This window comes from Andrographis paniculata, unplaced genomic scaffold (genome assembly GCF_009805555.1).
Source record: "Andrographis paniculata isolate CXL003 unplaced genomic scaffold, ASM980555v1 Contig56END, whole genome shotgun sequence".
In the NCBI taxonomy this organism is placed as follows: domain Eukaryota; kingdom Viridiplantae; phylum Streptophyta; class Magnoliopsida; order Lamiales; family Acanthaceae; genus Andrographis; species Andrographis paniculata.
The window spans coordinates 2,462,805-2,534,893 of record NW_026137591.1 but is presented as its reverse complement, the minus strand read 5'-3'; the positions used below and the strand labels follow the sequence as shown (position 1 = coordinate 2,534,893).

The following is a 72,089-nucleotide window of genomic DNA, read 5'->3' as shown; positions in this document are numbered from 1 at the left end:
CACCAATCTTCCCGTATAAGTAGTATTTTTATTTTTAAATATGTACGTGTTGTTTCATGCTAGCAGAAGTCTTCATTTCCGGATTAAAGCTCGCGAACAATGATTCTATTTATGTGTAATCCCCAATAGTTGCTGTTTATTTGGTCAATCCTATTGCAGTTTTCACCGACGAAGGGAATAGACGGAAAATTGCTGGCTGGGCAATTGCATTTACGTGCATCGGCGTGCTTGTTCTAACTTCAGCTGCAGCAAGCTTAACCCTCTATAGGTACATGATCTATTTTTGTTGAAATGGTAAATCAATTTAGTAGAAATTATTGTACGAGGATGTTTTGAGGGAATAATTAACCTTCATTTTCCCAACCCCTTTCTAAACCGAATTTCTTAACAGCTATATTCGGCTTTCACTTTGCGGAATTGGAGGAGTTCTCCTTTTGTCCGGTCTCGCAATCCTGACCTGGATCGACCAAGATGATGCAAGGCACAAATTTGGACACACGGGAGGTATGTTCTTCGATTGTTAACGTAGCTTCTCTTACTTATTACAAAAATGGCACGTTTCATTTAAGGAGATGTTGTCTCGATTTGCAGGTTTCACCTGCCCTTTTGTCCCATTGCTGCCCATTGCCTGCATTCTGATCAATGCCTACTTGCTAATTAATCTCGGGTGAGTATTATTATGATCGAGGATTTCGTTCAATTCCAATATCTCATCCACTCCCTTAACCATTTGTTTTAACATACAGCGCTGCAACTTGGACCCGTGTATCTGTGTGGCTTGGCATAGGAGTACTTGTGTACATGTTCTATGGCCGCAGTCACAGTTCCTTGAGGAATGCAGTTTACGTACCGGCAGCCGACATCGATGAAATCTATGACGAAAGCTACTCCAAGGCTCTGTTGTCTTGAGACAGACACAAACATGTCTGGTTGGTTGGTTGGTTGTATGGAAAATGTGGAGGCTTTTGTTTGGGCTTTCGGACACAGAGAAGAAGCAGATTCTTGTTTCTGACATTTTCTTTTTATAGAGCCAAATTGAAGGGTAGTTATGGAGGTAGCCAATTAAGCTGAGGTGATGCATTATCCATGGCTGGCTATCTTATTGTTAATATTAATTACTTTTTGTTAATCTCTAATGTAAATAGTGTGTGTGTCGATTATTCGAGACAAGTGGAATTTGTCTTGGGCATTGCATTATATTACATTCTAGAGGACTCTTTTGTTATAATCGTATATAATAAAAATCTGTATATATATTTATATATAAATGCTGCATTATTTACTTTTTGTAAATTTGCATATGATCCTTTTATGTTCTTCATTTGGTAATTTTTTTTTTTTTATTATTATTCAATATTTATGTTTTATTTATAAATATATTACATTAAATAATATCAAAAGATAACAAAAAAATATGGATTAATTGCATCTTTCTTTGTACTATTTAAATTTATATGTATATGTGAAGTGAAAGAATGAAGTAAAAAGAGCAGCACATAGAGAAGAATTTATACAAAGAAGCTAATTGAGAGTAGTATGGAAGATGGAATTTATGTTCACAACAAACTCGTTATTAATTATTGAGCAACAACCTTATAGTCCGTTATTTTGTGGTCCATACTCTGTGACTTCTATCCTCATGCGTAAGGATGAAATAAGATGGGTCTCGCAAAGCATGGGTCGACCCTTCAGGTCCATCTGCTATATATGGTTCGCCTAGTGTTACTTGCCTTATCAGATTTAATTTGCAAGGTATTAGGTTCGACAAGAAATTTACCCAGAGCGTACTCCACGAGCAGCGGCTACGAATTCTCACGTTATATAAAGAAAAAAGAATGAATCACGAACTCAGCCCTTCAGGGTTTGGGGTCAATTCGAAAAATTCTTCTGATTTTTTAAAATATATTTATATATTAATTTATTTATTTATTTATAAGTTATAAAATAAAATATGATTAAAAATTAAGATATTAAATATTAATAGTAAAAAACAGTAATATATTTTTAATCACAGCAACATTGATATAGCGATAAGTAATATTGAATTGAAAAATTAGTAAATTGACACATACAAACAACATAATTAAACGTTGCAAAAATTATTAATTTGAATGAGTTCGGGACGAGGCTGAGTTCAGAACGAGTTTTTAATCCTCCGAGTTTACACTCTCAAAATTCATCCTGCTATAAAATTTTGAACTCGAACCCACCTTATTAACATCAAAACCAGAACGGGCATGGGTGGGACCCGCCCCAATTGTCATACCAAAGTTCAACCGGTTAAAAAATAAAATTAAATATTCAAAGAAAGAACTAATGACGGTGATAAATACTAGTAATATAAAGATATTTGCAAGCTGTTGAGAGTAAGTCACATAAAGACGATCAATGGCCCATGTGGCATGGTGATGATGGATAAAATGATAGTTGATATTGATGTGTTTTATGTGCTTGTGATTGTCCGAATTCTTCACCATCTCATAGTTAGTTGATTGTCACCATGGAGAGATATAGATTGGAGAATAGAAATTTGAAAGTTTCTCAATCGATAACTGATCCACAAAATCTTTGAGACAGTTGAAGCTAAGGTACAATACTCAGTTTCGCGGAAGAACGAGATATAATAGGTTTTTTGTTTGTTTTCCAGATATTAAGGAGGAACCAAGGATAATCTCAAAATTAACGAAATATTTACAAGAATTTTAACAACAACCCTAGTCCGCATTTGCAAAAGTTGTGTACAAAATATCGAACTTTGAAGAGAAAAGAAGTTTAAGATGGTTGATGCTATGATGATAGCACAACATATATTGAACAACCTTTCAATAGTGGACACTTGAATATGATATAAACTGAAAGAATTGTTGGACAACAAATGAGAGATAGGGTTGAGTCAAAGTAAAGTATAATAGCCTTCCAACAACACAAAAATATAAAGTAGGTCTATCAAAGACAATATATTTTTGTTGCTCATTACATCTAAAGGCAAAAAGTATAGTAAAAATGATTGCCTCACACATCCCTGGCTTATAATAGCCTTCCAACAATATAATAATATAAAGTATGCTTATCAAAGACAATATTTTCTTGTTACTCATTTTATTCATTAGCAAAAGGTGTAGTGTAAAGAATTGTCTCATACAACCATGCATCAATCAATATGTCATAATTGATATGTTGTGAGACATAGAAAACAAAAAGAGTATAATCAATCTGAATGTCAAGAAAGAAATTTGCACAACCAATATCTTAATTGTGAATTCCTTGTCAAGATAGGCCTTGACGTGAAGAATAGTGTAGTGATTATTCTCTATTATCAAGACATTATCCACATAAAACTGTTTTTTAGTTTCGTAACTTAACCCATTTATTATTTTAGTCTCATGACTGGAGGTTGTCTTAAACTAGTCCTGTAAGTGAAATTTTTTCTCAATTTAGTCCTCAATGCTTAGGTGGCATCTGCGTGGCAGACTGATGGACACATGTCGACCAGATCAGCGCCACGTGGCTGACACGAGTATGCCACGTGGATATTTTTTTAAATTTATTTTTTAATAAAAATTAATTAAATATATAAAATATTAAAAAAATTAAAAATATAAGAAAATAAAATGAAAAAATAAAAATTATCCACATGTTCGTTAGATCAGCGCCACGTGGCCGCTATGTGGATAATTTATATTTTTAATATTAAAAATAAAAATATAATTAAAAAATAAAAGTCACATAGTGCTCACTTGACGTACATATGGATAATTTATTTTTTATTTATTTATTATTTATTTTATTTTTATTTTTATATTTTATATTTTATTTTTATTTTTTTTTATAATTGTAATTTTTTTATATTTAAAAAATAAAAATAATCTATGTGGCAGACACGTGACAGCCACGTGGCGCTGAGCTGGCCGACACGTGTTCGCCAGGCTGCCACGCAGATGCCACATAGGCATTGATGAGGACTACATTGTGAAAATTTTTCACTTACGGGACTAAAATGATAAAGGGGTCTAGTTACGAGACTAAAAAAATAGTTTACCCAGAAAAAAAAAAAAAAAAAACAATTGTCATTCGTGCATTTTTTAAAGCCAAGGTGAACAATCTTGTCCGAAAATTCCTTATATCATTGGTGTGATACCAATCTAAGACCATTAATAAATTTTTTAAGCTTACAAACGTGTCAAGGAGAGCAGGGGTACCTTCCGGAAAAACCATGTAGAGATCCTCCTCTAGACGTACGTCTATGAAGAAAGGTGTTGACGTCAAGTATGGCAAGTAATAAACGCATAACAAAAAAAATATAGCAACGAGGGCATATGATTTGGTAAAACCATGGCTTTGATTTTGAATAGATCCCTTAGCGACAAAACGTACTTTATACTGTAGATTGAACTATCTAGATTGTGCTTACTAAATAATAATAATAATAAAAAGACTTGCTAGCAATTTTTTTGATTTTGGAAGGTAATAAGGTCAATTCTCATGAACCATTTGAAGACCACTTAGTTCATCGTTAATAGCAGCCTGCTAGGTAGAATCTTTCATAGCTGACAAAAAAAAACTTATTATTGTTTAAAAGTATTGCATGCATGATGCTATATATGTATCGACGAAGGATAAAAGATATAATTTTTATGTTAAGAAAGTTTGTGATAAAATTGTGGAGGTCTAGAAAGATCCTCATTGGAAGGCAAGCATTAGGAGCATCATTAGAGATATAGTATCAATAAAGGGGCATAGCAGTTGAAGGAGAGAAGTAACAAGTGAAGGTAAACTTGACTCACATGCGGAAGATGAGTAGAACATATGATTGGATAATGTGGCTATAGAAATAGTGTTAAAATTGAAGCAATAGAAATATAAATATGACAAAAAACTAGTTGGAAAAATTTAAAGGGAGAGTAACTTGAATATGGAAATATGTCTTTATAAAAATAAATATACCTAGAATGAAGCACTCATATTTACCAAGATTAAGCAACTTGATGGTATATTTGTTTGAGAGTTTGGATTTTGAAGTTGAATTTTTGAGAATTTTGAAGTATGAAATTTTAAGTTATGTTTGGTTGGAGATTTAAATTTTGTAATAATTATGTTTGAAGAAATTATTATTTTATTAAAAGAAATGATATATTGATGTGATAGTTTAATTAAATGGTATTTAAATATATTTGAAAAATAGTTTTAAATTGGTAGAAATAAATATTTGATTTGATTATTAAATTGTACTCCCTCCGTCCAGCTAGAAAGTATACATGTTTCTATTTTGGGACGCCCAATTACAAAGTAACCATTTCATTAAATACCTCATTTTTTCCACAAATACCCCTACTTTACATCACATCATTACTTTTAGACCAAAAAAGTAAGGGCAAAAATGTCATTTCACTATTTTTATCTACCCACTATAATTAAAATACTATTATTCCTTAATCTCCGCGCCAAAAGTAAATGTATACTTATTTAGTGGACGGAGGGAGTATTTGTTTATGATGTATCTGTAAATGTTGATATGATAGATAATTTTTATTTGAAAAAATTTATTTTATTAAAAAATAATTGAAAACTTATTGATAAATGAAATATTTACACATGGAAGGAAGAAGGTTTGTAGATGAAGGCCTCCAAAATCCACTTGTTCTAATGATGTGAAGATGTCATTAGCATGACAATATGAACAATTCTTAGCTCGACAAATTCTACGGCATGATGATTAGACTGATGAAAATAGGAGAGTAGGGATCGGGTAGGGACTTTTGAAAGGAAAAATTGTACAATAACAACACAGTAGAAAAATTCAAAAATACGTTAGCCTAACACAACCTAAATTCTTTTTGACCAAATTAATACCCCAAGAAGATACATTTTGTAGACATAAGATCAAGTTTGGATCTACACACACTGATATTAATACAATAACATAAGCATCCAAATATGTGAATGTGGGAGAGAGTAGAAATACAACTATGAAGTTTCTCAAATAGTGCGAACCGTTTCAAAATAGCAGAGGAAAATATATTAAAATTATGTGTGGCCATAAGTGAGGGTTCCCCCAAAATAGGTTCGACAAATTAGCTTGGAATTGAAGGACTTGTAATTTGAAGCAGGTGTCTATATTTGATTTCAACTTGATCATTTTGTTAGGGCTATAATGATATGAGCGTTGATGATTTATGCCAAAATACTGAAAGTATTGGTACATTGTTTGTTAATAAACTCATTTCCATTATCAAAACGAATGACTTTTATAGTGATATTATATTGAGTTTGAATGTTGAGAACAAAATGTTCTATGATAAGGTACACTTGTTGTTTGATATGGAGAAGAATGGTCCATGTAACACGGGAATAATCATAAACTTTGGTGATAAGACAATATGTTAGAGAAGCAAGTTTACATGGTCCTTAATAATCAACATTTAGTGAAAGTTCAAAACAAGCATTGGACTTGGAGAAACTTCTATAAAATAACAGCATGCGATGCTTAGCCTTTGTGACAAGCATTATACGGATAACATGCATCAATTATAGGTAAAGAAAGATATTTCAAAACTTTAAAATAGGGTATTTCTCATCTTTTGATGCCATAACCAAACTTTTGAATAAGTAGCGATGGTCACTGCAATATAAATAGACAATGTTGTTTAATTCGAGATAGGTATAGTAGGTTTATAAATCACCAATATGGTAACCAATGCAAAATTTTTGGCTAGATATATAAATTTGAGAAAACTTATAATTTTATATATTAATGACATTCAATTCCAGTGTGACTAGATAATTAGAAGGAAATAAAAAAGAGTTTTAAAAATTTTTATGTTTAATAGTTAGAACTTCTCACGCCGTCTTCATAAATTGAGGAATTCTCTATGTAAAGAAGAAATTTTCCTCCAGCTGGCTCCATGTCTTGCTAAATAAATGGAGGAAGCCACCATTTGAGGAACATTGTAGCTTCCTTCAGTTTTGGAGGAAGAGTTTAAAATTTTGTATTTTGGTCTTTCATTTTAGTTATATATATAATATTATTTATTTTATTCTTAATTAATATGTAGTAACTGAAGGCTTACTCGGTTGGTTCGAATCTGTTTGGGTTTTATTGTTACTTTTTAATTATTACATAATGTATAATACTTTCTCCGTCACATTTGAAATAGACCCTTTGGGGTTTTGTAGTAGATTAAGAAATTATATTATTTTATTGGTTAATGCAAATGTATAAGAGGCTTTGACATTTTTGTCATGTGACTTTATATATAAAATAATCGTATGTGTAATGGTATATTTGTAATGAGTATTTGAAGGTTCAAAACTATTGTATTTATAAATATAAGAGTTTTCAAAAAGTTGAAGGTGTGTTTGTTTGTGAGTTTTAATTTTTGGGTTTGGATATTTGAATAGTAAAAAGTTACATTTGAATAGTTGTTTAATGTGATATAAATAAAGATTGATGTGATGTTTTAAATGTAAAATAAATTTGTAGTATAATATTAAGAAAAATAATTGTTTGATATGATATTTTTTAGGAAAAAAAAAATCTAAATAGTAAAAACCTATGGTAAAACTTACAAAAGAATACAATCTTAAAAATTTTAAGGTTGTTTTCTTTGGCACAAAGTTTTCGAAACTCACTGTTCCGTTATTGTTTGGCAAAAATGAGGCGTCAAATTCCCTCTACGTCGACAGCCTTTGATCCTACTCATTTGCCTACACTGCTTGCCTCATTTATTTTTTACTCAAATTTCCTAGATCAAAATAAACATTCACCTAAAATAAACATCTACCTACCCTTTCTCGTTACAACCGAAAATGCAGCTCGATGTACCGGTGGAATGGGTTGGTGATTTTAGAGAAAGACCCATATCGCCGGTATGAGTTGGACTGTTCTGGTGAGACTGAAACTAACTTTGATAAGAGTCCCACCATGATGGAACTTCTGAAGAGAAAGAAAAGGAAATAAAAAATTCACGAAGAATAAATTAGAGAAGAAGGGGATGGAAGAAGGAAGATGAAGAAAACCGTGAAGAAAAAGAAAAAAAAAATGGTGGGGATTGAAGATGGCAATGGTTGTACAAAAAATTATTGTAATAAATATAATATAATATATTTCTAATTAAAATTAATATATTATCAATAAGTAAAATAATAATATTATAATATTCAAAATTATTTAATCTAACACTATTATTATCTATCAATCTAATACACATCAAAACTTTTCAAATTCAAATAAAACCTACCAATCCAAAGTAATATATCTTCTCAAAACTCTTTAAAAATTCAAATCTAAACAAAACTAAAACCAAATATTTTCAAACATTTCCCAAAGAAACGCATCTTAAAAATTCTGAAAAGTCCAAAACTATTAAGTATAGAATTTTTTAACAAGACAGATATAAATTGTTTTGTGATAGCCAAAGTACTATTCATTTTGGGAAGAATGTTCTCTCAAGATCCAAACATATCGATATGCGATATCATTAGATCAGAAATACGGGAGACTTAATCTTTAAAACTTGATAAAATTCATACAAAATAAAATGGATCAGACATGTTGACAAAGATTCTTTCAAAGAATTCCTTTGATTTCTGTTGAAAAACTACTAGAATGATGGAGCCCCCATGTTCTTTGGAGGAGGAGATTTGATATGAATCGCTCCACATGGCAATAATAATAATAATAATAATAATAATAATAATAATAATAATAATAATAATAACAATAACAACAACAACAACAACATAAGATTGGTCAAGATATAATAAAAATTAAAGTTATAATTAAGGCCTTAATCAAGTTGTGAGTTAGGGGCTTAATCAAGTTGCGGGATTGAGGCTCTAATTGAGTTGTGGTCAGTAAGGAATTTATAGAGCCATTTAATGACCACATAGGTATGTGCCTATAAATAGGCTTGCTTTACAACACAACCAAGATTTAAAGTTTGTCCCGTGGATGTAGCCCAAAGCAAAGAAAGGTAAACTATGTAAATTTTTTATGTCGTTTTTACCTTGTTGAGTTTGTTTTTCTTCCAAAACTATGTTCAACACACATTTTATAATATAAGAAAGACTAATGCTGATGGTGCATAGGGATTTAAAGACGGATGGGCGAATCATCAATGGTGGGAAAAATCCACATTTCTTGTTGTACGTTTGTATAATTCAACGGTGATGGCAAGCTCAATAACTCTTTGATGACAGAGTTTGTGTTGTATAATGTTATTTATTTGCGAGAAAGTGATCATCCAAGCTGCTCCATTGATGGTAGTAGAGTTCAACTTTCCCCGGATTCTAATGAGATTTTACCTTAGGCTAATGATGTTGTAGTTGTAGAAGTATGTCCAGAGATCAAAACCAAAGTAGTTGTCACACAAGTTTCGCTAGGAAAGCAAGGGAGTTTGAGGATGATGAATCAAAAAAGCAAGGCAATGAATGGAATTTATGTAACTTCACACACTCGTCTGGCTAATGGAAGCCATTGAGGAAGTGGCGGAGTTGGCCCTTTTTCATAGCTAAAGAGGTGGAGATTAGGTGGCGGATATTACTGCGGTGATTAGGATATGGCTTGACCTCTTTTTGTCTTGAGCAGTCATAAAATCTCCATGACTGATGATGATCGTCATCATCGACTTTTAACAGAATGTCCCGGAATCAGGTTGAACTCTTTTTCCTAGTAAATTTTACCTTTGCAAGATCAAATCTTACAATACATTACCTATGTTCTAAGATATTTCAAAAAAAATATCATAAATTTTCATTTCAATCCACCATCGTTGCCCATTTTTTGAGCTTAGAGACAATGAACATGAATTATTCTAGCACGCTTTCGAGCTACCTTTTCATTATTACGTGCGGTGGTAATTATGGATTGTCTTGAAATGTAATTATTCAAATTAAATGATAGAGATTTGGAAGGATGTTTTGAATCCAAATTGAAGTTGTTAGAGGATCATTTTGGTTTGGATCAATCATTTATTATTGTATATTATGTTGTTATTTTCTCATGAGTATAAATATATTTATATATTCGTCAAAAGCTTAACCTTTGTTGGCATTTCTATAAAAGACAATATCATTTAGATAGGTAGTAGTGAAACAATGTCGTTTAGGCAAGTAATAGGGAACAATGTCGTTTATGGGTTTGCAACTCTCGATGATGCTATAGTTGATATAATAAGCTTAAAACCTTTCATCTTTCTTAATGCAAGCCGTCGACAAGTTTGAGCAATTCCAGCGCCACGCAGTGCGTGTGCTTACGCTAGGAAGAGAAATGCAAAAAGGACCAATCCACTTTCCTAAGCACTTGAGAAAACCAAGGATGCTCCTTCTTTGCTAAGCAACGCCAACTTCGGCGACGACCTTTTTGGGGAAATTGGCAAAGCAATCGCCTTAAAAAGACAAGAGTTCTTCAAACATAGGTTAATTAAGCCTAACTCGAACAAAAAAGCGTGAATATGATGCGGAAACCATCAATGAATTGGAGTCCGAGGAAGTATGTTGGTGATCTGCATCATGGGGATAAATAGGAAGACGACTACATTGTATCTAATTAACGGGGTATACGAAGTGGTAGAACTGAGGATGGGAATGTCAAGTGTTGTGGCATCTTATGTTCATGGGGATAACGAGTTGAAATCGAGTAAGAGGGCTTCGGATGTGGTTTTCATTCAAAAGATGATGATGACTAAGATGATGCATAATGGGATTAAAGTAATGGTGATGGAATCTTCGACTTAAGGGATTGTCTGTGATGAGATTGACTTTGATATAGGCGTGTTCACTAACTTGCTGAGGGGGGTGATTTGGATTTTCACGGTACCGAGGAGGAGTATCCGGATGCAAAGGCTAAACTTTTTCGAGAATGGTGGACCCTGCACGCCACTGCAAGATTGTGAACATTGATTATTCGAATGTTGCATTTTTTATAGCATAGGGTATCCCCGGTGAGCTTGTTGTAATGTATGCAATGGAGAATAACAATGCCGATGTTTATCTTTTGAAATTTGGATTATCTCTGTTTGAAATTCCAATGTTGGTTAATACGCTTCAAGGAATATTGAAAATTTCTTCGAGGATACTTGGGAGGCATAATACATACAAAATTCTTGTAGCCGTGGCTGTTGGGATCACAGTTGGCTCGCGGCTTTGGAGGTGGATGACATTGTTAGAGAAATTGAAGAAATTAATTCGGTGTCAGATAGATGTGAGTTGGTTGATGATAAGCATGCATTTGGAGTTGTCAATTACACATATACACCAAATGCTTTGTCTAGACTTCTTGATTACATGAAGGAGCTTGCATCGAAGAGGCAGTAGTAGGTATATGTTATTATTAATTAAGAGGTTGAAACAATTAAATAGGAATTATATCAAATGATTCATGTCTATATGTCCTTGGCTATTATGTTAGAAATAATATCTTATTAGAGCAACTGCAACTGTCTTTTTTTATAAGGCCTCAACTAAAAAAAAAGGTTTTTTATTAAAAAAAATTTAAAATACTAATATATGACTCTTATGTGGAAGAAAAAAGGGGATGGGCTTGGGATCAACTTGGTGCAGGTGAATTAGAGGGCAACTTTTGTTCAATCAATTCGTCTGCCTCAAGGTTATAAAGCACAACTATTTGCGCAACATCAAGAAGCGGTTCGAAAAGATGTGGAGCATGCCTTTGGTGTATTACAAGCTCAGTTTGCCTTAATTAAAACTCCATCACTTATTTAGGATATCAATTTACTAGGTAAAATAATGAAGGCATGCATCATATTGATTGTAGAAGATGAAAGAGGCATTTACATGCATTATTACGATACATCTCAATATGATCAAGTGGAGACAAGTGCTAACTCGAATTGATCATACAACAATACGAGACATGCAACTATGGAGCAATACCTACAGAATAGAATGCGACTCCGAGCTAGGGAAACACATCATCAACTCAAAGCGGATTTAGTTGAACACATTTGGGATAAGTTTGGTCAATCGGGTATTTAATTTATTTGAAAAATATATGGTAATATTATGTATTTTTTTTATTAAATTTGAATTTAAACTTTAATTATTATGCAAGTGTGAAATTATTATTTTTATTTGTTTTATTTATTTATGCTAAATAATTTTTTTATTTTTATTAAATATTATAAGAATAAAATATGATTGAAAAATATAATTTTATTTTATAAATACATAAAATATTAAATAATGTGAAAAAAATAGAGATTTTAAAAAAGATTCTTTTGAAAGTATGATTGGAGTTCTTAGTGACTAGAGGAGAGACAAGTTAATGTGGTACAAAAAAAAAAAAAAAAAAAAAAAAAAAACCTTGTATAAAGATGAAGGGGGACGCGAGCGGGAATCCCAAAATCTAATATTTTCTATCAGAGCGAATTTTGGGGCTTACGAAGCAGTCTCCAACACGCTCTGTTGATATCCTAATTTTTTTAAGGAGTGAAATGGGAGTATTATATAACATTAGGTTAAAGAAAAAAGAAAAAGAAAACCGTAACACTAACACCGCACGTGATAACCGCCGCCCCCACCTCTTTTTGGTTTTTTACCTTCTTCTCTGCCGTAGCAAAGCAATTTCTAGGTTTTGTTTTAATTTTTTTCCCCTTTTCTTTCGTCGCCGGCGAGGTGGTCGCCTTCCTTTTCTTCGGCCGACGAGACGTCTTTACGGAGCCTCTTTCCCCGCCCGTCGACGGGTTCTCGCTGTTGGGGTAAAAAAGAAAAAGGTGAAAAAGGTACAACCAAACACACTCTAACTTTCCGGCGGTGCATCGCCGCCTCCGCTCACTGCTCCATCTGCGCCGTCTTCGGACGTTTGTAAATTTGAGTGATAATAGGTGCTAGAGGAAGAGATGTTCTTCTTGAGTGAAATAGAACACACACTGCGACTGCCTCCTTATCTCCTGAATCGGCCTCTCAACGAAGCTATTAAAGGAGAGCTCGACGCTCTTTTTCTAGACAAGGTTTGTGAATTCTGGTTGCTTCTCCACCTTTGGTTATTATTGATTACTTGCTTGCTTGATTACATTTGGGGTATTGATGACAGGTTGTTGAAAAGCTAGGGTTATGCGTAAGTGTGTATGACATTCGATCCATAGATGGAGGATTTATATTCCCTAGCCATGGCGCTTCAACTTATACGGTAGGCAATTGCGAGAACCAGGGCTGTATATTTTTGCCTTCAATATGATGTTTCCTAGTATGTGGATGACAAGCTTGTTGGTAATGTTTGTGAACTTACTTCAGATTTTTGTGCGAAATTGTTGTCTTCAAATGTACATTGTACCTTAGATCGTCTAGTGAACTGTCTAATGCCTGCAATGGATGTTTTGTAGATTTAGCCTTGATTTTACTGACTATCTTTCATTGTCTGTTGAAACATGGCAATGAAAATTCTATCCCTTCAGGTAAAGTTCAGATTGGTGATGTTTCGTCCGTTTGTGGGAGAAATTATATCAGCCCGCCTGAAAGAATCTACAAAAGATGGTTTACACTGTATGTTCCCCAATTGCTTTGTACAACATTACATAGGTTTTGTGCCAATTTGATTACTTGTCAGAACCCTTCTGCAACTACTTTCCTCCGTAGAAGTTACTATTTCTTGAATCATAGTTAGATTAAATTCTCCTAGGATCATAGTTTGAGATTAATTACAATGCCTTGTTGTGAAATTATCACTTAAATCACATCCATCAAAGGTATTGTGTTTTATTCTCTTGTGTTGATAGCTTTGTGTGAGTTATTATGAGCATCTTCTTCCCTAGAGAAAATCAATGTAGGGCTAAATTCATATGGAGAAATTTTTGGGTAGATATCTGTGCTTCATTGAGTAATACTTTTGTTAAGATGTTATTGCTGATTCTTGAACAAACCTGGCAGTGACACTTGGATTTTTTGACGACATCTATGTACCTGTCCCTTTGTTGCCTGTTCCAAATCACTCAGAACCTGATCCAGAACATAGGTGAGCATCTGAATGCGGTTTTAAGTTTATCTGGACATTACATCGTCTAGTCTTAGGTTTCCCATGCTGGAAATTTTTCGCCTGTGTGAGGTTCATCTTAAAATGTTCAATTATCATCTTTCAGTGATGTAGTTTTGTGGACGTGGGAGTATAGTGGGCAAAGTTTCCCAGTTGATGGATCATCTGAGGTTGCTTGCATTCTATTTCTAATACTTGCTTTAGCAATAGCGTGGACTTGTAATGTAATACAGTTCAATGACTTTTTATACTCGGTTGCAGATAAGATTTAAGGTTCACAGCGTAGCTTATCCACCTGTACCATTAGAACAAGGAAAAGCCTCAGATGAAAATGATTCGGAGCAAAAGATAGTAAAGCCATTTGCACCTATGATGATCATTGTAAGTGTAGATGGTAACTTGTCATCATTTAAGTATTTCCAGAAATTGGTTTCATGAGATATTAGCTCTTTACTGCTTCGCAATTTAATATGTACAAGTGTGACAGTACTGAAAGAATCTTCTCGTATTACTTTAGGGTGTGTTTGTTTGGGGGTTTGGATTTTAATTTGGGATTTGAATAGTAAAAATTTTGAATTGAATAGTTGTATGATGTGATATAAATAGGTGTTGATGTGGTGCTTTGAATATAAGATTGATTTTGAGTGTAATATAAAAAATGTAAAAATGGGTATTTGATTTGATGTTGGGGGAGGAGAGGGGCGAAAATTTGATGAATAGTAGATTTTTGGGAAAATTCCATAAACGAACACACATTCATTCATCAACTTTTTTATATTTTTATGTATGCATATTAATTTATTTTCTTCTTCAAACAACTCAATCCTTTTATCATATTTGGATTAGTTAAAATGAGCATATTCCTTTTACATATGTTTAAGAACAATTTATATTGAAAACTTTCTTTTCATTGCAATATAGTTGCCAGCTATGCATGCGCCTTTCTTTCCGATATGAATATGGCATTGCTAAGTGCCTTTCGCATAGCTATAAGCCTTCTTTCTTTTTACACATTCATATTGAAAATGCCATCAATCCATACCTGCACACGGAACAATTGCCAGTTGTCCCCATGTTCACTTCACATTTTCGATTCAATATTATCCAGACTGAATATTAACAGCTTGGAGGATGTGATTCTTGTTTGTAATCAATTATCCTTGATCACTAAGAAAGTTTGATGTTTTTGATGAATTTGTTGGCAGGGATCTATTGATTCAGATGGTTTAGGCCCCTTGGCTTGGTGGGAATGAGAGAGAGAGAGAAGAGAGAGAGATCCAGAGGTATTATAGTGTGTTTGGACAAGTTTTTGGTTAAATTTAGGGCATTACATATTGATAAGAATTAAATGCTTAATGAAATTATAATATTAGTGGATATTATGCTTACTAATGCAATGATCCATGCTAATTGTTTAACTTCCCTGTGCTTGCTCCTTAGATGTTTTTGGAATTTGGAGAAATTGTTAATAAAGTAAAATATTAAGTATTTGATAACAGGGTTGCTAATTTGTGTTTTTGGGCCGTGTATCGGGTTTAGCTGTTGTTATAATAAAAAATTTACAAATGTTAATATAATCTGAATACTGCATTGTTGGATAATTTTTTAGTCTTGGATCTACAAAATTTATTTGATTTGAATATCAGCTTTCCTCACTTCAAAAATATTGTGTATTTTGTAAGACATTCGTGAAATGGAGGAGTGTCTTTAATTAAGGTTTTGATTTCGTGCATTAGACGTGAGATATGATAGTATTCGCATAGGACACAAGAAATTCTTGTACATCTTTAATTTCTGTTAATTACTTTGGCATAAATATTTTCTCTGCTGCTTGTTGGATACCAGAGTAGAGCTGTTAACAATTCGAGCCCAGCCGAGCCGAGCTTCGTTAACGTTCGCGAACAAGGCTCGGGCTCGGGCTCATTCGTTAAGCTTTCGAGCTCGTTCGTAGTGTTTGAGCTCAGCTCGTTAAGAATTTTTGTTGTTTGAGCTCGTGATCGTGTTCGGCTCGATTAAGCTTGTTCGAGTTCGTTTGTCTCATTTTTTTTTAATTTATATATAAATTATAAAGAAAATTTAAATTTATTTTATTTATATATTTTAAATTAATATTTTATTTATTTATAAATTATAATTTTATATGTATATATAATATTTATAATAAATATATTATTTAAACGAACCTTCGCGAACAAAGCGCGAGCTCGTTCGTTAACCAAACGAGCCTGTTTATGTTGTTCAGCTTAACTCGTTAACGTTTGCGAACAAGCTTTAACCAGCTGAATCGAGCCGAGTTCACGAACGGCTCGGTTAAGCTCGGTTCGTTTAACAGCTCTATACCAGAGTGAAATGTCAGCGGTTCAACAAGATGATTGAAGTACGTAGGGTATATATATATATATATTTTGTGTTTGTTATTGTATTTATCAATAATTGTAGTTAGTCGCGTAATCAGAGCTGTCTAAGCATTTACCGTAATGACAATTTAGCTATACAACAATGTAATTATTATTGATTAATAATGTTATTATATAAAGAAAAATTAAAATTTTAAATTACTAAATTTGTTTGTGTTTCGTTTGCATGTACACACACAATTTTTTATTATGTAAATTCAAATTTTATTTATTTTTTCTTTATATATATAATATCAAATACTCCCCCTATATCATGTTGGTCTTCACTTTCGAAGCATTCGTGGCGAAAAAAAAATATGGACCTCTAAATATATATATATATATAATATAAATAATATTTTTTTTATTTATAATAAAATATAAATAATTAAATATAATATTTTTAGATGAAAAATAGTAAAAACAAAATATTTCTAAATTTTTTAGACAGAAAATTTGAATTTAAGATCTCGATATTAAAAATTTGTTTTACACCACCAAATTACCAACTTTTTATATTTACCGGTATCAAATAAATTATATATATATAAATTATACATATATAACATAAATATATAAGGTCTCCATATATAAGAATACTTACATCTTTTTTATATAGATATATAGTATAATAGAATAATGTAATATAAGGAAAAAAATATAAAGTAAAAGTATTTTAAGTATATAATTAATAATTATTTTTATTAAAAAAGAAAATGTTGATTTAAACATACACAAAATAAAAAAATTTATTCTTATAGGAGAGAGTATTATTTAAACAAAAAATTAAAAATCTCAAATTGATGTATTATTATTTGTTTAGATCTGGTCTGTTTTGGTATTTTGGTATGTTTTGAAGATAGAAAAATGTTGAATTAAAATACCTCATAGTATATTGATATTTGGGTATTATTGTATCGATATTTTAATCTTTGTTATGTTGATATATACTTGTACCAAAATAATAATAATTTTTTTATTTTTTTCTAAATTATAAAATTATTTTTAAATTGATATTTGGTATAAAACAATATACATCGACATTATATTAGTATAATGAATTATGAGTACAATATGATATATTTCTTTTATTTCAATTCAATGTATTTTTTAAGTAGTAAATTTAAAAATATATTCTATTAATTAATGAAAATCTGTAAGATAATTTTAGTGTTTTTATCTTTTTAAAGTACAAAGAAATGAATATTTTTATATAAGTTAGTGATATTTTGGTATTTACATATGATTATTTTTATTATAATTGAAAATGAATTTCATCATGTTTTTAGGTACGATATCAATATTTATTTAACTTAAAGAAAGTTTTAAAATGACATACTGTATGATTCAGTATTTTCGATATATCATCAAATCATTTTTAATCTTAATTAGTATTTAATTAGAACAAACAAAATTAAATATAATCTGAAAATATATTTAGACATAATACAAAAAATGGGACTAAAGGGTCGGGTTGAGCTAAAAAAGTTTTAAAAATAAAAATAAGTTTAATATATTAAACAATATATTTTTATCATTGATAAATATTACTGAAGTGTTTGGTTAAGGTTAAAAGTTTGAATTTTGAATAGTAAAATTATTTAATTTAATGTAAATAAAAATTAATGTATTGTTTTTAATGTATAATTAAATTTATATTATAAAAATTAAGAATTTGATTAAGAAAAAATTGGTGAATAATATTTTTTTTAGAAAAAACTAAAGTAAACACATAAATCGTTATTTTGTATTTTAAATAATTAATACTAATATTCATTTCGTTCCAAGATAATTGACTATTTTCATTACTAACACAATATGAAATAATATTTAATTAGTTAATAATAGTGAATTATGATATTATTTTATTATTTTTATATAATTAATAATATGGATAGTGTTAAAATAAATTTAATATATATAATTAAAAAATTAAAATATGAATTTAAATATTTTAAAAATTATATCGTAATAAAAAATATATGCAAAATGAATATCATTACGTAAAGAATAAATTTTCTTTATAATACAAATAAATAAAGAAATACTTTTATATATTTATAGTTAACATAAACTAATTTTATAAAAAATATGAAGTTTTAAATGTAGATAAATGTTGTTTTATTTATATTTATTAATTATGTTTTGATTTAGTAAATTTAACCCCAAAAAAATGTCACTATATTGTTTGTTACAAGACAAATGAAGTAATATTTTACGAACAATTTTTATTTATATTTAATTTTTTTATTTGTAGTATTGTTATAAAATATACCTATAATTTGTCTAATTACAAAAATTAGGGATGTCAACGGGCAGTTTGGGGACGAATTTTACAGGCTCCAAGATCCGCCTCACTAGAACATATTAAAATCCAAAATCCGCCCCACTCCGCTTCGACCCGATTCCAGGACCAGTTCCGCCCTGAACTCGGAGGGTTGCGGGCTAACTCTACGAACCCGCTTGTTTTTTAGAGAAGAATAAAATATAATTTTTTAAAATAATTTAATACTTAAAAAAAAGTATGCCTTAAAGTACTTTAAAAAATTATTTTAAGTATTAAAATTAAGTATTAATTTTTAAAAAATCAAATATTTACAATAATATGTAGTGATGACGGTCTGTAGTACTTCCGATTATAAAAAGAATTATAGGAGAAACAAATGTGAAAGGCAAATTTGATTTAAAATTAAAATTCTATTTTATGTTTACAATTTTTTAAATAAATAAATAATATAATTTATATTGTATAAAAATATAAATAAATTATAATAATTGTTAAAATATCTGAGTTTGGGTCCGGGTCCGAGAAGAGACGAGTTTTTAGTAAAACTCGTAATCTGCTCCGAACCCGACCGGGTCTAAAATACAAAATTCACAATCCGCTCCAAACCAATTTTTTTAAACCCGATCCAACCCCATTAAAATTGGGTCCGGGGCGTGTCCGGAGCTAACGGGCCTAACAAAAATTATCTACATTAAAATTATTTAATATTTATTTTATTCATAAAATATTAAATATATAAAAATATATTATTCTCGTATCAATTATATTTGAAATAATTAATTTTTAATATATATTTTATTAAAAATATGTCCAAAAGAGATAAAGAATATAGCATAATTGTCAATTGAACGTGGGTTGAGGAAGTACATTAATAGCAAAAACCGAAATCAAGAAAGTGTTTGGCAAATAACTTTTTTGAAGACCTTTTAGCTTATTGAACAGCTTTTAATTGTTTGATCGGTCAAAAAGCTAATTTAGATGTTTGTAAATTAGCTTTTTAGAGTAGTTTTTTGGATCCAAAAAACTAATTTATGAAAACCTAATTTACCCGGCGTTTTGAAATAGTTTTTTCTGTAATTTTTTTTATTTCCTTATATGCCCTTAAAAATTTATTATGCATTTTACACAAATAAATATATTTTGATTATTTATTAATTATATTAGAATATTTTATTATATTATTGTTTTACTTTTATAAATTTAAAATAATTAATTTTTATATAAAAATTATTTTAATTATAAAATATATAAATTTATTAAAATCAATATAAAATAGAAAATATAAATATTAATAATTTATTTTCATATTAAAATTACATTATATAAATTTTATACTAAAAATAAATTAAATTTATTAAAAATTATAAATATAGTGAACTAATTGATAACTAATATAATAAATATATACATGAAACATTTATTATTTTATATTTTACATCATTTTTAATAGAAAAAACTATTTATATATTTCAATAAAAATATATTATTTTTTAAATTTAACTATAATAAATATAAATACTTTTTATAACATTTTACAATTTTCAATAACTAATAAAAAAAACTTCAAATATTCTAAACTCAAAACAACATAATTAAATATATTAAAAACAAAAATAAAATAGAAATATCTTCGATTGTCATTTTACGTATAAACAGCTAATATCAAACAGTTACTTTACCAAATATTTTAATACAAATAGTTAATCGAATCAGCTAGTTAAATGAGCTATTCAATCAGCTAATTGAATGACCTCACACCTATCAGCTAATTTCCAACACGCACTCAAAAAACAAAGAAACAAATTAATCATACACAACAATTGTACCTTTAATATTTTATTATAATAATAAAATAAGCTCTTCCTTTGAGGAAAATTATCACCAGGTCCCGAGATCAATAAATCCACACCCTTGATGCCCGCGGTATTGACTGGCGGGCGCTGTGCTCCATGGACCTTCCAACCTTGAACCTTTATTTTCATTTATTTATCAATTGAAAGATGAGTTCGATACGTAAACGTAATGCTAGTAATCACCCAATCAAGATATTCAAGAAAACGAAACGAGGGAATGCCCGCTTCTTCAGTGCCTTCCTACACCCGCGCTTCTGGAAATCCATTCATGGCGGAAATTGAAGAAATCAATGACCTACACTTGAAGAAAATCGCACAACTCAGGAAACCAAAGGAAAAAGGAAAAAGAGAAAGGTGAAACTTGCAGAGCAGGTAGAAGAATCAATCCATACAGCCAATTCTCTCTTCGAATTTTTTCGATCACAATTCGCACTCGCCATTGCGGATTTCAATCTGGATTGTGTTGAATCCCTAGGGTTTTTTTTTTTAATTTCCCCAATTTGAATCTCCAATTTGTCGATTTTGCGTTCATATTGTGATATTTTGGTTAGCCTCGTGCATGCGCTCGGTTATTATTAGGGCACAGAAATGGCGGAAAATTGGGGGAAAATATACATCTGATTTTGATTTCGGATTTTGATTTAGGGCATAGAAATGAGCAGTGTTCGTTTCGTATTACAAGTTTCTTGAATGAAATTCGATTATTACAATGTCGAAAATCGGACCTCTTTCTCAGAAATCACTGTTCTATTTGTTCTTGATGACTTCAACGCTGCTGATGATGTCGATGCTGTTAGTAGTGCTAAGGCCAAATGGTCGGATTTCTTCGCTTGATCTTAGGTTATTCCCAAGAGCTAATGAGAATCTTGTTGTAAGATCATCTTCTGTAGAAATTAGCAATGAAGAAGAAGAAGATCAATTAGGTTTGAGAGATTGTGAAATTCTCAAGGTGTTCATGTATGATTTGCCACCCCAATTCCATTTTGCTCTCTTGGGATGGAAAGGCGGCGGCAACGGCGCGTCGGTATGGCCCGATGTCCGAGCCTCTGAGGTCCCCGAATACCCCGGCGGATTGAATTTACAGCACAGCGTCGAATACTGGCTGACATTGGATCTCTTGAGTTCGGAGTTTGAAAGAAACTTGAGCGGTCGTAGCGCTGTAAGAGTGCATGATCCGCGTCTAGCTGATGTTGTGTTTGTCCCATTTTTCGCATCGATTAGCTACAATAAGTTCTCGAAGGTTAAGGTAGGACAGAGGAGCGTGGACGATTTATTACAGGAGAAATTGGTTCGATTCTTGACGAGCCGGGAGGAATGGAAGAGGTCGGGTGGCAAGGATCATATAATCGTCGCTCATCATCCGAATAGCCTTTTGTCTTCGAGGATGAAGCTGTGGCCGGCAACGTATGTTCTTGCTGACTTCGGGAGGTACCCTCTGTCCGTCGCTAATGTTGAGAAGGATGTGATCGCGCCGTACGTGCATCTTGCGCAGAACTATTTGGATGATCGATCAGACTTCGATAGCCGGCCGACTCTGCTCTACTTTCAGGGTGCTATATACCGAAAAGCTGTAAGTCATGCTTGTCCATTGTAATTTGTTCGTATTTATAGGGTGTGCCGTATGAATATATATTTTGTGCTGTGATCAATAGTAACGTATGTTGTTGGTTTATCTGCTGTACGAAATTTACGAAATTGCGCAAAATCCTCTATTATTTTAAAATTGTGTTAGACTCCATTATAGTTTTAGAAATCTTGCGTCTAACTCCTCTTCTGTCATTAGTTAATGGTGATTTAGTAGTTATGTAATTTCTAAATTACTTAATAACGGAAGAGGGGTTAAATGCAATGTTTTTTAAACTACGAGGAAGTTGACACAATTTTAAAACAACGAGAAGTTTCGCATACTTTTTATAAACCACATATGGGTTTTATACTATCTTGTCTTATATTCCCTCCGTCCCTTTGGAGTGACCTTAGGGATTAATAGTTATTAGTATTTTATTAGTCAGTTGAAGTGTGTAAAAACTTTTACGTAGAAAGTAATTGTATGTTTGTAATTTAGTTAAAAGTTAAAAAAGTATTTTAACATTAGTGTGTGATTACTTTTTCTAAAATAAAAAATGATACTTTGGGGAGGAACGGACAAAAATGGTAGAAATAGTACTTTTAGTCCGTGGAGAGACTATTAAAATACATTAGCACTATCGACATGTGATGTGCTGTTGCACCGAGGCAAATTACAAAATTTAGCACAGTAACTGCGGCCATTGTAATAACCTTAACCGAACCTTATTAGTTCCTCTGTTTCTTGCATTCAGGGCGGAACTATTCGACAAGAGCTTTATTACATGCTGCAAGATGAAAAGGACGTGCATTTCGCGTTCGGAAGCATAAAAGGGGACGGCATCAGCAACGCATCCCTCGGGATGCAGCAGTCGAAGTTTTGCCTCAACATCGCCGGCGACACTCCCTCGTCCAATCGTCTGTTCGACGCCATCGCCAGCCACTGTGTTCCCGTAATAATCAGCGACGAAATTGAGCTTCCCTATGAAGACATCCTTGACTACTCCGAGTTCTCCGTATTTGTCTCCCGAGAAGATGCCCTAAAAGAAAACTTCCTCATAACCATGATCCGGAACATCGGCAGAGAGGAGTGGACGAAAATGTGGCGAAGGCTGAAAGAAGTCGAGCAGTTCTTCGAGTTCCGGTACCCGTCGCGGCCGAATGACGCTGTGCAGATGATATGGCAAGCGATCGCGCGGAGGGTCCCTGCGGTTACAAGGAAAGTGAACCGGGCCAGTCGATTTTCAGAGACAGCTGAGTCGTCGGGAGAGACGTGGCTTTGGTCGGCCCCTCTGCCAAGGAACTTTACGTGAGATTCGACGACGACGACGTTTTTTCGAGGGGTATTGATGCAGGTTTCTGCAGAAAAAATACGCCATGGATGAGCTGTGGATGAGCTGTGGAAAGGTATAAGAGTGTACATTGTAAGGTTTTTGGATGATCAGCGACAGTTGAGGGCATTTTGTAATAACATGTGATGTGTTCGATCTGCATTTTCTTTAGTTTTGTTTTGAACAGATCGATCTTTAATGGAACTAGAGACATTAGAACGAGAAAAAGTTACATGGAAAAAGTGTGCTTGTTTGGCTTAGAGACGAATGCCGTTTTATCTTTGGATATGAACGTCATCGGAGTCGGCGGCAAAGGTGGTGGCAGCGTCGCTGAAGAGAGCAGCAGCAACGCGGGCAAGTTTCAGTTTTGTAAAAAGGTGGCTGGGTACGGAGAGAAGAGAATGATATTATTAAGAGGAAGAGATGAACTTAGAATTTAAATTATTGTTATTTTTTTTTTTATTAAAAGAGTAATAATAATAATAATAATACACGTGTTGCTTTTTTGTGGATTTGACTGTGTAGACCGTGAAAAAATTCTACCGATGATTCGATGCGCTTTTGATAAATATATTTATTACGGATCCATGGGATCATCTGTCCCAAAAATAAACTCTATTTTCCTATCCTCACATACATAGTGTGTATGTATATACACAATGTGTGTATGGGACAGCGGGACAGAATTTTGTCTGAGACAGACGTTCCCGTCCGATTACGGATGGTCTTATAAATAGAGTTATTTTAAAATTTAACATAAAGTCAATTAACTCTATTTGTGTTTTATTTTAAAAGCGAATAACCCTCTATATTTTAAAAGTAGCACCATTGTTATCTATATTTTGTAGAATTGCACAGAAAATAACCAACTAATAACAAATTGTATCACTTGCACGGTGTATGAGAATATGAATTTACTAAAATAGCCCCACCATCATTATAAAACTCATTGATGAATTTTCTTCATTAATATTGGCGAACATATTTACATTGTTGTTGGTGATTATCATTTTAAGAAAACAAATACGGATGGTAACCTCTCATATAAAATGACTAAAAACAAATTGAAGGACTCGATCTTTTCCAAAGCAACTAAAATAAATTCTTTCTTGCAGGATCCCCAAATCCAAGCTTTCTTCTGATACCTCGAACAGTCATTTGTGAAAACGTAGCAAACTCCAGAATTTGTGGAGGAACAATGCAACATATCAGCGCTCGATCAGGCCACCGAAGAAAAGATTTCGCTTGACCTTTATAGTGCCCATTTCCATGCTCAGCCAATGGTCGGGTTCCTTCACCAATAGACTTTTTGTTAGATCCCTCACCTGGAAACCAATCATCAGCAAGAACTTCAAATTCTGCATTATAGCATTTGCGAGCGTCTCCTCAGTTTTTGGCAACTGGCGCATCTAAACAACATCTTTCTGTAAAGCAGCTTGTAGAGGAAGACTCCGAGTGTTTACCAATCGACCGAAGATGTATTCTTTCCGGGACTGGAAACCCGAGCCAGTAGCCTTGTCTAGGTACAACGTTAGGAGCTGCCCCTTCTCGGCAATCTTGGCCTTCCCGTTGTCCACATAATTTGAATGTCTTTAGAAAAATTAGAACTTCTTGTTGTTGAAGAAAAATTTGCTACAAAAGGGTTGCTGCTACTGCTTGAAATGCAATTGATGATGTAACATCCCGGTTGGCTCAAATAAAAATATTACTGCCACATCAATTTAAAATGTCGATTTTACTGAGCCGGCCCGCCTTATGCGATGCTAAGGATTATATATTATAAATATCCAACCTGTATAAATAAATATTTTTTTTAAAATTTTTTTATAAGTACATTAAAATCAAACATATGTTAGTGTCTCGACTCGCAATTAAAATGATTGGACTATTATAAATAAAATAATAATTAATTGATTAATTATGTGCTCTCAACCTTGTATAAATTCCATCATGTTTCATAGGGAGAGTCCTTACCTAGATTACCTTCAAAATGTAGATTTAATATTAGCAAACTGTTGAGTAAATAGAACAAAATTACACAAGTAAATATAATTTAAATCATACATATTTATAAATTTGATGTTACATGGGTTATGGTTACCTTATTATTTTTCCGTTATATTTATTATGTTTAAAGATATGAGGAGTATTTGATTTAATATATACCATTTTGCTTTCTAGGCTTCCTCTGGGGTGCATTGCATAAAACATTTTTTGTTCTTTCGATATATATATTTTATTATTTAATACTGGCAGCAAGTAAAGTTATCCATAAATAATTGACATTATCCAAAATGCCTATGAATATCATCAATAGCACGGGATAAGGCAAATCAATCAGCAAAAATGTCTCTCGATAAATAATATAAAAAGTTTGATACCACCATAGATGCATCCAACCCTAACATCAAAGATATAACCAACAAGGTACAAATAATAGATGTCAATTAATCATATGGATAGTCGACATGTATCGCCGTTCACCACAAAGCTATCCAGCTCTCATGGTAGCGAAAATAGACCTATTCAGAAGATCTATTCCGTGTATAATAGTGAATTTGTTCACCCCAGAAATCACCCAAAAGAAACCCGAAAACTCTATTCCTCTTTGCGCTCTCATCCGGGATTGCGTTTAGAGGTGGCCAATGATCCTGAAATACTGGTATATCCTACTAGTGATCAGTCTAATTAGTGGATCAAAACCTGCACAAAAATGATTAAATAGGGTTATAAATAATCATAATCAAATCCAATCAGCAAAGCATACTGCAACACAAGTCAATTCGTTGTCTGACTAACTATTGTTACTACATAGTGTAACAATACATTAATATATGTATGCATGTTGGTGCCCTCGCTTAGCACTACCGTACACAAAAAATAACAGTAGAATCCAATAATTCCACAAACAGCAATTATGTTACATGTATAAGATATATGATTCACGAATACAATAAAGAACCAAGTGAATCACATTACTTCCGAGCCCAAAACAAAGAGGTACGGTACGTTTCGTATTTGATATTGAATCACGACAATACAATTATTAGACTATCAAAATTATGTTTCAAACACAAAAATTAAGTCGTGATTGAGTGTATGTAATTCCCATATAATTACTTAGCAGTTTTGGTAATTATATCAAGCTAACGAGCTTGATCAATATGATACTACCAGTATATTATTGTGATTGACAACTAGCTACATTTGGAAGCAAAATACATGTTTTATTCTATTCCTAGTTAGATTAATAATTCCATTATCATGCAATATCAACTATAAATTTCTTAATACATTCACCTTTATGCAATTTAAATAAAAACATATAAGCTATAAGCTTGCATATATAGTTTGTTAACATACAAGATGAGATACGTGGTTATTCAAAGGATCTAATAGCTTGCTCGAATGATGAAGTTTTAAATTAATCTATTGGTTTTTAAACTTTTTCTTATGATAGAATACTCTATCGTAATTATAAAAGCTTTGTACCTAATATCACTTTGACTGACAGATTTTAAAATAAAATATTTTAAGTTACGAATAAGCAGACAAGTCTAAAATACTGTCGAAATAACTTGAATTCGGATTAAACACTACAAGAAAATATCATTTTTGTAACGAGATTTTTTCGTCTTTAAATTCATTTTTTCCGTTACTAATGATATTAGAGACGAAATTAATGATGGAATTACGTTAGCTACGTGATCTTTAGGGATGAAATTCCGTTACAAATATACTATTTTTTTGTAGTGAAAGTGAAATTCTATAAATATAAACTTGGAGTTATATCTAACGTAATAACTTAAGAATTACCATAATTTGATGCTTACATAATCAATTATAAATTTTAATTTTTCTTTTTTTTTTTGTCAAATGTCTTATTTATAAAATAAATAATCTAAATTCTATTTAAAACTATAATTAAATTCTACTTACACAAAGAACACAATACCAAAATCAAAATTGAACTCGGATGAAGGAATATTTTCTTCTTCCTTCTTTTCTTTTCTTTTGTTCTCCAACGTTTTTCTTCTGTGCCATTTTCTTTGTTTGGTTTGTTGATTTCGAATGTATATATATATATTATTAGTTTTATATATGATAATTCATATTTATCCTAAACTTATAATATAATAATAATATTACTATTTTTAGTAATATTAATAAAATATTTAATTACTTCCTCTTACCAGTATTTATTCATACAAAATCTTTTTAATTATAATCGATATACAAAATATGAATCAAATTTATTTTATAATATTAATTTGTTGTCCCCATTAATATCATCAAAATATTCATTTGTATAATAATATTATTTTATACACTTCGAAATTAGAGTATTACAATTAAGCTACATCTGAGAGAAGTAGAGTAGAAAGAGATAAATGTTGGTAATAGGAGGATGGATGAATTTGTTTATATAGTGATGGATTGAGGAAAGTTCAATGGGGGTGGGTAATCAAAGCAAGTAGGATCGATGGCCTCTCAAATGATGGATATGCAAGCATAATAACTTATACGTTGTTCAATATCTTCATGAATCTAGGAACTTTTTCTTGCATTGTATTATTTGGTCTATAACATTCGAGATTATGCAGGATTATATACAAAAGATTCTTTTTTGGCATTTTCTTTAGCCCTATGCCTCTTATCCCTAGAGGGTCTTCCTACACTAGCAGATTTTTTTCGAAAAACTTTATTTATTCTTGTGTGGATGGCAAGCAAGCGAATCTTGTACCCCAACTTTTGCTCGAGTCATCAGCCAAAACTCTCCCAAAAATGGTGTGCAACTTCACGCACAAGTATTTTTCTATAAGGATCTTTGAGTTGTCCTACAAATTCATTCAAATTGATCATATCATATCATACATGTAAGAAAATTACTACTAATAAGTCATTGTATAAATAGCATGGATACAAACCATAGTCATTTTGCTAAAGTTTTTGATATTGTCTACAAATTAGAGGACACAAAACAAATAGAAATTACAATCACCAATAACACCTAATTTCAAATACCCCAAAATGGAAATTCAGAAATTAACTCTTACACCATAATCGAGCAACACATTGATGCTTTCTTCTTGGTCGATTGTAATGAAGTATGGTTACACCGTTCCTTTCAGTGGTGATAATTATTTGTTTGTAGTATTTGTGTGCGTTCTGTGAAATCTATGGTTGCTTCTTGTTGATTTTTTAACCCTTCGTGATCTTTGGTGCTTGTATGTGTTTATAACTCAATTAGATTAAATTTGCATGTATTCAAATTTATTTTTTTAACACATTATTTATTTAATTTTTGTTTTTCCTTTCAAAACATAATATCACATTTTTTATTTAATATATTACATATAAAAAAATTCTATTTAAATATCATATGATCACAATCCAGATTTTTCATTAATTCATAAACATAAAAAGAACACCAAAACACAATCAAATCTTAAAATTTTCTAATTTAAATTAATTTAAAGTACAAATACTTTAGAAACGACTGTACAGTGTGATAATATTTTAAAATTTGATAAATATATATTAATTGAAATAATATGGTTGTATAAAAACAAGATATTGTGTAATGTATTTGATAAATTTTTAATTAAATTTAAAAAATGAAAAAAAAAACGTTTAATTGGTGATTTTTTTTTTATTAATTTAGATTTTTTAAGTAAAATTTTATATAAAAAAAATAATATATGTATATATATAATTTTTTTATATGAAATGTGATAAATGAGAGCTGTCTTAGAAAATCTTAGAAGAAATTTGTTTGAAAGAAAATAATTCAGGAGCTGGACCGTGGAAAAATTTAAAAACAATAACTAATTAAACACACTCTTTAATTTTCTATTTCATATTCCACAATTTAACCACATTATCACTACAATTTTCTCTTTCTTAAACTAATCCAATATATTTACAGTCTCACTTGTCCATAGATTGAATGTGATGGATTGACCCGACTATATTAAAAAATTTAAATAAGAAAAATATAATTTAACAATGGGTTAGACATTTATTTATTTATATATATATATATATATATATATAACATAAGAATTTGAAGCCGTCAATTCATAATTTTATGATCAAAAGCCCACTCTTACACTGTCTTTAATTAATGAGCTCAAACGATGCTTTGTATTAAGAGGGTGTTTGATAAATAGCTTTTTGAAGAGCTTTTAATTTATTGAATAGTTTTAGCTGTTTGAACAGTCAAAAAGATAATTTAGGTGTTTGGTAAATTGGTTTTTTGAAATAGTTTTTTGGACCCAAAAAGCTAATTTCTGAAAAGCTAACTTACCCAGCGTTTTGAAATAGTTTTTTTTTTTTAAAAAAAATTTTATTCCTTATATGCCCTTAAAAATTTATTATAAATTTTACACAAATAAATATATTTTGATGATTTATTAATTATATTAGAATATTTTATTATATTATAGTTTTACTTTTATAAATTTAAAATAATTAATTTTTATATAAAAATTATTTTAATTGTAAAATATATAAATTTATTAAAATCAACATAAAATAAAAAATATAAATATTAATAATTTATTTTTTATTAAAATTACATTATATAAATTTTATACTAAAAATAAATTAAATTTATTGAAAATTATAAATATAATGAATTAATCGATAACTAACATAATAAATATATATACACGAAAAATTTATTATTTTATATTTTACATCATTTTCAATAAAAAAAACTATTTATATATTTTAATAAAAATGTATTATTTTTTAAATATAATTGTAATAAAAATAAATACTTTTATAACACTTTTACAATTTTCAATAACTAATAACAAAAATTTTTAAACATTTTAAACTCAAAAGAACATAATTGAATATATTAGAAACAAGAATAAAATAGAAATGTCCTCAATTGTCATTTTACATATAAACAGCTAATATCAAACGGTTGTTTTACCAAACATTTTAATACAAACAGCTAATCGAATCAGCTAGTCAAACCAGCTAATTGAATCAGCTAACAACTATCAGCTAATTGAATAAGCAAACAGCTGATAATTTATAAAAATAATATTTTGCATTAACTTATTATTTTTTTATTAAAAAATAAATATATTATATATATATATATATGAATGTGTGTATATATTATATTTTTTATTAATATTCATGGGTCGTATTAGTAAAATATCGTTGAATGAATATATACCACTATGGTCACACAATTTCAGTGGCACCATATCACTCACAATCTCAAAATACGTTCCAAAAACATCTCAACATTTTTAATTCTATTATTATTATTATTTGGTATTTTCAACCCAAAATTCAACTATATACCCCAACATATGTCCAAACACTACTAATTTAGATTATTAGGTTTGATATAAAAACAATATTTTCTAACAAAATTAATTTATTTTCTAATTTTTTCTAATTATATCTAAATTTTAAAACTATTCAACTTCTCAAATTACATATTCTTGCGATCTTGATAACAAACTTTAATATTTTGTTGATTTTCGATCTAAATATTGTCAATAAACCTAATATATTTATCTAAACTTTAGATTGAGCCATTTGTTATGCATCCAAATTAAGTACCCATCTTTCTCTCTTTAGATTTGGAATTGTAATTCTTTCCCTCGTTCCTCACTCTTACTCTCTTTTTATTTATTTATTTATTTTTATTTTTATTTTTACAATTAAGCTGTGATTTTTTATTCAAGAAGCAGTAAGGGTGTCCTTTATATCTATACACCTCAACTATATTTGATACGTCCGGACTCCTTCTACTAAAGGTTGCAGTTTCTGTGTTGATCCGGCAAAGTCAGTATGATGCTGATTTGACCGGATTAACATATATTATAGGGGTGATCAACATAAGTTTATATATATTAACATATGTTGTGTTACAAGATAACATATGATGAATTATAATATAATATATGTTTGTATTATAAATATGCTGAGATATGTATAAATATATGCGGTCACTCTTATAGCATATGTTGCAATATATATGTATACATATCTCAGCATATGTTGTGTTATAAGATAACATATATTGAGTTATTATAATATAACATATGTATAAATATATGTAGTCACCCCTATAGCATATGTTGATTCGGTTAAATCAGCATCATGCTGACTTGATCGGATCAGCAGCTAATTCATGTCCCCTTTTAAAATATATATATAACACTCTTGCACCATTATGAAACATATTTGGCATATCCAGACGATCTTTGGAATACATCTAATGTTAATATTTGTGGAGTATTTTTTATTTTACATGGACTTTTGGCCTCGTGATTTGTCTCCCCTATACGTAAACAGATGTACAAATTAGAATCCACTAGTGGCTTGTTCACAATGATAGACCATGCATGTTCGATTTAGATATAAACATTTTGCCATATATTGAAATTATTGCTAGTACATTTTTCGAACATATGAAAAACATTTTGTGCATAGAATTGGGCAACAAATTTCATAATTGGATAGTAAGAGTAGCTAGCAAAGAATTGTTCATCGATATCTATTTTAGCTAGCAACATTCTTTCAAAATGGCTAATGACTTCAAAAATATTGTTGTTGGATCATAGAAACTTATACAACTCAATTAATTCAATTTTCAACATATTAATACTATATCAAAATTTATTTCAATTATATGATGTGAGATGCACCTAGCTTGGGGCCTATAGTTGCTCTTGGTTTCCTATGTAGTGTTAAAGGTGATTAAATCAACATAGACAACATAATTTGTTCTCATATGTGGATCTGACCGAAAAAATATATATAATTCTATCACCCGAATCGACTTCAAGCTCATGAAAAAGAAAAAAAAAATAAATTTTTTTTAACGATTTCTACTAAAATATTACAGCAATTCACTTGCTTCTCCATATTTTAGTCCCATGTGCTTTTCTTGCCCCTATTTGCTTTCTTCATTACATCATACGAAGATTTAGTTTAAAGTCCCGTTTCACTATAAATCAGCGATTGTGGTACATGATTAATCTATACATCTAGGGCCGGCTCTTAGTAGAAGCAATCGGAGCAATTGCTCAGGGCCTACTTTAAGAGGGGTTATATTTTTTAATTTTAGCTATTATTAAATATTTTAAAATTTAATCCCAAAATTTTTTCAACAATTACCTAGTTTAATTTTAATTCTAAAATTAAATTCTAACTATAATTTTTCTAAAATTCCATCTTTTTCGCCTTTAAAATTCGTAAATATTTATAAAGCTCATAATTATTATTAGATATATTAAAATTTAATTTAAATTTTATCTCATATTTGTGTTTGTACAATTATCCAATCCAATTCTAATTCTAATAAACTCTAACAATTTTTTTTCTTCTAATTTTACATTCATCGCATTTAAATTTTGTAGTTATTATTGAGTTATTGACTTTATAATAGTCAAAATATTGTAAAGTTTTATAATAGTCGTATCACAAACTAGGTCTGGCAGTTCACTTTCACACCAGTCCGTCGTCCCTTACGGAACACATATATTTCATTTATTGTATATATGATCAATATAATTTTTATTTTATTGAAATCTATTATTATATTGTTCGTTGATAGTATTTTGAAAAAAATATTATTCATAGGGCCTATCATTTTTTTTTGCTAAGGGTCCTGAAAAAGTCCGAGACAATCCTGTATACATCTATTAGATAGGAGCATGTTGTAATTGGAAAGATCTAACACGTGCATGGTTGTGAATATCATCAAAGTATGTGACCTTATATATATGCAGAACTTTAAATTATATTGGAACCTTATCTTGAAATTATACTAAATTATTTTCTTTTATATATTTTTCTTAATGTAGCAACTCGAATATGACAATTATTTTTTTTTCATGTATTTTTCTTAATGTAGCAACTCGAATATGACAATTATTTTTTTCATGTATTTTTCTTAATGTAGCAACTCGAATATAGGATGCGCTAATATCTTCTGAGTTACTTATTGATTTATTTGGATCAAACATGCTCTTTAAATTATATTCTTTCTTGTTACAATAAATACTCAATGTATTGCATGCATTGTGAATTATCTTTTTTGCATTTCTATTCTTACGGCAAACGCCCTTTTATAAGCATATTCAACATAAAAATTGTATGTATCGGTAGATGTACTAAATTCAATACCTCCCTAATAAAAAAATATATATATATACATAAAATGAAGATGGTTTAAATTACTACACAATATGCTTTATTGGATATTCACTATCCTAGCACAATTTCAAAGATTTGAAATTCGATCACAAAAATATACTCCATCCGTCCAAATTGTATTGTCCTAAATCATATTTGCACAATTTTTTAGGTAAATACTTTTTGGTTATGAATTGACAATTTTATTATTTATAGTAAGGTAGAGAAAACATGTTCAAATAAAAATGATAATTGAATAAATGGTAAAAAAATAAAATAGAACAATAATTATTGGACGTTTCAAATTGAAAAATGTAATATTAGTTTGTGAACGGATAATGTAATAAAAAGTAGGCAAATAGTCGTCTACATAAGTCTACCCTGGAACAAAATAACCCATGCTATCCAATAAACAATTAACTATGTATTATACTTTACTTACAACACATTAATGTTGTCAATAGCAATAGAAATATTGTTTATAATTATAGAAAATATTTTCACAATAAAATATGCATACAAAAATCCGAAATATGTGTATTTTCAAAATAGATAAACTTACCAGCATTTGGAGACGATGTTGGAACATGCATGTTGTTCGGTTGTACTAGAAATGATGGCTTGGATAGTTTCTATTATATTACTGAACTTTATTTTTAGAGAGAACTCATAAATGGATCGTTTACTTTAGAGCTTCAACAATGAAAATGGTGTGATTTTTGTTATCAAAATTAGTAAAAATTTCCATATAGAAGTCGATACGAGATTATTATTAAATCCACATAACTAAAAAATTATCTAAATTTATAATTGGCATTATTAATTATTATTAAAAAAATTTATAATTACATTTTAACCTCTATAAGAAATCTCAACCATCCAAATTAATAATAGATCAATAGCATATATATTGCATCGGCACTATGCTGATCCTATAAATTAGCATAAGAATATTGTTTCAGTCTTCCCTTTTTCAGATCTGTGTTATTTTTGGATAGTGAAAAACAATCTATAATGAAAGTCTTTGATGAAAAATTGGGTAAATAAATCGAATCTCAGTAATTCTTTCTTACTATTTCCCCGCACATTTGATTTAACTACTATTCAAACAACAGTAAAAACCCCAGTTCTAATCTTTTTTTAATTTGTTAGAACACTAGCTTCTTATTGGATCCATAAATTGGTAAGTAAGTATTTTAATTTTTCCATCCTCAGTGAAAAATGTGATTAGCAAAAGCAAGAGGATCATGGCTTTCTTCTTCTTCTTCTTCTTCGTCTTCGAGGTGGCGGCCGCCGCCGCCTCCGGCAGCGGCTGTCGACAAATGAGGAATGGGATCAAAACTGTTGGAGGGGGCAGTGTCACCATAGCTGGGGCCAAAACTGTGCATACTGACGAGGTTATTCGACGCGGAAGAAGTGTTAGAATAAGCTGGCTGCACCATGGACGTTGCGCCGATCGGCGCCGTTTGCTGCTGTTGTTGATGTTGATGTTGCTGATGAGGGGAGCTTTGAAGAGCATTCGCCATTAGAAATCTGCTGTTTATTAGCTGTGTTTGAACAACTGATAGCTCTGCTTGAAGTGATGCCACCTGAATACATATATATATGTATATGTAATAGAAAATGAAGGAATACATTTACATTTACTTTGTTTTTTCTCGGCGGAGTTTAATATTATATTTAAGGGTACGGTGCTGATTGAATTTAATCAACATATATAATAAAAGATAATAAATATATTTTTACATATCATATACTGAATTATAATAAAATATACTATATTGTTTTATAAATATATTATACTATGTATAATATATGTTGTATATTTTTATTTAGGGATGATAATAAGTCGGGTGTGGATCCGAATACATATTGTTGGATCTGAGTCTCGAATTGGACTCGGTTATACTCGGACCCGATAATACCCATATATGGACTAGATAAAATTTTACAATTCTTAAAATTGGACTAAATCCAGACTCAACATATATTATAATTTATAAATTTTATTCAAAGATATTATAATAAATTAATTAATATTTTTATTAAAATTTATATGGTTAAAAATTATTTATATATATAATTTATATATTATTAATTAATTAATAACGTCCTGATCAAATTCACACTATAAAAAAATATCAATTTTGTAACAAGATTTTTTCGTTCTTAAATCCATTTTTTTCGTTACTAATGATAATGGAGACGAAATTAGGGAAGAAATTACGTTAGCTACGTGAACTTTAGTATATTTGTAATGGAATTCTGTTTCTAAAGTTCACGTAACTAACGTAATTTCATCCCTAATTTTGTCTCTAATATCATTAGTAACGGAAAAAATAGATTTAAGAACAAAAAAATATTGTTACAAAATTGATATTTTTTTTGTACTGGTTCCCTTACGAGATTCGACCAAGATCTAATAAGGATACACAACACCTGGTCTCATACCCCCCAAATAGTTGGACCACCTTCAAATAAATAGGTTAGATCTGGTCGGGTCTCAAATCTACCCGGACCTATTGTCATCTCTATATTTATTATATATGCCGATTGAGTCATATTGATTTGACCCACTCATCATAGGATCTGCGTATATAATCATGAAAATTGAAAAATGTATATATCATTTAGATATAAAAATTTTCCATTTAATTATAATCATTCTTTACTTTCAAAATTTTTGATATATTTCCTACTTTTCTAGTATTTAATTTTTTCTTTTTTTTTGGTTCTAAACAAATTACATTCAACACATTTTTTATACAAAACATAATATCTAACAACCCTTAAAAATATTAAAACTCGAAATAGTTAACAAAAAAAAAAAAAAAAAAAAACTATGCTAATACTCTTAATTCTATACCATTTATTTAGTTATAAGCCCATTGTAAAATTGTTTATATTTGATGAATGATAATTTTGTTTTTGCCATAGTAAAATATTTCATCTATATAAACTATAATATCCAAAATCATATATAGTATATATATATTTCCTCTAAAACATCAATCCAAATTAAAATTTAAAATAAGTTTTCAAATCTTCAATTTTTTGCATTTAAATTTGGCAACTAAACTCCACACGTACTTTTATTTAATTTGTTTAATTGTGATTTCATACTGTTATTTAAAAATATTATTTAAATAAAAATTTAAATGAATGTTATATTTCAAATTCATTTTAAGCCACAGCCAAATAATTTTTTTTTTTTTTCAAACTTATATTAGTCTTTTAAATTTTATTTATTTATTTATTTTGTGTGTCACAACCATGCGTCCAAGAAAGTTGCCATTTTTTCAGTTCATGCAAACGTAAAAGAAAGTTACGAAAATAGTATTTATTTCCATAAAAAATAAAAAAATTAAAAAATCCCTACATATATATATATAAGAATATACTATATAGATATAGATATAAACCTGTTGTTGCAAAGCAATAATTGTAGAGACACAGCCATAGACAGGATCGGAGAGCCTAGCCTGGGCCTCATACGAAATCGTGACGACGGCGTCGTGCCGTCGGTTAGCCGGAATGTGCAACAACAGCTTCGACACGTTGCTGGCGCCGAACACCTTGTGGACCGCGGCGAACCGCGCAGCCCCCTGATCGGATCCGAAATGGGGGGCGAATATGCATCCACTGATACACTTCCTTCTCAAGAACTTGCACGCGCCGCAGGGGGCGTGCGCCGCTCCGTCCAGGGGCGGAGCCGGGGCAACGCCGCCCCGTTTCCCCGGCCCCCTCCGGCGGTTCTCCGACGTGCCGTCGTCTCCACCGCCGCCGCGCGGCACGTCCATGCAAATTGAAAAATTGGGAAAAATTATTATGGAATAAAAATAAAAAGTGAGAAGTAAGGGGAAGAAGAAGAAGGTGTGTTTAGGGGTGTTTATAGTGAAGGAAAGGCATGTAAGTCTCGTGGGAGGGGGGTGGGGGTGGGGGTAGGGGGGTGGGGAAGATGAGTAAAGGTTTCGGGGAGGGTGAGGGGAAAAGGGGATGAAAGAGTAGTGTGGATTGTATGCATGTACAAAGGGAGTGGAAGAGATTTATGTCTACTACAATTTGGCCACTATTTTTATTTATTTAAGGGTCATATATATATAAAGCGAAACCTTCAATCGGGTATATATCTAGAGTTGTTAAATGAATCAAGCCATTCGTGAACTCAACTCGGTTCGGCTCGGTTAAAATTTGTTTGCGAATATTAACGAGTCGAGCCGAACAACATAAATAAGCTCGTTTGGTTAACGAATGAGCTCGAGCTTTGTTCGCGAATGTTCGTTAAAATAATATATTTATTATAAATATTATATATACATATAAAATTATTATTTATAAATAAATAAAGTATCGATTTAAAATAAATAAATAAAATAATTTTAAATTTTCTTTTGAATTTATATATAAATTTAAAAAAATGAGACAAACGAACTTGAACGAGCTTAATCGAGTCAAACACGAACACGAACACGAGCCGAACATTAACTTGAAATGAGCCGAAAACGAACACGAACACGAGCTCAAACAATAAAAATTCTTAACGAGCCGAGCTCGAAAGCTTAACGAACAAATACAAACCTTATTCGTGAATATTAACGAATGAACACGAACACTTAAAATCTGACTAGACTAGGCTCGTTAACAGCTCTTTATATATGACAAAGTAACTTGAAGTAATATATATAAAAATAAATAAATAAATAAATCACATATGGTGAAGCAAAACCTAAACTAAGGAAAAAATGTGTTGAAAAGATATCAGCTAATTATCTTTATATATAAAGTCTAGGAATATTTTTTAGGGTATATTACATAGTTTTTGTTGAGATATTTTAGATATTCAATTTTAAATTTAGTAGATTTATATTTAGATTTATTCTTATCCATTAATTAGATTACTTATATTTGAGTTTATCGAGTCTGTTTTGTATTGCATATAACCCGTTATTTTGATAATTATTTTCCCCCAAAACTTTTAACATGATATCATAGCTTATGTTTCTCATGTCGTAGATATAGTCTATTAACCTGTGTTTCTCGGGTAAATTCAATCTAGATTGTACCCGGATGTCTAGTGATTTTGAGATCATGTTACCTGTCATCTGTCTGTTGTCTGCGTGCAATCTAAAATCTATCTACTATCTGTCATTTGTCCGTTATCTGTATGTTGTTTGCGTGCGATCTGAAATCTATAGGTTATCTGTCTGTTGTCTGCGTGCGATCTAAAACCTCTAAAAGTTGTCTGCGATCTTCTATTTGTCTGTTGTCTGCATGCTATTTGAAACTTGTCTACGATCTGTCATCTGTCTGCTGCTTGTCTGTTGTTTGCATGCGATTTGAAACATTTTTGCGATCTTCCATTTGTACGCTGTTTGTCTGTTGTCTGCATGCGATCTCACATATGTCCTTTGTTTATCCGTTGTCTGTGTGCGATCTGTATGATGTTTGCGATCTATTTGTTTTCGTCTCCAGTGGAGTCATGTTGTGTTCAGCTTTGGTGGAGAGTCAACTTTTTTCGTCTCCGGTGGAGAGTCATCTCATTTTCAACTCCGGTGGAGATTCATGTCGTTTTCGGCTTCGGTGGAATCATGTCGTTTTCGGCTCCGGTGGAGAATCATGTGTTTTCGGCTCCAGTAGAGAGTCAACTATTTTCAGCTCCGGTGGAGAGTAATCTCGTTTTCGGCTCCGATGAAGTCATCTCGTTTTCGGGTGGAGATTTGTCTTGTTTTCGAAGCCGAAAACAATATGACTTCACCGAACCGAAAACTAGATTACTCTCCACCGGATCATATGCTTACTTGCATTGCAGATTTTAAAATCAAAGATTAATATTAAAATTAAAGGTCATGATTAAAATTCATCGTGCTGAATTAATATTTTCAACATGTGATCTACCTCGAAAAAAAAAAGGTTTTTATTTTTTAGTTAATTTTTAATGAATGGGTATTTGTGTTAGAAATGCGTTAAGATATATTAGATATTTGATTAGTTATTTACTTTAAATTACTATAATTTCAAATTAAGTTGTTATTATTTTTACATATTCGATTTATATAAGCATGTAACGGTGTGTTTGTTTGGGGATTGGATTTTAAATATACTATTTATCTCATTTTTTCTTTCTAAAAAATATCCAATCAAATACCTATTTTTTATTTTTTATATTATACTAAAAATCAATTTTACATTCAAAATATCACATCAACACTTATTTATATCGCATCGTACAACTATTTAAATTCAAAATTTTTACTATTTAAATTCCAACTCAAAATCCAAACCCCAAACAAACACACCCTAAATAAACTTTCAATTTCATTATTTAAAATACAAACAATTCAAAATTTTACTTAATATAACTATATATATTTGTTGTGGTTTGGTGGTTGGATGGTTTGTATAAGAGCATATACAATAAATTACTTATGGATGGCTCCCAATAATTCAATTATTATTATTACTATTATTATTTTATTTTTTTTCAATCCAAAGAAACATGCAATTGCTTAATTGTAGAAGTAAAAAAAAAAAAAAATGATGACAATCTCGATGGAACTTGGGCGTGTTTGGCAATCAGCTGCTGATAACTTTTTAACTATTAGTTAATTCAATTAGCTGTTAGCATTTAATATATTCAATTAGCTAGTTTAACTAGATGATTCAATTAGGCGTGTTTGGTAAAAATAATTATTTGATATCAGATGTTTATCTGTTGAATGACAATTGAGAACATTTATATTTTAATTTTTAAAATTTTTTAATTTTGTTTTTTTAGTTTTAAAAATTTTTAAATTTTTGTTATTAGTTATTTGAAATTACGAATGTGTTATAAAATATTTTTTTATTAATTTTAGATGTGAGAAGTATATATTTTTATTAAGAAATATGAATATTTTTTATTAAAAATGATGTAAAATATAAAATAATAAAAGTTTTGTAAATATATTTATTATATTTATAATTTTTAATAAATTTATTCTATTTTATTTACTTTTAATATAAAAATAAATTAATAATATATATGTTTTTGTTTTTATTTTATTATAATAAATATATAGAGTTTACAAATAAAATTAATTATATATAAAAGTAATTATTTTAATTTTATAAAAATAAAATTATAATTTAATAAATAATATATTAAAATAATTTATAATTACCGCAGTAGAAAAATATATTTATATGTATGTAAAATAAATAATAACATTTTAAGGACAAATAAGGAATAAAGAAAATTAAATTGAAAAGTTCTTTCAAAACGATGAGTTATATAAGCTTTTTAAAAATTAGTTTTTTGGGGCCAATAAACTATTTCAAAAAGCTAATTTACCAAATACCTAAATTAGCTTTTTGATCGGTCAAACAGCTAAAATGTGTTAAATAAGTTGAAAGCTCTTCAAAAAGTTGTTTGTTAAACACCCTTTGGTCTTTTCTAGCGTAAAAATACAAAAAATAATACAAGTGTGTTTGTTTTATAAAATAGTTGAAAAAACAAATTATGTAAAATATGAAAAATTATGTATAAAATATAAAAATAATGAAATAAACACATCGTTGTGTAGAATTTGTCTTCACTAAATTTTAAATTATTATTTTTGTTTTTGTTTTTTTTTTTTTTTTTTACATGAGTCAAAGAGAATCTAAAAATAAATGACTAACCAATGGGAGGAAACTGACATTATGTATTTCTATTTTTCAGTGAACTATTTGTTAAATTTTTCTTTTTAACGTTTAAGAATTTCTTGGATTCTTCTTGTTAATTACTTCAAATTTTTATTACAATATTTGGTATTATTATCTTTTAAATATTTTATAAGAAATAAATCTGAAATGTTTTTATAAGGAGCTGCGACATTGAACAGTTTAAATAAAAACAGGACTTGTGTTATATATTACTCCCTCCGTCTCAGATACCGAGTCTGCTACACTATAGACACGGTATTTTAGGAGGGGTATAATTAATAGATAATTAAGAATATATTAGTGAAAATAATTATCGTATAATATAAATAATTATAAATTAAGATTAAGATAACTAATTAGTTTAATTAAAATTTAAAAATAAAATTTAAAAATTTAAAATGAGATTAAAGTGTGTAATTATTTTCCAAAAAAAAAAAGAAAAATAGCATGGTATGTGGGATGGGCCGAAACGGCAACGTTAACATGATATCTGAGACGGAGGGAGTAATTAAATGATAGCTTGATGTAATATTTTATTAAAATAGAAATAAGATATTTTTATATAAAATGTGATGGTCGTATAACGAAGATTTAGAGAAAAAAAAAAATTAAAATATTTTATCTTTTTTATACATGTTGATTCTTTCAATGTGATATTTTGGGTTGCGGTTGGGGTGTTGGTGTATTTATTTAATATTAACCTTTTGATTCTCTACGTGGCGAATTGAATGGTGTAGATTTTATAGACATAATTTAGTAATTTTACATATATTTTGGCGGGCGTATTCAATCCGGATTACGTAGAATTTTGTTAAATTTTTAAAATATAAGTGTATTCAATCAAGATTTTTAAAATTTTTTTAAAATTTGGAGGTATTCAATCCAAACTTTTAAAGATTTTTTTAAAAATCTTTTAAAATTTTGAGGTATTTAATAATTCATAAACTTTGAAAGTCTATTGATTTTAATGAAAAATTATGAAAATTTTGTACTGTATAAAATTTCTCCTCATAAGTGAGATTTTGATTGATTTTTAAAAGTATTATTATTATTATTATTATTATTATTATTGTTGTTGTTGTTGTTGTTGTATAAGCGATTAATAATAGTATGATAATATTTATTAATATTATTATAATTTTTAATAAAAATGATAATTTAAAACTAAAATATATTAACGAATTATTATCAAATTTTTTTAAATATATAGTTTTATATTATAAATATAATTTTAAAAAATATTATTATCATAATAAATATGTATTACCGTCGTCTTTTCTTTTCAATTATCGAATAAAATATATTATCATTACGGTGTTATCTTATTTTTCAATTATCAAATATAATATATTGTTATTCCGATGTCATTCTCATTTTTTAATTATCGAATATAATATTGTTGAGTACAAAATAATTGTTGAGCACAAAAAAATGATGGGTAGGGTTTTCGAGAATGAGCCTATCAAATTAAGTTAAAGAGTGGTGCAGAGTTTAATGAGCTTGTTAATGGTAGTAGAATTTAAAAAAGAGAGCCCGAATATAAGTCCGGACGCTGTTAAAGGAAAAGGCTTCCTCGGGAGAAGGCAGAGATCGGGTGTAATAAGGTCGGGTGCGGAGCTCAGGTATGATAAGGTCGGGTGCGGAGCTTAGGTATGATAAGGTCGGGTACGGAGCCCAGGTATGATAAGGTCGGGTGCAGAGATCAAACGTGATAAGGTCGGGCGTTAAGATCGGACATGGTAAGGTCGGGCACAAAGGTCGAACGTGATAAGGTCGGGCACAAAGGTTGAACGTGATAAGATCGGGCACTGAGGTCAGACGTGAGCAGGTCGGGCTCGGAGATCGGGCGTGATAAGGTCGGGCACTGAGGTCGGACGTGATCAGGTCGGGCTCGGAGGTTGAGCGTGATAAGGTCCGGCGTTAAGATCGGACGTGGTAAGGTCGGGCACAAAGATCGGACGTGATAAGGTCGGGCACTGAGGTCGGACGTGAGTAGGTCGGGCTCGGAGGTCAGGCGTGATAAGGTCGGGCACTGAGGTCGGACGTGATCAGGTCGGGCTCGGAGGTCGGGCATGATAAGGTCGGGCAAGGAGATCGGGCATGATAAGGACGGGAACTGAGGTCGGATGTGATCAGGTCAGGTACGGAGGTCGGATGTGATAAGGTCGGGCGAAGCGAAGTCAGGCAAGTCGGGAGGTCAAACAAGTCAGTTGAGTGCTGTAACTGGCGAGAGCGGTTGGTGAATCGGTTAACACACGTGTCAACAGAGGAGAACCTGGTGGGCGGTTGACAGCGGTTGCTGTAATCGACCAGACGACGGTTCAAACCGTTTCTTTAAGGGGTTATTTAAGGATTCAGGTCTGTTCTGACAGATCATCTTCAATCGACATCAAATTCAAGAGAATTGCTTTTGGGGATCACCACTTCATTTTTCAGTCTGTAGTTTTATTTTCCTATTTTATTTATGTATCCTACAGTGTTTAGAGATTCCTAATCTCATGCACTAATTATATCAAATTCGAAGATAATTTCCTATTTTCGGATTTTACTTTTTATTGTTGAAAAACTGCATCAATAAATTGGCGACCACAGTGGGAGAAAGGCAAGATAGCTGATCATACGTCAACAGAGAATTTCATACGACTAAGGTCTGGCCAAATAATCGGAAGGATCCATATGGCGGGTTCACAGCCTCAAGCATCTTCAGCACCGGTGGGAAAAACCATTTCACCACCTTTCATGCCAAATGCAGGGGAAATTCCCCAAGTACCCGCCGATTGGGTGTCTTATGTTCAACAATTGAACAATCAGCATAGTCTGGCTATGCAAAACATGTTGCGTGAGCAAAAAATGTTGCGTGAGCAACAGAACCTCATGCAAAGTATGTTAAATCAAGCTTTATCAAGGGTTACTCTGCAACCCACCCAGTCACCGCCAGAATCGTCACTATCCAGATTACAGGCAAATTTTGCGGGGCCTTCGTACATGGATAGCACTTTTCCAAGTGCTACCGCTACTAGGGTTGACAGGGGAAAGACTCCTCTCACATACCCAAATAATATTCCAGTGGGTGTTAGGGCCGAACCAACCGACCCCAGAGAAGAAAGATTGGGAGGACAGGCTCATAATCCCATTCCTCTATTTGACTATGTTCCGCCCAGGGTTGATCCGGAAGACATTGCTCAAGTTTTGAGAGTGCATTTTGGAATGAATCCTCAAACGGTCAACAGACCGGCATATCAGAGGTCATTCCCAGAAAGAATCATCAATGAGCACCTCCTTCCGAGGAATTACAGACCACCCGACTTTCACTCGTTTTCAAGAGAAGATGAAGCATCAACCATTGAGCATGTGAGACGCTTTACGGCTCAATTGAGGGAAGTGGGCAATAATTCGTTTACAAATTATAGTTGTTTGGATTATCGCTTACAAGAACCGTTTTTCCATGGTTCGCTAATTTACCACCAGGACAGTTGCAAACTTGGGAAGGTCTGGAGGCCGTATTCCATGCAAGATTATTTAATCCGCTCCCAACAGTCTCGCTCACAGATCTCTTGGAGATCCGGCAGATGCCAGAAGAAACTGCTTATCAATTTATAGAGCGGATACGTCTAATGAAGGGACGGTGCCCGACAATCATTGAAGAAAGCGAGATGACCAATTTATTGGTCAGGAATATGCATACCAAACTACGGGAGGCGTTGACAGCCCACGATGTTCAGGATCTGGCCAGTTTGGCTTCAAAAGCAGGAAGGCTAGAATCTCTTTTTAGACAAAAAGATCATAATTTCCGACGAAACAGGGTCCAACAGATGGCCAGTGTCAATACAGAAATGTATGCGCCAGATGATGAACAGGAAAACAACATTGAAGAAATGGCGGCTGAAATTGTAAGCGGCAAACCTTACGTGTGTTCCAAACTAAAGCCTCTTCCGGGGACGGAAGAGAAGGAACAACCGACTTTTGATGCGACTAAAGCAGACGAAATTTTCGATATTCTGCTAGCAAATGGGCAAATTCGTATTCCCAAGGGCAGCGGTTAGCAACGAAAGAAGAGATAAAATGGAGGCCATACTGTAAATGGCATAATTCTTTTACACATTACACTAATCAATGTACGCATTTCAAGGAAATACAGAAGGCTATCAAAGCAGGGAGATTCAAGTATGTAACAATGGGAGTGGAGCACCAGCCGTTCCCAAAAGTGACTACTGCTATGATCTCCCTGCGCTCTTCACAAGATATGCCAAGTGATGATGATGAGAATACCAAGCGAAAGGAGCGTAAGCCCAAAGAGCGGGAACACGATCAGGAAAACAAGTTCAAAGTTTGCGAAACCAGAGTAACAGAGAAATGTGATAAAGAAGATGGATCCTTCGAAGTGGAATTGAAGGATAAAGCTGTAGTACGAGATCGACCAACGCGCAAACCATAGCCAGTCCAAGACAAATGGAGCCGGAACAGAAAGCCTCTGCCAATAGACATAGATTCCCGATTTCCAGGTATGAATTGTACACAAATCCGTAATGCTAAGCACAGGTATGCGGCTCGGCCTGGAAAGCGAGTAGATAAAAGGAAGGAGAAGAATGAGTTGTCACCCAAAAGGAAAAGTTCGAGCGACCGACTACAGGGGCACTGGCAGATCGAAGAGCCTATCAAGAAGGCCAAGTGCTTTCGGTGTCAGTTCTGCAGACGGATCAACATTGATCCTGAAATAGGATATGTCGAGGAAGATACTCCTGAGATAATCTTTGGGTCATTTGTTCCAGAAGAAACAAAAGTCTTGCGCAGCAAGATAGTGAAGATTGATAAAGCCGGGTTCGAAGTCAGGATGACGGATATGTGATAGTTCGAGGAAAAAGAAGAGCCCATCTGGGCAAGGTTCGAGGAAGAAGAAGAGCCCATCTGGGCAAATTTATAATTATATAAATTTATATCAAACACAAATTTTATAAATATAATATATTTATAATTAAAAAAGTTACTTATATATTATTAAAACATATGGTCGTCACCTCGAATTTTGGCGGGACACCTGGCGGACACGTCACCTCCGGCAAGCCACTCGGGCGTCTCCGGCGCCGGAGGACTAAAACAACGAAATTTTTTCACTTATAGGACTATTTGCTACAGGCTCCACTTACGGAACTAAAATGATAAGAGGTCCAGTTACGGGACTAAAAAAACAATTTACCAATATATATATATATATATACTAATAACCTTTAGATCAGAGGTAATCAATTACTTAATTTAAATTTTACATTAAAAAATAATATTCTTTTCATCCACGACAAGTATATATTTTGTCATTTTTTATTGTTCAAACAAAAAATATTTATTTATTTTTTTAAAAAGCATTGATTCCACGACATATTACAAATATCCTCAAATTTACACTTATTTACATCAATACTCTATTCATCATAACTTTATACATCATAGTGGTCTTTACATTAAAAAAACTATAACTCACTCTCATAAAAATACAATATTTGTTACTCCATGCAAAAGATAAATATATATTGTACGAGCTTATAGAAGGAATATATTTTTATAAAAATTCATGATGTAACACAAAAAGTCGGAATATATTTTTATAAAAATTCATGATGTAACACAAAAAGTCAATACATAAATATTCATCTTAGGCTGTATATGTTTATAAGGTTTTAGATTTTGAGTTGACATTTGAATGGTAAAATTTTTTAATTGGAATAGTTTTATGACTCAACATAAATTGGTGTTGATATGATATTTTGAATACAAAATTGATTTTTAGTATAATATAAAAAATAAAAAATAGGTATTTAATTTGATATTTTTGGAAGGAGAAAAATTTAGTCAATAATGAAAATTTTTAAAAACTTGCCAAACAAACACACCCTTAATGGATTTTCAAACAAGCCTACTCATCTAAAAAATATTTAATTAGTTAATAACAGTGAATTGTGATATTATTTTACTATTTTTTATGTAATTAATAATATTGCTTAGTTTAAAAATAAATTTAATATATATAATTAAAAAATTGAATATGTATTTAAATATTTTAAAAATTATATGCAATATATGACTATTATTGTGGAGAAAATAAATTTTTTTAATACAAATAATAAAAAAATACTTTTATTTATTTATAATCAACGTAAACTAATTTTATAAAAAGAGATGTAATTTGAATTGTGGATAAAAATATTTTTTACCATGATACAAATAAAAATAAAAGAATTTTTTTAGTATAGATCCTTACACCATGTTATATATTTCGTAATCAATAAAATTAATTTATAGTATTTATTAAGTATATTTTAATTTAATAAGTTTTAGAACCTTATAATAATAATAACAATAAGATAAACTGATTTTTTTATTCTCGTAACAATTGAACTCTTTTATCATTTTATTTAATAATGGAAGCCTATTGCAAATTAATCTTGTAAGTAAAAAATTTCCGTACTTCTAATTCTTGGCAACCAAAACTACCTACATAGCACCCGCATGACTCACCGAAGGACACATGAAATTTTTTTTAATTTTTTTAAAATTATAATTAATTTATTTTTTCCTTTTTATAAAAATTAAAAAAAAAATAAAAATTAAACTCTAAAAAAGTTAAAAAATAAAAATAAAAATCCTTGTATCCGCCAAGTCATGTGTCGCATGGATGACGCCAAATAGGCATAGGCATTTTCAGAGTCAGAAGACAAAAGAGTCAGTTTATCCATAGTAGTAATAATAATAAGAAGAAGAATAGGAGAAAGTAATTGGTGTATGGACAAGAAAGGCAAAACAAGATTTGTGCTGTGGGGGGAAAGAAGCTTCAGACCAAACGTCTTCAGTTCTTAATATCATCATGCACATATCTCACATTTGCCATTTCACTTTCACTTTCAATTTCAATTTCAGCTTCAACTTCTCTCTCGCAAACATCATCAACAGCATTCGACACAAATATATTACCATTACTACTTAGATACCATACCAGATCACGTAATTGATAAATAACAACCTCAATCAATTTCTGAAAGATAAAAAAACAATCGTCAAGAAATTAAGCCATAAGTTAATTCATCCTATCCATGTGTATCCATCCATGGACTTCTATTCATACTAACCTGAATATGCTGCATTTTGGATCGAAGTGCATCCGGGCTTCCAATCGGCGTAGTTAACATCTTCGAATTCTCCTAAATTCAGGACTTTTCTACCTTCAGAAAAATGGGTTTTTTTTTTTCGTTCGAACAGGTTTGAGTGAACATGTCAAGACAATAGCTGCTGCTGGCATTCAGAAAACAAAAAGTTAAAAATTGCTGAGAATTTAAAATAAGTTGGAAATCGAAGGGATGACGATATGCATAGCTTTGTACCTTGGTTCGGAAATGAAAAGAAAGCTTCATCTCTCGATAGTTACGAGGATCCTCCTTTCAGACATTATATATACTTTGTTATCCGATTTTGGCCTCTCCATTTACAACTGCACTTTCAGCATTTCTATTGCCGGCAGCTTTGCTAGTCCTTTCCTTAGGCTCCTTTGTGCCAGCTTCATCAGGAGCGTCGGTCTCTGAAGTAACGATTCTCTCGACAAAATTGTCAGCAACAATTGTACTGCTTTCTAGGGAATTATTTGTTGTAGGGACAGAGATTTTTCCATCGAGGCTCTTCTCATCGGGCATGTTGAAATCGCTAGCTTCACCATTCTGCGAACCTGATGTTGTTCTTTTTGGTTTACCTTTCTGTGAATCTTTATTAGGGCTTCCACTACGCGGCTTTGGGCTCTGTTTCTCTGTTGTAGGCTCGGGAAGTAATGCACGCCGGCTTAGACGAAGTTGCCCTTTCTCGTTGATCTGTGACACATCACATTACAGTATTATTTAACTTAGTATAAAAATAGTGAATATAAAATGTTGTCGTTAAATGAATTTTTACTAGTATGCTAGAGATTAAAATTTCAAGAATATTGTGAAGTAATCGACAATTGCAAATGTAATAGAAAATATTAAGGGAGAAGACTATCCAAACCTCGGTGAGTTTGACATCAATGCGATCTCCAAGTTTGAAAGCCTGTGTTTGCACTGAAAATGTTATGACATCGTATTCATTCGAACATAAGAAAAAGTATTTTAGAGCAATAATACATACGTCTTCCGGCTTTGCCAACCAATTTGCTGTTAGCTCACTAATATGGCATAGTCCCTAAAGCACAAAACAAATCGATTAGATCTGCCACTACACACACTACACTCGACGCTAGTGATTCAACACAATTCCATATTGTAATATGGAACTTTGGGTATCTATTGATATATTTGTATATAGAGAGAAATAGATACGACAGATACGCATCTGGAATTTATGTAACTACCTCTCGTCCAGGTGAAATTTCAACAAAAACACCATATGGAGTTACTGATTTAATCTCACAGTTCCTGTGAGAAAGCAGAGGAAATGTAATTACAAGAATTTGAAGACCATATATATCTAACAAGCCATCGAATTAAGAGCCTAGTGAGCACCAGTTTTCCTTTAATTAGCAATAAAATTTTCATAATGGGGAATAACATCGAATTAGGCAATATAGTTACTTTAATAATCAGTTGGTCAATTTATGGGACAAAATAAAAACCGTAAGTCAAAAGAAACCTGTAAATGTCACCAACAGTTGGGACCATCGTCAAGTTGCTGATAATGGCTTTCGATTTCTCCAAGCTTGACAAATCTTTGGCTGTTATTTTAACCTGATACAACCACATGCTACAGTAAATGCCCAAAGGATTCTCAGATTAGAAATAAACACTGGAGAAATTATTGCTCTCCCAACATACAACGCCGTTATCTTGTGTCTCAATGGACTCAACCCCAGTTTCTTCAATGATACTCTTCACTTTTTTCCCACCCGAACCAATAATCAAGTTAACTTTATCTGGTTTGACCTAAAATACCAGAGGAGCTATGTGTTAGAAACTTTCTTCAAAATCATCTTATCAACAAAACAGGGATTCTGAGGCAACAAACCTTCATAACATGAATAATGGGAGCATATTTTGAGAGACTCTTTGAAGGAGGAGGAAGGCACTTCGACATCTCCTCTAAAAAATAAAAAATAACAAACAAAAAAATCGGATTAGCTTTAAAGAAGTGAAGAACAGCTGATAAAAACGGGCAATCAGTTAAAAATAGACAGCAACTTAACACAATATATGGGTTTGTTTGGTTTTGGCCCCAAACCAAAAAATACTATTCAACTAGCACGATTCCCAATAAAAATACAATATTTTCTTTTATAAAATATCACATCAAAATATTATTTAAATCAAAATTCAAATAAAAAAATCCAAACTCAAGCCAAAACAAAACAAACCCTATGATTTAGAGATGCAGATATTCCACGCGCTGTATGTGCTTGTTTTTGCATGCAAAGACACAGTGAATAATTAAATTAAGTAAAAGAAACTTTTTTATGCGGAGCTGAAAGTAATACAATCATACAATTACAACACAGAAGATTAAATGAGTTATGGTGCACATGATACAAAGGCAGCAATTGAATATCGTGTCATTTCCAGATAACATTATTTTCAATTGACTTGCAAACTTTAGTATAAAGCACAATATCCTCCAACACAGTTAAGCAAGAATATAGATTATAAACATCAATCTGCCGCATTGGCTAAATTAGTCAGGATTAGTGATCATAAATACAGCACACAGATGAGTTCTTCAAGCAATTTCCAAGTATTAAATGCAGACAAATGAATAAAATGTCCAATCAAATGAAGGCTTCGCATACAGAACATATCCTGTAAAGCAGCAGCTATCAAAGAAATTTGAATGTGGAACATGGAATGTTTCCATTATTTTTTTGTTTTTTCTGATACCACCGCTTCTCTGAGCAGACGAACAAGTTTGTTCCAATTTATTTTGTTTCTCATTTACTTTGAGGCATATATAAAATGAAACTTCAATTCATTATCGCTTGAAATGAGGTTGTCAAAAATTTACCAAGAATGTTCTTTCGACCTTCTCTTGCTTGCAGGAGAGCTTGTCTCATGACTGGTAAAGTAATTCCTCCCACCTGCCATCACATAGTCATGGTGAACAATGACAGGTCCTATAATTATATAATAATAGGTAATAAAACAAATATATCATTCTCTAACTTCATTGACACCATTGTTAATAAATTGCAAAATCAGTACATTCCTGTCATTTTAATTAACTGTAACAAGAGAAACAACACTTCCACTGAGAAAGAGTTGAGTAACAACCTTTATATCCATCTGGAATGCAGTTATACCATCATCATTCCCTGCAACCTGCAGTATAAATAGATAAAACTCATCACACTAAGCTTCCTAATTGATGCAAAAGCAACACGACCTAGATATATAAACAAACGGACAACACAAATAAATACAAGTGCACCTCCCTACATTTAACCAAGAAAGCTAATCCAAAGGAATATCGGATGCAAGAGATTCCCTGAACATAAAGTTTCAAAACCTTAAAATCCATATCTCCAGATGCATCTTCACCTCCTGTTATATCAGAGAGTATAAGAGGAGTGCCATCTCCCCCAAACTCCTTAGTGTCCAAGACCATACCCATAGCAATTCCAGCAATTGAGCACTTCACTGGAACACCGGCATCTTGTAATGCTAGGCAACCCCCACATACTGAAGCCATACTGTCACAAGTAGCCAGTAAATAAGACACTCCACCCACAAAACTAGCATGCATCGGGAACATGAAAAAGGATTTAACAGAACTTTATGATCCTATTATATGTATTTTTTATATGATGCATAATGATGGGAGTCGGTTCTAGAAATGGGAATTAACAGAAAAAGGTAAAAAAGTGTGTATTCAGAACTAATATTAGTGGGCCTCTCATGCTTGTATGTGCATAATTACATCAAAATGGACTGGATTGTTAACTTCTGATTCTAAATGTACATGGCAAAAGCAATGAAAACAAGATGGATAGTAGTCCATAGAAATATAATTAGAGATTTGTTCCTGCACTCAAAAGGTTGCAAGTGTAAAAAGTGGTGTGTGAAATTTGTACGTGCAGGTAGTCCATCAGGCACATGAGGAGACCATAGTGGGTGCCAGGAAATGCTCGGGTTGTTAGAGGAGGGAGGGTGATGTATTTTGATATACTGAGAGAGACAAGACAATATGAAAGATGAAGGGCCACTAGTATTAAGAATCAAGATTATGGCTGTGGTGGCAACAAATGTCTACACACACAACTAATGTAATCAATTTTTATTGCAATAAATAAATAAATAAAAACAAATGTCTTCACAAAATGATATCTATAGCACATGACTTAAGTACTCACACTCAGCGGTTTTATGCACCCAGGTTGATGGTGGTGGCAGTAGGAATATGTGTAGAAACATATGGATTGACTGGTACTATAGTTAGGGAATGTGAAAGGCTCACTTTTGTAAGGAGGCGGTGAAGATATATCAACATGGTTTGTGGAAATAGAATGAGAATTGATCGCTATTCTTACTCTCTTGGTACATCTTGTTATTAATAGTGGTGGTTATCCCTTTTCAGAGTTACCATACGGACACATAAAGGAATGATCAATTCCTCATTGAACCCTAAGTTACTGGTTCCCATGATAAGTAATAGTTAATTTATTTTTTTGTTTTTTTTAATGAAATTGATGTAATATAATTCAACACTAATACTACTAGCTTAAAAATAACATAATATGAATAAAATAATGGTACTTGCTTTTTATTGCCTTAAATACCTGCCACGACAAAAGAAATTCAAAATCATTCTATTTCTAAGTTCATGTTACTCCTACTCTACATTTTTTCTTGCATACAAACTGCTACTTAAGGATAACAGTAAACAATAATAAGCCTTGGATCCTTAAATTATTTGAGGCTCATCTTGCAAATACATAAGGGACACCCAAAATGGGAAGGAAAAAGCTTTTAGGGTGGAGACTGGGTTGGGCTGAAGAGTGCAGACAGTGCCAAATTTATTCCCTTTTCCAAAGGGCAATCAAAATCAATGAATGGCGCCATGAATATGCATGTATATATATGATCAGCCACTGAAGTAATGTAATGCTTTACCTTGATGAGCCATTACTCTCTGTGATGGTACTCTCTACGCGTACTGTATAAGGGAAGTCATCTTCAGGAGGCAGTATGGGCTCCAAAGCTCTCTCTGCAAGCATACCATGGCCAATTTCTCTTCTAGATGGGGCTCCTGCACGGCCAACTTCTCCAACACATGAAGGAGGAAATGAGTACTGCACAAATAACCAACAAAAAGACATGACTTGTGAGTCCCATTTAGAATCACTCCATATAGTCTTACAACTACAGAATGAGAATGTAACCCACAAAACAGGTGATTGAATGGATATCAGGAAAAGTTGTTGTACTGCAGGACAAATTTTAGCTGAACAACATTGCTCAAAGTTTCATGAAGTAAATACAATAATACAATATTCTGTTAATTGTCTTATACTCTGCTATTTCAAAATACTTTCTTAAATATACAGAACTTTCAACAAAATTTTGAAAGTTAACATACCATTAAGGTGATTGTTACAATTTACAAACATAAGATGAGTGGTCAAAACTTTTGGTGAACTAAAGCTGACCTATCAGGTTCATTGTAGATCCAATGATAAACCTAAGCCCAAAACCCCCAAACTAATTAATATTTTGTTAGGTTCATACTACGTTCTCAGGTTGGGATGGAAAACACCACACGAGTAACCTATAACAATCAATTGGTTCTGAGTTTGTTTAACCTCTGTAGGAAAAAGGTGTACGGAAGAGAATTGATTCTGTTATTAAGGGGCATTATGATGGGATTTCGTTAATTCAAGGTTGTACCAAGCAAACTTCAGAATGAATGGCCGCATTCATTCATAAAAAGAGTTATATGTTTACATAAATGACATGTGCTAACTAGGAAATATTTCTTAATGACTTCTTCCTAAATCCTAACTTCAAGTCCACTCCTATAAATAATATAACTAATAATGATGAAAATATTTACATCCCCATGTTCCTATTTCATAACTCAAACTCACAGGCAACTAAGATCAGTTTTATAAGAAAAATAAATAATAGGTTATTTTAGAAGTATAAATGATTAAGAAAGTGTCACCTGCAAATAGAATCTCTTGAACTCATCTTCTTCCATAAGGTTGTCTAACCGCTGAGCCATTTGTTTATCGCCAAGTGTAACCACAGCTAATGACTGCATAACAAGATACAGACAAGAGAATTTATAAATACAAAATAAAATAAAAGCCACTATATTAAAAAGATGAAAAGCTGGGGGGGGGGGGGGGGGGGGGGAATGACTGCAGTTCCACAAATTACACAAGGTGATATCATTTCTCACAAGCACTAGAAGCGAAATTCTATTAAAATTAAAAAAAAACAACTAATTTACTTCCACTGTTAATAAAAGAGATATACCCACCACGCATATGATGTGAGGTCCTTCAACAAGTATAATAACTATCGATACTCAATCAGAAAATTTAATAACACAAGAAGTGAAAAGAAAATTTCTAATATTTTCAAGGACCAATAGATGATAAGAAGGGAATCCAGTCTAGCAGGTTGATGAGAAACATCTAGGCTGACTCACTTGTGAATCAGCCAACTAAAGTCTAATTTTTATTTTTTTTTTGTATTGTTTCAGTTTAAAATAACAAATTCCAATTCACATGACACCAATTTATTTTAATAGAAACTTACAGTAAATCACAAGTTTTAGTAAATATAGACGACACAGCAGCAGAAGAAAATGATATATTTCAAATTACTGATCATCAGGCTAGATTCATTAGATATAATACAGGAATCTTTTCTGTTATCAAATGTGATCATCCTTGATATTATAGCGATGCAATCTATCACAACAGCATGGTTAAAAAATTTTCAAAATAGATCAGCAGCAAAGACTTAAACAGGCATTAAGGAGATCATAGTGACAAGAGCATGAAAGATCCCAAATAAGAACCAGCCTAGACCTCACCATTCAGAATTCATACATTTTTGGATGTCAAACAAGTCAAGCTCCTCAAGCTCAAGCTTGAAAATTGCTAGACTTGAGCTCACACCACGTATCATGTAGCTTGACAGTTGAGTATCAGACATTGTAAAGTTCTTTCAACTACCAAGTACCCATTGAGTAACAAGTATAAATTATTTTTATATTATTCTTTTATTTGAATGTTAAAGCTTAAATTCTTCTGGGCGCCAGCTTGGTAATAAAATCAAGTCAAGCTTGAGAGTAAAGTTATTTGAGCTCAAAGTGTAAAATAAATTCAGAAAGTAGACCAGTGGTTAAAAAGATAGATTCACTAAAATTTTCTCCAACAAAATAGATAACTAGACCTGGGTTTCACCACGTGTGAAAAGAGCACTTCCATGTGCTCGAGGAAGTAATCCACACCGTGAAGTAATTGACCGTAAATCCTCAGGGCTCCTGCCATCACTTCTTTTTCCTCCCTGAGTAAAACAGTATAGGAAACATCTGATATTGGAACCATGTGTATTTTAACCTAATACCAAATCGATTCTATCAGAATAGTACCTCCACGATACGTCTTCTCAAAAACTTGGAGGAAACTTCCTTGAAAACAAGCTTCACATCCACCTCAGAGAATAGCTACAACAAAGAATCAAGAATCACAAAATATTTCAAAATTATGCTCATGAAAATTCAAAGAGCTTATCATTAGAATTACAACTTCAATACAAAAACCAATTCTATGTATTAGAATTGATTTATTGTTTAAGCATGCAGAAGCTTAATAAATTACATGCACGCAAACCATTTGTAATACAAACAAAACGTCAATAACTTTAAAAAGTAGTCTCCCAACACAAGAACTTATGAGTAATTTTTGGATGGGAAACCAGTCAAACCACACAATAGACCGTGAGTTTTTTCCAGTGAACATTCACAAAGTTCAATATCCTCATAAACTGATAAAACTAGTGCGTATGAATTATCCTATGATAGCTATCTAATGCATCATCAAGGTGAGTAATGAGTATCTTGGTTTATATATCAAACAGATAGCATGGATCACAAGTGGCAGCCCCTTATCAACAGAACATCAATTTGTCCGAGAGGCATATGTCAAGTAGAAAGATCACATCCCTAAAGCATCTATAGGCATTAAAAATCCAGAAAGTATATGAACCATTCATCCAAGGATAGTGTATATTCTTCTTAAAGGGCAAGTATTACCAAAGGAGTAGGCTTCTTTGGGACTGGCTTGATATGAACATCACCTTCATCAACTTCACCATCAACTACAACCTCCTCATCCTCATCTTCATCTTCAAGCACATCCAATAATGTTTCAGTTGTAACTGAAAATTCATTCTTGCTAACAAAGCCCTCCTCTGTCAGTATGGTCAACACTTTTGCTTCTAAACTGGATAATGCCTTGCGTCTTGGAATTTTACTCTTAATTTGTAATGCTTCAACTAACTCATCACCTGCAATTTCCTGAACACTATCAAAAATCAATGTCACAACTGAAGAGAATCTTGTATCAAAATAAATGAGAAAATTACCAACGATACAGTCAAGAGATTCAAGATCATATACACAATTTTCTGTAACTCCATTTTTAAATGAAACCTGTTAGAGATTTCAATGATGCCTCGTACAGTGTTGGCATCCTATAGCATGATTTTGATATCTTAGTTATAGCAGAAATATCTCCATAAGGTTTTATATTAACAATGAATACTATTTATTATCAGAGCTATTCTCAATGTTGACATCCGTCTTTCCACCTTTAAGAGATATGATCCAGCAGATAAAAATATTTGTATGCTTGCAGATTCCCAAACAATCACATTGAATTATTATTGCATCTCCAAGCTTTGATTTGATATCTATGCAGGGTGGATGAAGAAAGAAGTAAATAGCATGAAGTGATTATTTTGCAGCAGAAAAGGCTTCATCTCTGGAAAAATAAAAATAAAATAATAATAACTAAATTTGCACGTAACACACATTAGTTCCTAGGCGCTTAAGCTGAAAATACAAGAATTAGACCCGACAGCTCATTAATCAAGCAAGAAAAGAAAGGACGAAAGAAATAAAATCACTGCTTCTAGTAACTAAACATGAGAACATTACAGCATACCTCAACATGCTTATACAGCTCTGCAGGGGGCAATTTAATTGCTTCAAGCATTTTTGGCTTCCCGCACTTTTTCACTAAGGATTCCACCTCTGTACATATAACTCTTACTGCTTCCTGATATTGGCAAAAAAAGAAAAAAAGAAGCCTTGGGTAAGTATACCCACAGCCCAACTTAATAATAAAATTAATTGTAATGAGACGAAGTTGCAGTGAGAAAGCAGTTCAAGGATTAATAAGAAAACTGGGTACACACCTGTCCAACTTCTACTGCTTGCAGTAACATCTCCTCAGGAAGAAAGTCACAGTATCCCTATAATGATCCATTTTGGAGGGGTGGGGAGGCAACATAAAGAAACAAGACTATAATCATAGTTCATAACATTGCTAACGAAAACACATCCCTCAATCAGGAAAAAACAGAAATGAAAGGAAAACTGTGGCCAAGAAGCAACATAAAACAAATGTTGAATTTTTTTTAAGAAACAATTTGAAAGGGCAAAACATAGACCTTAGGTTTGTTCTTTTGGTGATTTTTTCGAAATTTATACTATTCAATTTTCACAATTTCCTATAAAAATAAACTATGCACTCTCACAAAACATCACATCCAAATTACCGTCAAACCAAAAACGAAAATCCAAAAAAAAAGAATCATCAATCATAGACACTCCACATTTCTGCAATAGCAAATTTTGGATATTCAGTTGCACAGGTACCCAATTACCAAAGAGATTGAAGGTATGAACTTCAAAATCTACCTCAATCATCAATATTGCACTATCTGTCCCGGAAAGTAACAAGTCTAGCTTAGAGTCTTCCATCTCCTTTGTAGTTGGATTCACAACAAATTTATCATCAATAAGCCCAATTCGAACACCGGCTATAACTTCAGAATTTGGCACTTCTGAAAGAGCTCTGCAGAAAATGATGATTTAAAACAACAAATAAATTCCTTACGAATGTGGCAACCAGCAGAAACAGAAAATGAATTATGAAAGTAACAAACATACACTGCAATCCCGGCAGCTGTGACTGCTAAAGCATCTGGGGTGTGTAAGCCATCATAACTTAATACCTGCCTCAAGACAAATGCATAAGTTCAAAAGCATGTGCTGCCTAGTGTCATAAAGTAAAGTCAGCTGGGTTTGGGAAAGCCAACTGAGATGGATCAAAAGAGGTGGAAATTGATTAAATCTTGGTTATATAGAGCTAAATACAGCCCTCTGTAAATTCCTTTGTGAGGTAAGCAAACTAAAATGGACAGAAAATGATAAAAAATAAAAAACTGACTTACAGTTGGATCATCATTAAATACATCATGCTTCGTCAATAAATTATATGACTAACACTGTTGGATTATAGATGAACTAAAACCCATCGAAGATAAATTTCATCTTAAGCAATCAATCCATATGGACTCAATCAATATAAAGCCAGACGACCAATCTTCGAGAACATCCAAAAGTTCCTCAACTCCTATTCAATCCAATGATCATTTACCAAAAATTTTAAGCTCTTACAGAGGTGCATAAGTTCAGTTTATTTTTAATTCCTCCAAGCGTCTTCATGTTCAAACAATATCTTCAATTTTTTATTTTTTTTTGTGGTGCAATACGAGACCTTCCCAGGAAGTTATCCATCCTAATCCTACTCTCACACAAACACACATAACTTCGGAGTTCTGACGGGATCCGTTGCGTTAGGCTGCCATGGGCTGTGCAATGTCTTTCATTACCTAAACTGATGTGACAGAGAGTCTGACACTCAACAAAGAAAATATTAAATTTTCCGTTTCCATCTGATATCACCAACCATTTTACAGTTTAAAGAACATTAACAAAGTTCCAAGCTTCTTCTTTTCACCATCCTATTTTTTAATATTTTAGTATGCAGAACTTGGTTTAGTGTAGGACAGTAAAAGTTCAATAGACAAATTCATACAGAGATATATCTGGAGGATAGAAGTTGAATGTCGATAACTATTGATAAAACTTGACACATCACAGTGTTTTCGTTAAAAACATACCCAAGATAATATCTGTGTTTCATGATAAAATCCCTTAGGCATAGTTGGGCGTAGAGGCCTATCGATTAATCTACAAATAAGAACCTGCAAAGGAAATATATTAAGTTACTGAGCAGAATATATATATATATATAGATAGATAGATAGATACAAATGAAAATCAATATTTCCATTATCACTAAAGCAAAAACCAATGAAAATCAAATAGGGTTAGAATTACCTCATGATCCTTTGTCTTTCCTTCTCGCTTGAAAAATCCACCACTGTATAATCGTGGTAAACAAAAGAAAATTTTTACAATCAAAACACAAACAAATGGAAAAGGCTAATAATTAAATTATTACCTCGTTCGACCAGCTGCAGAGAATCGCTCTTGATAATTTACAGAGAGGGGAAAGAAATCAGAAGGCTCACTAGGAACATCATCAAGACAAACAGTCGTGTAGACAATCTACAGCGGAACAAAAGTAATTTGTTTACAGGATGAAAACTGAAATGTAGGCAAAAGTCTACTCAACATTATGACTTTAAATATTAGTTAGTACACTTTTACAAAGCAAAGGGGCATATGGATCAAAACTCTCATGAAATTTGTTAGTATGAGCATCAATTATGCAGTTTCTTATGATATATCAAAGAGCACGAATGGAATACAAAATTTCAACTCCATAACTTACAGTCTCTCCATCCGTAACAGTTACAGCACCACTTGCTTGTCTCCCGATATGACCTGTCTCAACTAATATCTGTGAAAATTTTAGAAAAAAACCACATAATCATGCAGAACAGATATTTGGTCATTCGAGCCAAAGAAAACAGTACTAGAAGAATAACCCCGCATAAAAAATTACAGATTATTTAGAGAACAAACATTGTAAAACATCTACTGATGCTCAATTGGATTAAATATCATAAAGTCTTTTGGAACTTTAAAGAACTAGAGTTTTCTACATAATTTCTTGGCCATTGACATTTTAAATCATCGAAGTATGGTAAAGATCATTCCACAAAATCTTTCATCAGCTTTAATTATACTTCAAAATCACTTAACTTTATGATATGATTGTGCAACTCTTACTCTACAAACTCTTTCTATTCAATGAATATCAAAGAACAATCATCAAAGACTGCTTATGTCCAAGAAATTTGCACTATAAATCCGTCTTTTAAAACAACCGAAACAACCGTAACGTATCAAACAGACGTACATGGCGATCGCCAACAGGAATTCTGATGGAGTGAGGAGCAAAGGGCTGCCGAGGAGCCTCTTCACATTGAAGGACGGGCTCTGCAGGTAAAGAAGCTCTGGTTGACAAGTGGCCGCACAAGTTTCTGCACCTTCTGCTGCTCCTAAGTCCCCTCCTCCTCCGAGCAACGGCATTGGGTGGAAGAATGTTAAAAATTCTTCCCCTATTGAATGAAGAGAAATGAGATGAAATTTTGAAGTGGGTGGAATCTAAGGTAGAGCGGAATCGCCATGGAGGGAGGTGGAAGTTAGAAGTAGGGTTTGCTGCCAGCATTTCTTCTGGGGTTTCTCCTTGCCTCCCGCCCCGTCAGGCTTCAGTCACTACGTACACGCTGAGTGTTGTGTAAATATTTGCAGGAGAGAGTGAGCAGAGGCTTATCCACTCAAACGGGCTTCTTCTTAGGTTTTGGTTTGGGTTTTGTTTGGTGTGTTTCTTTCATAATAATAATAATAATAAAATTGATGTATTTTTTAATTAATATTCATCCAAAATATTTATATTTGAATATATTTTATTTATTGAAATAACAATTCAATAAAGTATATAAATCTTAAATTTCTACTATTGTCTTTTTTAAGAAAAAAATGTATATTTTTTATTACAAAAAATCCTATTATATACTCCCTTCGTTCAATTTCTATTGTCCTAAAGTATATTTGCACGATTTTTTAGGTAATTTTTTTTTGTTATGAATTGACAAATTTGCCTTGTATGGTAGAGATTAAAAGTAATAAATGAATGAAGAGTAAAAATGTAAAATTTGTGTTTAAAAAATTGAAATAGGACAATAGTTGTTGGACGTCCCAAATAGAAAAGTAGGACATTAATTTGTGGACGGAGGGAGTAATACGGAATTCAAATCAAAGTTTTTTAAACTCCATGGAAGAAAGATCTTAAAGTCTTTTTTTTTTAAAATGTTGTGTACATATTCATTTATTTTGAGAAAATTTAGTTAAATATAGACTTTGAATAAATTAATGTTTGTGTTTTCTTATAAATTTGATTTTTGAATTTGAATTTTTTAATAATAAAGTAAGAAGAACAAAGCGTTATAATTGAGGATTAAATTTGAAACCGTTCACACAGTGTAATATACAATGATAATACTCGTTTCACATATGATTTGAATGGACCTAAGTAGTAGAATTAGAAAGTTAGATTTATTGGAATATTTAATTTTATTTTGATTTATTACAAATATGATCCAATATTTTAAATAATATTTTAAATTATTATTGTATTTAATTCAACAAACTCGTATTAATAAGGTGTTAATCATTGATATTTTTATATATGCAAATAGGTTCGATACTTTTATATATAGTTCATATGTAAAAAATATTCAAAATAAAAATTTTAATTATTCAAGCAATATGTCGATTACAAAATTCAAATACTTGAATTCAAATTTCTCCATTGAACATCATCTTCACCATTTCTGTCTTCTCTTCGTCCGGAAAGCTAAAGAAAAGGTTCAAATCTTTGGCATTGTTGACAATTTGCTTCAAAACAAATATTTTATCACGCATGCTCAAACCTGAAATCTTTCCAACTGCAATGTAAACATCTCTCTCTCACTAGAAATATCATGTTCATATCCAATTTTTTTTGCAATATCAGATAATCTAAGCATTAGTTTTATTGCAACAGCCATTAAATCAAAACAGTGATGATCATTTGAACTCACTATTTTTTGCTTTTTTAGATGATTGAGTTTTCTCGGATGAATAGAATCCGATGAATTCTCATCTTCAACTCCAGCATGAAACAAGTTATTTTGAAGAATAAAAATTGATTCAATTGTTTTTTCTCGACCTTGAATTAGTAAGTGTTGTGTGATGCTAGCAAAATTTTAAACATGTTCCCTTGTTGCTTTCTTCTTTTCAAAAATTTCTACTCATGCTTTATATCAAAAGTTATATCAAGACCTTTGCTAGTGGTCATACATTTGCATCGTCAAACTATCTCTCCATGATGACCATTGTTGTGATGACTCAATGTTACCAATATAATTACTACTTACATTATCAAATATATCACCATTTATAAGAGTTTTTTGCTCCATAGGATGTAAAGAAATTAGTGCGAATGAAGTTATGAATAAGCAACAAGCCAGAATAATCTTTTTTTGAATTTTTATCGAATAGTAAGAGTTACTCCTAAGAATTGTCCATCGTGCCTTAAATGACCCAAATGTCCTATTTATCATATAACGATCCTTTGAATATATTAAAATATTCTTGAAATTTTTGAGAGGTTGATGAATTATTACTCCATTCATTTAAGTGGTATCGAAGTCCACGATATGGAGTCAAAAATTCATCTCCATTTGTGTAGCCATTATCACATAAGTTATAAGTTCCTGAAAATATAAGTGTAAAACTTTAAATTTATCAGTCATGAATTTATAATAATTTGATATGTTAATTATTTTTAAAACAAATTACCTTTTGGAACTCTCAATCCATTTTCTCTTGTTATAGCATAAGGACATATATAAAATTTATGTTACGATAAAAAACTCCTAATATATTAATTACAATGTCTCATTTTCATGATTGGTATCGCGTTTTTCATACTGTAAAACTTTCAACTTAATAAGTCTCATATAATGCACCTAAACATCCTTAATAATAATATTAAATTATTATTTTACAAAATATCTGGATAAAGTAGACTATTATATATATAATTTGAATACAAAGTGTTGTTCTACCTTAAAATATTTTCATGTGTTATTTGTGCAATCTTCATTTACAGGATGAGGCTCAACGAACAACAAATGATGGATCTTTAATAGTGCATCCAAGACATCATTAAAATATTTGTTGATTGTACGGCTTGACCGCTTGAAATCATGTTTGACAATTCGGTTCTTCTTATGATAAGCTAATATGGATAAAAATATTGCAACTTGCTCACTAAAACTAATATTTTTTGTACATGAAAGATCTCCAATATTTTCCAACAACATACATAATCTACCAAACGAATTCATATCCATCCGTAAGTTGTTGACACCATCTATATCACTTATATCAACAAGATTGTGTACAATCTTTACTTGATGTGGAATTTTGTCTTTCAACCTATATTTTTTATGTTCTATGTATTGTGTAGAAGAATATTGATTTTTGCATCCGAAATAAAAAAGATAATAACATATTTAAAAATAAAATACTTTCATGTACAATCTTTTGAAGAATGATCAAAATTTCATCTCTACTGCATTATTATCCATGTTGAGATACTATTGTAATAAAAAAAAATGTTAGAATTATACTATTAGGGTAAATTATTCTAAAATTAAATTTAATTGATGTATTTGTGTTAAGAAAAAATGATATTATTGAACTAGGACTAAAGTGAAATCTAACAGGAGAATATGGATTGTTGTTACGTTAGAGCGGGATATAAATGATTTTAGAATTCTTCTTGCTATCAATTCAAGGATTATGTAGGTTCCTAATAATTCTTAAATATTATTCACAAATTAGAAATTCTATGTACTTAGTGTAACTCGAACATTATGTTGTACACTGCACATGATGAATCTTGGATTAACAAATAATTTTCTAGAGTTTATTTTTGCATTTGCAAAAACAAACATAAGATCCGAGAATCAAATATCGAGACCTCATCCAAAATACATAACAAAACATTTATTCTCTACACCAACATAACAACTATTTTTCAATTTTTTACTATACTCTATCATAGAACAAAATATATAAATAATTTTCAACAGAACAATAAACTAGTTCAATTCTAAAATCCTTATGAAGACGACTAAAAATTTCATTCTAAAATTTATCCAAAACCTTTTTGTCTCTAAATATCTCATTTATCTCAATTTCATATTTTTTACATATCTAGCCACAAATATTTTATTTTATTTTTAAAGTTTTATTTGAACGCAAACAAACAAAAGATGAATTATATAATCTGTAAAAGATGGATTATATAATTTGGCATCCAAATCATAATCACAATTTTAGAACTCAACTTGACTATATAATTTTAAATCACTAGTATCTTAATAAAATGATCACAACCAAATTTTGCATTGCCAGCAAAACAAAAATAGATAACTAGATTTCAACAAGCATACATTATTTTTACAAAAATCTTAAAAATGTACAAAAAGAAACCCTAGATTATACAAGAAACAATAAATAAAGGAAAAATACAACAAATAAAATTGCGTATGAAGAATTTGAATAAGAAAGAATGGAATGTTCCCACAAAAATCTGAAGCTACTACGTGCGCGAAAAAGAGTTGTGCGAACTGCGCGAAGAACTTTGCGAAAAGAAAAATTGTGCGAGGGTGAATGAAATGGAATGGATAGGGCAGATAAAAAAAAAATTAAGATAAAGATAGTTTAATAATCTATTAAGTTGTATTATATAATATTAGGATATTTGATTAAATTCATAATCTTGTAAATTAATATCAGTGTATCAGGCATGTGATTATCTCGGATCCGAATACATTAAACTAAACATAATATTAAGTCAGATAAAATAATTGTATACAACATAATCCTTTGAAGTAAACGCCCCTTAACTATACATATGTGTGTGACCGTGTGTGTATATATAAAAATGTATGTAATGATTATGTTGAATATGTAAATATTTGTTATGTATGTATATTATGTATTAATTACTATATATATATACACATGTATATTAAGTAATAAAGCAAATGAAGACACGGAGAAAGAAAGTAAATGCGATGTGATTTTTTATTTCAATAACTACAAGTATATATAGATAGACATATGCGGCTACAAACAATACAACAATTAGCCTATGTAGATGAGACGTGGCATGATTAAAAACATCCACAACTTGAAGACGTATGTACTATGTGTACAACACTCCCCTTAAATGCTTTTATACAAAGACCGTGCCTCGTTAAAAGCTTACTAGGAAAAAACCCCGTGGGAAAAAAAATTATAGTGAAGGAAAAATAGTATATCATTCTTGTATTAATTTGCTCCCCCTGATTTGAGCATTATTCGAGATCTCTTAATTGACGCATTTCAATTTTCTTTACCAATTTTTTAAATGTTGCATTCGGTAATGCCTTGATTAATATATCCACTAAATTATTATCTGATCGAATTTGTTGCACATCGATTTCACCATTCTGTTGAAGATCATGAGTGGAAAATAATTTTGGTGAAATGTGATACCCCCGGAGTTGGGCCGTTGCTTGACCAACTCTCGTGTATGGATGAGCCGAGATTAGGTAATCCAAAGTTGATTAGAGGTTAAATAGATTGAATAGACCACTTATGTCAACAATGTGCAAATTTTTTTTTCGGGAGCCCTATTGAAAGTTCTCAAGAGTTAAGCATGCTTGCCCTAAAGTAATTTGAGGATGGGTGACCATTTGGGAAGTCTCCAAGGGTGCACGTAAGTGGGATAGAAGCACATAGGGCCAATCTAATCCCGACACATCCGCCTTTGTGTGATTTGCTGGTTGGGGTTTCACATTAATGTGTTTCATTTTATCTCATTCATTGTAACCCTCTTTCAATTGGGCTATACAAGCCACATTATTTTCATATAGTGTAGTCGGAAGAATTTTATCTTCAGATGTTAACTCGCAAATTTTTAGAATATGTTGAGTCATTGATCTCGACCAAATACATATTTGACTAGCTTCATGTACTATCAATATTTCAACATAATTTGAAAATGTGGCCATTAGAGTTTGTTTCATCGATCTCTAAGAGATCACGGTTTCGCTAAAAGTAAACATATAGCCAGTTTGAGACTTGGCTTTATGAGGATCAGATAAATATCCTACATCGGAAAAATCAATCAACTCGTGTCGAGAATCTTTCAAGTTAAATAACCCGAGATCAATTGTTCCTTAGAGATGAAGAAAAAAATATGCTTAATCCTATTCTAATATCGTCGAATAGGCGATGAGCTAAATCTTTTCAATAGATTTACAACAAATGATATGTCAGGTTTAGTGTTGTTGGCAAGATACATCAATGCACCTATAGCACTAAAATATAGCATTTCTAGGTCAAGTGTTTTTTAATTTTTCCTTTTTTCGTCTAAATAGATTATTTATTGGATCGAGTGTTTTGACAATCGTTGGGGTACTTAGCGAATGTGATTTATCAATCAAAATTGTTTCAATACCCTTTTGGTATAATATGATTGGTGGATAAAGGTCACATTCCAAATACTCAATTTGTAAACTAATGCAAAATTTGGTTTTACCAAAATCTTTGATCTTAAACTTTTTTTTCAAATATTCCACAGTTTGTGGATTTCATTAGGAGTTCCTATCAAATTGAGATCATCGACATATATAACGATGATGACAAATTTTGACCCATTTTTTTTTATGAAAATACATGGACATATAGGGTCATTTATATAATATTCTTTTGTTATGCTTTTTATGAGACAATTGTACCATATTCGGCCTAATTGTTTGAGCCCACACAAAAAAAATTTACAACTTGATGGAATATGATTCTTTTGGCATTGACTCGGATGATCTAAATATGTTAAACTCTTCTAATATTTTCATATAGACATTATTGTCCAATGAGCCGTAAAGATAGACAGTAACCACATCTATTAATCTCATATCGAGATTATTGTGTACTGTCAGGCTCACCAAATATCTTAATGTTATTCCATCCATGACCTGTGAATATGTTTCTTTAAAATCAATGTCCAGTCTCTGGAAAAAATCCTGAGCTACTAGTATTACTTTATATCATGTGATATCATTATTTTCATTTCTTTTTCTCACAAACACCCATCTGTAGCGAACATGTTTCACATTTTAAGGTGATTGGACTATAGGACTAAATATTTGTCGTTTATTAAATAAGTCCAGTTTAGACTGAATTGTGTCTTTCCATTTTGGCCAATCATCTTTTTATCGACATTCATCAACTAGTTTTGGTTCACAATCCTCGTCATTTTTGTTAGATATATTATGTATAGGGATATTTTTGTATTTATAATAGTATGAGGACAGTTTAGGTATTTTTTTATATTTTTAATATATTAGGGTTTTGTATATTGTAAAATTATTCTTTGTTTACGTTAATAATAAAAAAACAGCGATATTCTTCATGGTATCAGAGCCACCGTGATCCCGTCATCCACCCTACCCCGTCGCGCCGCCCGCTGCGTTGTCCTCTCTTATTTTCTTTGGTTTGGCTGTCCATTAAGGCTGTTCGGATTTCTCCTCCTAGGTTGGATTGTTATTACATTGTGGCTTAGATTTCCGTTGCTTTTGTGATTCTGAATTTATAGATTTCTCTTCAATTCAAATATTGCCCCAAACATGTCTGTTCTACTTCTTTTATGGGTGTTCTTTCTCCAACCCCAGCTATTGCTACCGAACAACTGGTTGAGAGATCTAACTATGGCTTTTGGTCTAAAGCTGTCCAAATGTGGTGTAGGGGTCAAGGTTTGGCAAATCACCTTGTTATTTTGTCCGCTCAGATTGCTGACACTAAGAAAGCTGCATGGCTTAAGGCTGATGCTTTATTTTGCAGTTTGCTTTGGCAATCTATTGATCCAAGCCTTCATCAAATTTTTACCAATTTTACAAACTGTTATGATCTCTGGAGACATGCGAAGACTTTATATACCAATGATATTCAGTGCCTCTACAGTGTGGTATCTAATTTGGTCAATCTTTGTCAACCCGGATTGACAATTCCAGAGTATCTCGGTAAACTTTCATCCATCAAAGTTGAACTCAATTCAGTTTTACCTCAAGGGAAAACGGCTATGGAGGAGCTTCCTCAGCGTTACATATTCTATATGGTGTGTGCACTAGTTGGTCTTGGTCAAGATTTGAGTCCGGTACGTGATCAACTTCTTTCTTGCTTAATAGTTTCGATTCTTGATGATGTTTATTCTCGCTTATTAGATCTTTCCTCTGTGGCACATCCGATTATTGATTCTGGAGACAAGTCTACTCTACTATCTTCACCTTATTCACATATGCAAGGTGATCCTAGTCCTCATGGGAGCTCTCGTGGGAACTCTCATCCACGCTACACTTATTGCAATATGAGGGGCCATACTCGTAATAAATGTTTTAAATTGTATGGCCAGCCACCTCGGGCTGTTGTTGAGCAGGTTGAAACTCCTCAGTTATTGGGTAATTCTGTCACTTTGACTGGTTCAGAATATGAGAAGTATCTTGCATACCAAGCTTCAAAGCAGTCATCTCATTCACCCGTTGTCTCTATCGCTCACACTGATACCTCTCTTGGACCATAGGTCCTTGATTCTAGCGCCTCTCATCACCTATCGGGTAATCCAAAATTTTTTCTGAATTTTATAGGTCTACCCCATTATCTGATGTTACTTTAGTTGATGGGTCATGAGTTTCTGTTACGGCTGTCAATGATGCTCAACCATTGCCATGTGTTCCCTTATCCTCCGTTCTTTTTGTTCCTCATTGTCCAATTAATCTTGTTTCTGTTAGCCAATTAACCAAAACTTTGAACTGCTCAATAACATTTGACTCTGATTCATTCTCTATTTAGGACCGCATAACGGAGAGGACGATTGGCAAAGGACTTGAGCTCCATGAATTGTACCACCTTGGCCACCCTCCACCACCTTCACTCCCAATTGCATGTTCAGTTCTCCTCAACTACTACACCAACAGCTGGGTCATCCGAGTCTCTCTAAGTTGCATCGGCTTGTTCCAAGTCTTTCTAGTTTATCTTCATTGTCCTGTGAGTCGTGTCAGCTAGGAAAACAAACTCGTGTTTCGTTTCCCCGGCAGGTTAGTAATAGGGTTGATATGCATTTTTCTTTAGTCCACTCTAATATATGGGATCCGTGTCAAACTACTTCTGTATTTGAGTTTTAGTACTTTGTTACCTTTTTTTATGACTTCTCAAGATGTACTTGGCTTTATTTGATGAAAGCTCGTTCCGAAATATTTTCTGTATTTAAAATATTTTATGCTAAAATTCAAAATCATTTTAGTGTCTCCCTTAAAATACTTCGGACGGATAATGCCCACTGAATACTTCTCTACTCCTATGACTCAGTTTATGTTATCTCATGGTATTTTTCATCAGTTTTCTTGTGCCTATACTCCTCAGCAAAATGGGTTGGCTGAACGCAAAAATCGCCACCTAATTGAGACTGCTCGTACTTTTCTTGTGCATCATTATGTTCCTTTCCAGTTTTGGGCTGATCCTGTTCTTACTGCCTGTTATCTTATCAACCGCATGCCGTCCTCGGCTCTCCAGAATAAAATTCCCCACCAGATATTGTTCCATCAAGATCTTTTATATCATTTACCCCTTCGTGTCTTTGGGTGTACTGCATTTGTGCATGATCACTCCTTGGGTCGGGATAAGTTAGCTCCACGTGCGCTGAAGTGTGTTTTCCTTGGCTATTCTAGGGTTCAAAAAAGGGTTATAAGTGTTTCTTTCATGATACTCGTAGGTATTACTTTTCAGCCGATGTTACCTTTTTTAGTCCACACCTTATTTATCACCGTCATCTTTGATCCCGTCAATCAGCCACGTGTTACGTATTCCTATCTCTTCCCCTCTTTTTTCGCGTCCACCTTTTCAGGTTTATAGTCGTCGTCCTTGCTCGCAAGTGTTCTCTTCCGATGGTTCTACTGCTTATGTTCCTCTAACGCCTATCGACTGTCCTGGCTCTCAAGATTGTCTTCTTCTCCTACAGCTTCTATCCTGCCAGATCCTGCACCGTTACAACGAGGTACTTGTTCTTCTCGTAATCCTCTTCCCATTTACAAATTTCTTAGTTTTCATTGTTTGTCTTCCACATACTATACCTTTAGAGCTGACAATGGGTCGGGTCGGATCGGGTTCGGGTTGGGTTGATTTTTTAAACGGGTTGATTATGTCAACCCGAAATTGACCTATTTATGTAAACAGGTTAGATCACACGACATGGATCCGATCCGTTAAAACCCGACATGACCCGAAATGACCTACTAACCCATTTAATAATTTTTTAAATGGGTCGGTGACCCGAACCGACCCAAAAATGACCTGTTAACCCATTTTTCACAAAATCTAAATGTTTACCTATTAAAAAAATTCTAAAATTAAAATTACACAAATTAAATAATAATCAAATAATTAAAGATAATTCAATAAGATAGAAATGAACAACGAAAAATGCTCCACAATTCAATAAATATACAAATGCTCCACAATTCAATAAACATTAAAAACATAAACATTATGCCATAATTCAACAAAACACTAACAACAATGCAAAATTGATACTTAAGTTCGATTCAGACAATAGAATCCACAGAATATGTATAATCGTGGAAACACCAACTTAAATTCTTCCCAAAGCATGTCAAACTCAAACAATGACAAATGCTCCATAATTCAATAAATATTAAAAACATAAATATTATGCCATAATTCAACAAAACACCAACGACAATGCAAAATTGCTACTGAAGTTCAATTCAGACAATAGAATCCACATCACATGTGTAACCGTGGAAACACCAACTTAAATTCTTCCCAAAGTATGTCAAACTCCTGTAATGCATGATAAAAAATATATATTAACGATGATTGAAAGTAACAAATATATATTTTATTGAATTATGGCTAACAATAATCAATACAAGATATAAATTAGAGAATGAATATACTTAACTCACTAACCTTGAATGCTAACTTTTAGAAACTTTGTTTCTACCATCCGAAATATCTAAGACATCATCATCAATAGAATTTTCTACTTTCATTTTAAGTACTTCTCCACACAATTCTTCCATATTAGGTTCGAATGATGCTATCCAACAATTAATAAATGTTAATATATCAATAAAAATGAATACAAAATTACTTAATTATATAAATTATATCTATAATAGTTACCTTGTTCAAATAGTCAATCCCTAAGACAAATCAATGATTCCACCATATATGGGTTTAATGAACCTCTATAGGCATCAAGTGTCCTCCCACCAATACTAAAAGTTGATTCCGAAGCCACAGTGGAGATTGGGATAGCCAATATGTCTCTAGCCATCCGAGCTAGGATTAGATAAGTCATTTGACATGTTTTTCAATATTTCAGAATATTTATGTCACTTGTGCGGGCTAATCTTGGCTCTTCCAATTATTTTTCCAACTCTGATTTACCACAAGAAGTGAATTCATCGCTATAAAAGAATCAAAATCTTGCATGCAACAAAAATTAAAAATATAATTTATAAACATTAGCTATAATATAAAATTTAAAATAGATAAGTATAAAAATAAATGATATAATTACCTTCATAAAACCATCATCAACAACTTGTTCATCCGATATATGAGAATGAGACC

General features: G+C 31.8%; 5 protein-coding genes across 7 annotated transcripts in view; 3 read left to right on the top strand and 2 right to left on the bottom strand.

The window, feature by feature from the left end:
* LOC127256643 (cationic amino acid transporter 2, vacuolar-like) overlaps window positions 1-1,293 on the top strand; it is a 6,429-nt gene extending 5,136 nt beyond the window's left edge. Inside the window, exons 11-14 of the mRNA XM_051282756.1 lie at window positions 160-268; window positions 392-504; window positions 592-667; window positions 747-1,293. Of these exons, the coding sequence (XP_051138713.1) occupies window positions 160-268; window positions 392-504; window positions 592-667; window positions 747-909 (461 nt within the window). The 3' untranslated portion in view covers window positions 910-1,293. The remainder of the gene's footprint in view (window positions 1-159; window positions 269-391; window positions 505-591; window positions 668-746) is intronic.
* Window positions 1,294-12,483: 11,190 nt separating this feature from the next.
* Window positions 12,484-15,364, top strand: LOC127256546 (uncharacterized). Its single transcript, XM_051282597.1, has 8 exons — window positions 12,484-12,740; window positions 12,843-12,968; window positions 13,052-13,147; window positions 13,413-13,500; window positions 13,885-13,969; window positions 14,094-14,157; window positions 14,249-14,368; window positions 15,193-15,364. The coding sequence occupies exons 2-8, from the start codon at window positions 12,858-12,860 to the stop codon at window positions 15,238-15,240; spliced, it is 612 nt and encodes a 203-aa protein (XP_051138554.1). The 5' UTR covers window positions 12,484-12,740; window positions 12,843-12,857; the 3' UTR covers window positions 15,241-15,364.
* A 5,342-nt stretch (window positions 15,365-20,706) lies between these two features.
* LOC127256549 (probable arabinosyltransferase ARAD1) lies at window positions 20,707-23,956 on the top strand. Of its 2 annotated transcripts, XR_007839871.1 has the most exons (3): window positions 20,707-22,093; window positions 22,845-23,496; window positions 23,593-23,956. XR_007839871.1 is itself a non-coding variant. In XM_051282606.1 (2 exons), the coding sequence occupies exons 1-2, from the start codon at window positions 21,233-21,235 to the stop codon at window positions 23,400-23,402; spliced, it is 1,419 nt and encodes a 472-aa protein (XP_051138563.1). In that variant the 5' UTR covers window positions 21,227-21,232; the 3' UTR covers window positions 23,403-23,956. The 2 variants fall into 2 exon arrangements, 1 of the variants encoding a protein (XP_051138563.1); XM_051282606.1 differs by having other exon boundaries at window positions 21,227-22,093; window positions 22,845-23,956.
* Window positions 23,957-34,807: 10,851 nt separating this feature from the next.
* Window positions 34,808-37,396, bottom strand: LOC127256725 (LOB domain-containing protein 20-like). The gene is made up of 2 exons (XM_051282872.1): window positions 37,019-37,396; window positions 34,808-35,185 (listed from the first exon to the last, which is right to left on the bottom strand). The coding sequence occupies exons 1-2, from the start codon at window positions 37,394-37,396 to the stop codon at window positions 34,808-34,810; spliced, it is 756 nt and encodes a 251-aa protein (XP_051138829.1).
* A 10,840-nt stretch (window positions 37,397-48,236) lies between these two features.
* Window positions 48,237-61,110, bottom strand: LOC127256687 (probable polyribonucleotide nucleotidyltransferase 1, chloroplastic). Of its 2 annotated transcripts, none has more exons than XM_051282819.1 (25): window positions 60,691-61,110; window positions 60,160-60,228; window positions 59,827-59,933; window positions 59,703-59,745; window positions 59,483-59,566; window positions 58,467-58,531; window positions 58,215-58,371; window positions 57,710-57,766; window positions 57,457-57,570; window positions 56,544-56,807; window positions 55,881-55,955; window positions 55,682-55,795; window positions 54,438-54,530; window positions 53,387-53,565; window positions 51,783-51,966; window positions 51,548-51,595; window positions 51,282-51,354; window positions 50,295-50,368; window positions 50,105-50,212; window positions 49,923-50,017; window positions 49,645-49,708; window positions 49,422-49,475; window positions 49,302-49,343; window positions 48,650-49,126; window positions 48,237-48,560 (listed from the first exon to the last, which is right to left on the bottom strand). In XM_051282819.1, the coding sequence occupies exons 1-24, from the start codon at window positions 61,000-61,002 to the stop codon at window positions 48,728-48,730; spliced, it is 2,874 nt and encodes a 957-aa protein (XP_051138776.1). In that variant the 5' UTR covers window positions 61,003-61,110; the 3' UTR covers window positions 48,237-48,560; window positions 48,650-48,727. The 2 variants fall into 2 exon arrangements, with proteins under 2 accessions (XP_051138776.1, XP_051138777.1); XM_051282820.1 differs by having other exon boundaries at window positions 48,237-48,557.
* Window positions 61,111-72,089: the final 10,979 nt, after the last annotated feature.

Excerpts from the sequence above, each read along its gene's own strand:
- LOC127256546 (XM_051282597.1), top strand. The coding sequence starts at position 12,858 with ATGTTCTTCTTGAGTGAAATAGAACACACACTGCGACTGCCTCCTTAT. Across the intron at positions 13,148-13,412 it reads ATGGCGCTTCAACTTATACG|GTAAAGTTCAGATTGGTGAT; the intron begins GTAGGCAATTGC and ends CTATCCCTTCAG. Across the intron at positions 14,369-15,192 it reads TTGCACCTATGATGATCATT|GGATCTATTGATTCAGATGG; the intron begins GTAAGTGTAGAT and ends ATTTGTTGGCAG.
- LOC127256549 (XM_051282606.1), top strand. The coding sequence starts at position 21,233 with ATGTCGAAAATCGGACCTCTTTCTCAGAAATCACTGTTCTATTTGTTC. Across the intron at positions 22,094-22,844 it reads GTGCTATATACCGAAAAGCT|GGCGGAACTATTCGACAAGA; the intron begins GTAAGTCATGCT and ends TCTTGCATTCAG.
- LOC127256725 (XM_051282872.1), bottom strand. The coding sequence starts at position 37,396 with ATGGACGTGCCGCGCGGCGGCGGTGGAGACGACGGCACGTCGGAGAAC. Across the intron at positions 35,186-37,018 it reads TTATTGCTTTGCAACAACAG|GTGGCATCACTTCAAGCAGA; the intron begins GTTTATATCTAT and ends ATATGTATTCAG.
- LOC127256687 (XM_051282819.1), bottom strand. The coding sequence starts at position 61,002 with ATGCTGGCAGCAAACCCTACTTCTAACTTCCACCTCCCTCCATGGCGA. Across the intron at positions 57,571-57,709 it reads AAGCAGTAGAAGTTGGACAG|GAAGCAGTAAGAGTTATATG; the intron begins GTGTGTACCCAG and ends TGCCAATATCAG. Across the intron at positions 51,967-53,386 it reads GAGAGTAATGGCTCATCAAG|TATGGCTTCAGTATGTGGGG; the intron begins GTAAAGCATTAC and ends TACTTGTGACAG.